Source organism: Malus domestica, chromosome 01, assembly GCF_042453785.1.
Source record: "Malus domestica chromosome 01, GDT2T_hap1".
Classification (NCBI taxonomy): domain Eukaryota; kingdom Viridiplantae; phylum Streptophyta; class Magnoliopsida; order Rosales; family Rosaceae; genus Malus; species Malus domestica.
In genome coordinates, this window is record NC_091661.1 from 16615478 (window position 1) to 16678810 (window position 63333).

General features: G+C 37.4%; 4 protein-coding genes, 2 long non-coding RNA genes, 1 other non-coding gene and 1 pseudogene across 8 annotated transcripts; 3 read left to right on the top strand and 5 right to left on the bottom strand.

Moving 5' to 3' along the window:
* The first annotated feature begins 8371 nt into the window (after positions 1-8371).
* On the top strand, positions 8372-8950 carry LOC114826116 (uncharacterized). Its single transcript, XM_029105907.2, has one exon. It carries the CDS (start codon positions 8372-8374, stop codon positions 8948-8950), a length of 579 nt encoding a protein of 192 aa, XP_028961740.2.
* Positions 8951-20278: 11328 nt separating this feature from the next.
* On the top strand, positions 20279-22291 carry LOC139197626 (uncharacterized). Its single transcript, XM_070825547.1, has one exon. The coding sequence runs from the start codon at positions 20279-20281 to the stop codon at positions 22289-22291; it is 2013 nt and encodes a 670-aa protein (XP_070681648.1).
* LOC139198499 (small nucleolar RNA R71) lies at positions 20780-20886 on the bottom strand. The gene has a single exon (XR_011584024.1). It is a non-coding gene; the product is annotated as a small nucleolar RNA R71 (small nucleolar RNA).
* Positions 22292-25998: 3707 nt separating the features above from the next.
* Positions 25999-28254, bottom strand: LOC103418106 (rust resistance kinase Lr10-like). The gene is made up of 2 exons (XM_008356257.4): positions 27371-28254; positions 25999-27218 (listed from the first exon to the last, which is right to left on the bottom strand). The coding sequence occupies exons 1-2, from the start codon at positions 28047-28049 to the stop codon at positions 26080-26082; spliced, it is 1818 nt and encodes a 605-aa protein (XP_008354479.3). The 5' UTR covers positions 28050-28254; the 3' UTR covers positions 25999-26079.
* A 4011-nt stretch (positions 28255-32265) lies between these two features.
* On the bottom strand, positions 32266-36976 carry LOC139197119 (uncharacterized). Its single transcript, XR_011582246.1, has 2 exons — positions 36843-36976; positions 32266-32472 (listed from the first exon to the last, which is right to left on the bottom strand). It is a non-coding gene; the product is annotated as an uncharacterized lncRNA (long non-coding RNA).
* LOC139197118 (uncharacterized) lies at positions 33328-34090 on the bottom strand. The gene is made up of 2 exons (XR_011582242.1): positions 33952-34090; positions 33328-33865 (listed from the first exon to the last, which is right to left on the bottom strand). It is a non-coding gene; the product is annotated as an uncharacterized lncRNA (long non-coding RNA).
* LOC103407534 (LEAF RUST 10 DISEASE-RESISTANCE LOCUS RECEPTOR-LIKE PROTEIN KINASE-like 2.1) lies at positions 33493-40715 on the top strand. The gene is made up of 6 exons (XM_029095118.2): positions 33493-34303; positions 37630-37680; positions 39019-39048; positions 39135-39179; positions 39296-39325; positions 39503-40715. The coding sequence occupies exons 1-6, from the start codon at positions 33493-33495 to the stop codon at positions 40621-40623; spliced, it is 2088 nt and encodes a 695-aa protein (XP_028950951.1). The 3' UTR covers positions 40624-40715.
* Positions 40716-42228: 1513 nt separating this feature from the next.
* Positions 42229-53228, bottom strand: LOC114821787 (beta-amylase 2, chloroplastic-like; annotated as a pseudogene). Its single transcript, XR_011583212.1, has 8 exons — positions 52811-53228; positions 52591-52671; positions 51922-52125; positions 50725-50919; positions 50301-50465; positions 49850-50110; positions 49542-49760; positions 42229-42507 (listed from the first exon to the last, which is right to left on the bottom strand). The product of XR_011583212.1 is annotated as a beta-amylase 2, chloroplastic-like (transcript).
* Between the last annotated feature and the right edge of the window lie 10105 nt (positions 53229-63333).

Genomic DNA, 63333 nt, shown 5'->3' on the forward strand with positions numbered 1-63333 from the left:
GATAACGTGTTTCACTATCTTGAAATTCAGTCAGGGGATCTGGTCTTGTATACAGGATATGAACCTCCTCAAATCTATTGGTCATTGGCGGTTGGCAGCAGGCGGAGCGAGAGAGAAGGAAGAAGCTCAGGCTCTCCAAGGATCAATCCCCGCTGTCTCTGCGACATCCAGCCCAACCCCTCTTCACCATTAGAGCTCCACATTCGAGATGCTGGAAGGTGGTGCCAACTCTGTCGCCGCGTCGTCTGAATCTCCACCAAACCCCACCTGCTGCACATGGTGCGCACACCCGGAGCAAGTTGGGCTGCGCTCTCGGCGTCGATTCCTTCCACCGTAGCGCCTGGCCTCCCTTGAGCTCGTCATTATGACCACCATGATAGCAAAGAACTTCAATAAACCGCCGTCAAACGACTAGCCGGTAGTGAAGCTCAATGCCTTGCATTCTACCTCAAGCTCCAGCTGTTTCTGCACCTCCGCCATGGCTGCTGCCTTTGAATGAGATTGACAAAACCAAAGTTTGTCAACTCACACCCAAAGGCCTTCTCTCCGTCCATGACAAACAACAACGAAGAACTTCAATAAACCGCCGTCAAACGACTAGCCGGTCATGAAGCCTCAACTGCAGCTCACCGTCCGTCGAGTTCCATCCCTACAAAGCACCATATATAAAGAAAAAAAAAAAAAAAGATTTTCAAATGGTGACCAGCCACCGAAAGCAAAGAAAGAAAGTGATTGACAGGCATCATCCAAAAGGAAAGGATAAAAAAAAAAAAAAAAAAACAAGAAAGGCAGGTCATGGTGTATGCTATTATTAGCAATTATGAAAAAGGAAATAGATGATGGAGACATGAATAATTGAAAGGAAGAAAGCATGGGGAAGACAACGAATTTCCGTCTAAAAAAAATAGGGAGTAACACATCTTTGTCAGATATATGTTTTAGCACAACATACTGAATAAAATAAAGCATGTCCATTGATATCTTCAAAAAAAAAAAATTACAAGTATGTTGAAAAAAAAAAAAAAAAATGAAGTCAAATCAAATTTACAGGAAGGGATCTTCAAGGATGATCAGGTGGCGCCTCATCACTCGGCGGAACTCCAGAAAGACGAAGCACCAGAGATTGATTATCCGGAGCTTCAACACTTGGTGAAGCGCCAGGGGACGAAGGCAGAAGTTGCCGCTGGAGTAACGTCACAAACCTCTGATGATCACTCTGAATCCGAACTTCGGACTCCTGCAATTGGTCAAGCTTCCTCTTCATGCTTGTTGAGTAATTAGTTGTGAGCATGTGCAACTCTTTATTCTCGTGCCTAAGCACCCTGACCTCTTGCCGAAGACTGGCCACCTCAGCCATCAACGACTCAACCTGACGAGATCGAGCAAGAAAGCGTTGGCCCATGTTTGAAACTGAACCTGCACATCGGATGTTGTAGGCCAGAGAGTCCTGCACAGCCAGCTCGTCGGACCGCCTGGAAAGTATCCTAGTGTCTCTAGGAGTGAGAAGATTTCTGGCCACCACCGAAGCGGTTGTATCGTTCATCATCATAGAATCCCCAACTGTAAGAGGACCATTGGGAGATACGAAGGACGGCTGCCAAATGTTGTTTGAAGAAGATATGTCACTATCTTCCCCGACATTCAAGTTAAGACGACGGTCAGAAGGGCAAGACATTTTCGAAGGTGTGAAGAAAAAGAAGAGGTCGGACAAGTCAAGTTCTTAGAAGTGCAAGTAGGGAGCTTCTACAGGCAAAAAAATTCAAGTGTGCTTTGGAAAGTGATGCGTGCCTCTCTTTTAAAATCATCACTTTCAGAAATCGAAGAGGCGAGTTCAGAAATCGAAGAGGCAAGCTCAGAGATCAAAGAGACGTCTGCTTTCTCAAAAGCTGGGCTGCTCAGAAACCACTGGCCGATCTCAGATTTCGAAGAGGCGCCAATCTTTTTCAGCCTCGTCAGCACCTATCACATGCACACTCAGCTTTGCGAAAAGCACGGATAATTTGTCGAAGCACCAATCTCAGATATCGAAGAGGCGCCAGTCTTTTTCAGCCTCGTCAGCACCTGTCACATGCACACTTAGCTTTGCGGAAATTACGGGTAATTTGTCGAAGATTCCTGATAAAGAAGAAAGCGCGTAGAGCCATACTGATCAATCACTCAATGGTTGCCAACACGAGTGAAAGAATAATACCTCTACAGGTATTAAAGAACTTCCTATAATTGTCCACCTTCACCGTCCATAGCAAGGCAGACCTGCAAAAATGCCTAACCTTCCTCATTTTCGAGAGTACACTCTCAGCAGAGCCTCTCGAAATACCCAGTTTTCTTCATCTCCTGGAGTACATCTGCAAACAAATGACACCCAAAGCAAAAGTATCTCATATCACCAGGGTAGAAAGCAAGAGTATCTCATATCATGCTTTCTCCCTGTCTTTTCCTTTGTCCTTGTTCTTACCTGCAAAGACAAGGATAAAGAAAACAATATGTCGGAACCTCCACTCAAACTCCGGGCAAGGAACCGACTATCGGGAACCTTTGCCCGGTTGCTTACCTGGCTTTGCTCTTGAGTACTCGTCTTCAATTGCTGATGTACTTCCGAAGAAGATGCCATATTTTCCCGGAGAGCAGATAAGGCAAGTGAAAATGATACCTTGAAGCATGTGGAGACAACGTGCTGATTTCCTTCAAGATCAAGTCTCCCCTTCCTTGCACAATCAACCGACCCAGCAGAAGGAGTCTGAGTTGAATCCAAGAGCTCGAGAATTTTCAGCAAACATATTGGCGGCACCATCGTCGAAGAACAAAGCCTCGCTGTGCAACGCTGTCAAATCGCCACCACTTCTTCGAAAGCAAGAGTATTTCATATCATGCTTTCTCCCTATCCTTTTCTTTGTCCTTGTTTTACCTGCGAGACAAGGAGAAAGAAAGCAATCAGACAGCACTTGGTATCAAACTTCCGATCTGGAACCAACTGCTTGGAACCCTTCCCTGATTGCTTACCTAGCACTATCCATTGTTTCAACATCTTATGCTTCTAGAGAAAATACCACATCTACCTGAAGAACAGATAAGGCAAGGGAAAATGATACATTGAAGCATGTAGAGACAAGCATAACAAAACACGAGTCGATTCATCCGTTACTTCTCCAAAATCAAAAGTATCTCATATCATTAGGGTTGCAATCACTCTGGGTTTGGCGGACCTGTTTTGACCCTCAAATTCTTGGGTCGACCCGCTAGATGTGGTGAGCTACAAGTGCCGATTTACCACTCTTGAATCAAATCCTTAAAGATTAAGTCACCAACTGGAAGAAGCGCCCATCACTCTTGAATATCATACCGTTGACCAAACTGCTCAGGGTTCATATGAAAATGTTGCGAACTTCCTTGATCTTTCAAAGCATGCATGTCCTGAAACTGCTCGTGGTCATGTTTAAGTTCGAAATCAAGCCTTGACAGCCTTTAAAGAAATCACAAGTCCGATTCAAGATTAAGTGTCTACCACCCTTAAATCAAAACCTAGTTCAAGAATAACCTGTGGAAAGTCAACAATTGGAGGAAACCAAAAAAGTTCTCCGAACCAGTTCAAGATCGAAGCTGTGGAAAGTCAACAATTGGAGGAAACCATAAAATCCTCCGAACCAGTTCAAGATCAAAGCTGTGGAAAGTCAATAAGCGCAACAAAATACGTGCCGATTCACCCACTACCAAAGCAAAAGATCATCTACCACATGAAGCTCCTTGTGGTCCAATTTCAACCTTCAAGATCAAGCCTCAACGGCTTTTGAAGAAATTTCAAACAAAGTTCAAGATCAAACCCCAACGGCCCTTGAAGAAATCACCAACCCAGTTCAAGATCAAGCCTCAACGGCCCTTGGATCAACCTCTGCAGTAAGGGACTTCAAAAACGCATCTTCTACACGTGACAAGCACATGTATACGACGCGCCTTGAAGTGGGGGCATTTGTAGACATCGAAATTTCGGTAAAATAAATGTTGATCAAAAATTAAAATTTCAATGTTTATGTGTCACATAAATTTTACACATAGCATGTGACTAAACGAAAAATCAAAATAAATCGGAAAAGTCATCAAACAGGACACGTGTCAACACCTGGCAGAGATGATTTATTCCATCTAATTATTTAAATCCAAAAAATCAAGTTTTGGAATTCTATAAATAGAAGGCCAAGGCATTCATTTGAGGGACACCAATTCATAACCAATTCACCTCATATCAAAACCTTGAAGCTTTGAAACTCTAAAGCTCTCAAGCAAATTCCCGAAAGATCAAGAAAACTTTCTTCGTTCTTCGTCAAATCCTCATTCAAGATCAAGCCCCAACGGCCCTTGAAGACCATTCACCTATTCAAGATCAAGCCCCGACGGCCCTTGAAGAAAGTGTTCATCGTTCATCATCCGTTTATCCTAAGATAAGCCCCAACGGCCCTTTGGATCAACAAACATCAACAAATCCACACATCCATTCTGCAAGATCAAGCCCAAAGGCCCTTGAAGATCCGTTCGTCAAGTTCAAGCCCAACGACCCTTGAAGATCCGTTCATCCGTTCGTCAAGATCAAGCCCCGACGGCCCTTTGGACCAACAACATCTAATCCACCCATTGCAAAGATAGAATCAGAGGCTAAATTTGTAGAAGAGATTGTAACCCCTAAATCATCAATACAAATATTATTTTGTACACGTGTTTCTTGTCTCGTTCATCGCAGGGAATTTCCGTGTTCACAGTGATCTATTCTAATATGCATAAAGATAGATAAGCCCAAATCCGTAGTAATGGAAAAACATCTTTAACACCAATTAGGTGGTAGCATGTAGGCGTAGTGCTGCTTTATGCCAAAAGATTATCAGCACATAAAATGTCTAATCTAGTGCATTGAGCTAAGTACAACAAACGCCAATGGTACTTAGATATGGCCACCTCACGTTCCAATATGGAACCTTATGCTTCATACCCTCCGTAAAGGTCTCATTTGCATCTAGCGTACATACGATCATGGTGTTCTTGTGTTCTATAACTATTTGAATCAGTACATGTAAGTCCTTTAGAAACTCCATGTAGGTTCGTATCAGGATCCCAGAGATACTACAACCACATTTGTAATATTGCGATCAATCACATGGCGTATGAGAGAAGCCTTGCGTCACAAGGTGTCATATCGCACTATTTCATTCATCTCATTCGTCATCAATTGATTCTTCTAGTTGACCAATCAGTTCTACGTTGACACTAATCAACAAAACGCGGTTCGTTATTGTCGCTTTTCATTTATGTCGGAGGTTACCATATAAATGCAACATTATCTATAATAATCTCATTCAAATTCCATATCTCATCCAAACTAATAAACTGGACCAAGAACTTCAGGTATCAGGAGTAATCCGGATTTAATCTCATGAGATGAAAAGGATTGAGACAGCGATCGAGGGGCGGATTTGTTTATGTTAGGAAGTGAATCCTCGAACCGAGTAGTCTTCCATGCTTCTGGCGTATGACAGATTAATTGGCTAGCCATCAATGTATAAGGGTCGACCATAATTGTGGCATTCCTACGTTCGGGATGAAGGTCCGTCGTACATTTGGTACAAATCTTTGCATGCACATTTGCAGCTGGTATATGTGATCTCGTCACTTTTTACTAGATCAGAGGAAATGTCTAGTTATACTCTTACGATCTAGATTGGGATCGAGATGAGACATAGTGGGGATGTCCATGATAATTCACGTCGATCTTTAGGAATGTTGACGTTCTTATTTCCCCCTAACGACGGGAAGACTATCTCATAAAAATGACAATCTGCAAAATAAGCGGTAAAGAGATCGTCTATAAAAGGTTCTAAGTAACGAATATTAGAAGGAGAATCATAACCGACATAGATTCTCACCTTTCCGTGATTATCCATTTTTTTTCTTTTGTATGTAAGGGCGGCGTAAATGGCACATAGACCGCACAACCAAAGACGCGCAGATGCGATATGTCAAGTTCATATCTAGTAACCAACTAACACGCGTTTTAGAAGGTTGGGTCGTGACGGGCCTCAGGCAGACCAACATGGTTGCTTGCAATATTGCATGGCCCCTAGCTTGTCATACATGTCACATTAGGTGACTACGACTCGTGTGTTAGTATAGACTGATGTTAGTATATTCTTGCGTGTTAGTATATTGTCAATAACATGCCTATATTTCTATTGTGACTGAATTATTCATGTTGTGGCACATTTATGAGATATATATATATATATTGTTGGCATACACTTGATTCTTCATACTTATATTGTAGTATGTTTGGTTTTAAGGAACTATACTTGTTTTACGGCGAGGGGTTAGTATATTCGAAAATAAAGGATTTTCTTATAAGCATTGTTTTGCTGATCCACTCAACTTTGTTTTTCGCCCTTCCAGGACCTAGATAGCGGTACTCTTTGTGGCACTCGAGGAATCTTGGCAAATCTGACATTCTCTTCGGTTTAGACGTACGAACTTATCACTGTTGTGTAATAAGTGTACTTTAGTTGCTTTGACTACTCTTTGGTAGTCGTACTGTCTTTTAAGCTCTGAATAATTGTAGTGGGTTATCCCCACAATTGCGCACTCTTTCACTGTTTAGTATAATTAGTTCTAATTAGTTTTAAATTTATTCACTTTTCACATCTCTTACCCTTATGGTTACGTCACCTCACGGTGATGGCCAGCATGCTTCGACCTTCCTAAGTCGGGGTGTGTCAGCTTGTATCACGTTCAACATAAGAAAAATAAATTGAATCAATAAAGTATATGAATTCAAGAAAAATCAAAATTTAATGAATTAAAAAGAATTGAAACGTAATACTCCACTAATTGAAAACGGATAAATTCTCTTTAGCACAACATGAAGAGCGTGCCGATAACGTGTTATGGCCTATATTTAACTGAGGGGTGCGGCATGGAGAGAAAGAGAGTGGAAAACAGACTTGAGGAATTGTGTGTTAATTCTCCAGTCCTTGTCCCTTTATTTATAGTAATAAGGAGGAGGGAAATTGCTCTCCAAGTAATACAAAGTCTATTAGGAAAAATCTTCTATATCCCAAAGGATTCCTAATCTATCTCTACTTAGGATTGACATAATCACAATATGTATTAGAATATATGTCACAACAAAAAGAAACTATTATTGGCAATCTAAAAATCTAATTGTGCACTCATTGTAAGAATATTTTTCTTTTTAAATATAAAAATTTTAAAGTACATAATTAAATCTTTAGACCATCTCCAACCCGGACAAGGATTGTCTGCCCTCCTAGTTATGGTGCCCTTCCATGCCCTCCTATTTTGTGCGGCCACGGTTAAGCCACGTTAATATTTTATATTTTTATTGTTTTTTATCTTATTATCTCATTAAAAAATTAATATAAAATGTTGAAGTGGCTTAACCGTGACCGCACAAAATAGGAGGGCATGGAAGGGCACCACAACTAGGAGGGCAGACAATCCTTGTCCCTCCAACCTTTGGGCTAAAAGCCAAATTTTTTAGCCTGGAAAATTTGGCTTTTAGCCCAGAAACAACTTTTCTGCTCCAACCCTTCTGGCCTAAAATTTTAGCTCGAGATTATTAAAGAATGAACTTAGGCTAATTTTTTTCTTAAATCAATTTAAAAAAAAATAAATATGTAGACTATTGTAAATTAATTTTATGAACATTTTAATCTTAAAAAAATTAAATTCCGATAAATATTGAAAAATCATTAAATTTTTCACAAAGCAAGCCTTCAACTTTCACCAACCGTTCAACACCAAACTTTCAACTTTCACCAACCGTTCATCAATCATCCTTTATATAAACACAGGTCCAATATTAGTTGATCACACAATCTTTCAACCTTTAATCATCATCTATATTCACCAATCTTTCAACTTTCAAAGAGCTTTTATTTCCTAAAAATCCTCAATATCTCATCAATGGGTGATAGAAGAAGGCGTAGCAGGGCAATGGAGATGGCACAATACCAAGCAAGGCTTGACATTAAGGATGCATAACTGATCAACGCCGAAGTTGAACTTGTAAACTCATTTATGCAATATGAGCACCATGGCGAATCTAGCCATCGTGGTTCTGTCACGGAGCGTTCATTCGTGCATCGTGATAGAGAAGAGTGTCATGACCAAATGATGAAAGATTATTTCATTGAGCGGCCGAGATTTCCTGTTCATGATTTTCGGAGGCGGTTTCGGATGAGGAGAGAGTTTTTTGAAGGCATCTTGAACGCAGTTGTCAATCATGACCACTACTTTGCAAGGAAGATAGATGTCGTAGGCCGACAAAGTCTATCACCTCATCAGAAGCTCACATCTGCATTTCGAATGCTAGCTAATGGGTGCTCTGCTGACTCAACTGATGAATAACCGACTTGCGGAGAGTACTGCTATTGAGAACCTGAAGCACTTCTGTCAAACCATTCAAGCCATCTATGGAGAAGCATACCTCCGCAAGCCAACTCGTGAAGACTTGAAAAGGCTTCTACGCAAGGCAGACAAAAGAGGCTTCCCTGGCATGATAGGAAGTCTCGATTGTATGCATTGGAAGTGGAAGAATTGTCATACTGGTTGGGCTGGCCAATTCAAGGGCCGTCATAACAAGCCAACCATCGTGCTGGAGGTTGTGGCATCTTACGACACATGGATTTGGCATGCATTCTTCGGCTCTCCCGGATCAAACAACGATATCAACGTTCTTTGGTCTTCTCCTCTGTTCGATGAGGTTGTGAATGGATGGGCACCAGAATTTCGATACAAGGTAAATGGTAATAGGTATGAGCTAGGTTACTACCTAACTGATGGTATTTATCCTAGTTGGTCTACCTTTGTCAAAAGTTTTTCTCATCCCGATAGTGCAAAGAAGAAATTATTTTCGCAGAGGCAAGAACATAAACTTAATACAAACGATAATTAATAAAGCACATAATTCATACACTACATAAACTTAAAAATCATATCCACCATCTTCACTTGGTGATTGACTGCTTGGTTGACTTGGAATATAGGGTTCTGAGGATTCATCATCTTGAAATATACTCCTTGTGGTATACTTTCGCAAAATTTCCTTTTGCTTACCACGTAAGAACTTCTTCCTCTCTTGAGTGTTTTGTTGAGGTCCTCCATCATCAAATTAACTTCAAACCTATCTTGCTCCCTATCCGCTTCTTCCTTCATTTGCAAACGCATTAGGGTTGCTTCTTTTTGGCGAGCGCTATGAGTTTCGTGCAATTTTGCTATTTCGGTAGCAAAGTGTCCACTCGTCGAATCTTGGGACTTCCCTTTTCTCTTTGCTTCCTTTTGCTTATCTCTTCCTGAGGGCCTTGCTAAAGAAGGAGATGGGGTCATTTCATCAACACCTTCATTGACACCTTCATCTCCGGCATTTCTCGATGCGGCTTCACGTTGAAATAATCTTCCCCATTGTTGGTCCGCATCAGTTGCCCACCTCGGACAATCCTTGAGGACGTCCCAAGCATGTTGCAACTTAAAAACTTGATTTTTTGGTGTTACTCTTGTCTTGTAAATTTCCATTGCTTTGTCACCCTATGCAAAAAATACATAAAAATAATTAGTTGCAAAATAATATTATGTACATGACAAATAAAATATCAAGAAAAAAACTCACAATTTCTATGGTGCTCCTTCCACTAGGCATGTCAACCACATCTCTCTCCAAGCTTCCCTTCCATAAAGTGCATGCTTTGTTGATAGTCTTCCATCGATCATAAACACCACCACCGTCTCGCCCGCCGCCGTTGCAGTTTTCTTGATACTTTGCAATGATTTTATCCCACAAAACCTTTTTATTTTGATTTGTGCCAACTGCACCATCTTCGCTAATAGAAACCCATGCCAAGCATAAAGCAACATCTTCCTCACAGGTCCAATTACGACCTCTAATATGGTCTCTTGCCATGTTGAATAATTTGGAAATGGAAAGAAATGATAGAAAGATAAATTGGAAGAATTGTAGGAGAAAATTGAGTTTTGTGTGGATGTTTGAACAAATACATAGGTATTTATAGAGTTTTTGGGTGAATTTTGAGTTAAATAATTTTTTTTAATTATTTTAGCTGTTGGATTTAAATTTGGGCCGTTAGATCTTTTTATTACCGTTAGATTTGATTACATTCGATCTCAGCCGTTGGATTCAATGTATTTTAAAATAACATATTTTTTTAAAATGAAATTTGAATTTGGACCGTTGGTTCCAACGGTCCTTAAATGATGGTCGTCGGATGGGGAAAAGAGCCGTTAGGCTCGGGGGTAGTGGCTGACAGGGCCTTGGCAGTGGGACCCCACGCTGTCGGGAGCAGATTCAAACCAGGCCCGTGGGGCGCGTCCGCGAGTGGGCGGGCCGAGAGTGGCCCAAATTGTGGCGAGTCCACGCGGATAGGGGGAATTTAGCCCAGTTTTAGCATTCCCCTTTTAGCCCAATATTTTAGCTTGGGTTGGGTAGTGTTTGGGGGGAATTTTTTGGCTAAAATTTGGCTTTTAGCCCAGGTTTGGAGTTGGTCTTAGAGTGCTAATAATAATTCTCTTGTTAAATATGATGCCTAAAATGGGAGATATAAGAATTAAGTGTTAGGATGATTAGCATTTATCCTTCCCTTCGTTATATGGTATTTTAGGATGGAAGATTATTACTCGTAGATCATGATGTGCTATAATGGTTTTGATTATGAATCTTGCTAGAATTATTTTGTTTTCTTTACATTTCGAAATTTATTTAAGTTTCAGTTATGTAAATCGGCTTATCAGCTCATGAATCCCTTTTTATGATCGTTTATAGTCTTGACTCAATCATGAAATAGTTACACTCAGTTTTTTGCTTTCATTAATATTTTATTTCCATTTACAAACTTAGGCAAACACACTTTTCACAATGGATTCCAAGTCCTCCTTCACTCGAGGCAGAAGAAAAAAATTAACCGAACATCTCACTAGGTGTCGTTTTGGTTCATAAGTTAGATCTAAGTGCAAACCAAACTTATTCCTAAATAAAAGCCCAACCATCTAGTGCCACATCTATTCTCTCTCTCTCTCTCTATCTCGGCTTGAGCCATCCAATGACACCGAGACTCAAAAGCAACACCCAAAGCAAACCATGTGTTGAACCTAGTCGGGCTCTATTCGAGTTTTGACACCAACACCTTGAATTGATTTGTAATCCTCTTTACCTGTTTGGGTTGAGTGCTTTGTAATCTTCCAAGAATCTTTCAATTCTTAATTCATTCTCCTTTTCCTTTCTATGAGCGCCATATACCCGATATGCTGCAGTTGCCAGTAGAACAAGAAACAAAGAACCCAGGATTCCACCACCTGTAGCCAATCTTTTCCATATATGTTGCCATGCATGTAAGATACAAAATCAGAGTATAGTCATTAGTATTCTCATGATAATTGCTTAAACTCCAGCAGTAAATATATGTTATACTTGCTTTCCTCAAATGTACGCTTTCAATTTCACTCTTGAAGAAAACAAGTAAAAATATGCCAAGGGAAGAAAGAGATGAGCAATTTCTGCATTTTTGAACTAATTCTAATTCACATGAAATCCGGAACAGGATGAAGTGCTTTCCTTTGTAATTAAGGATCAATAATATAATGTCGTGTGTAAATTTTTATTCATGTAGCATTGTGTCATTAGCTATCGTCGTGGCAGTGCTCCCATTATACGCGTGGCAGTGCTCCCGTCACATGTAAATCAATCTCCATTATTACATAAGTCAATCTAGTCTGGCCGTTGACCGACTGCTCGCCATCATGGGCCTGGCTTTAACTAAGCATGACTTGTCCTCTTGGATATTATTTCACGGAGGGTGCTCTAGCCACTCTAGCTCACAACCGAAGATTGGAGTACCAATTCACATCAATTGGAAGCCCTACCACTTAGAAAGTCATACTTCTTTCTTTGTCATAGTTATGTAGAATTTTCATCCCTAAATCCAATCACTAACTTGCACGCTCATTCTTCAAGACTTGAAAATAAACACAATAATATGACTTTTCTCAAATATTTCATCCCTTATCATAATTGCGAACTTGCACTCACATTCCTCTAAAAACTTGAAAATAAACACAATAATGACTTTCCTCCTAAAAATTTCATCTTTTATTCTAGGAAAAATTTGAAAGAGGTCCAATTTTATAGCCCATACTTTGAAATAGGTCCAATTTTTAGTGACTTTTGACTTTTAAAATAGGTCCAATTTTTAGTCCAATTGGACCCATATCAAAAGACTCCTTTATTCTAATTACGAACTTAGCACTCTCATTCCCTAAAAGTTATAATAATTGTAGCCGTTTGATCAAATTTCAACGGTCCGGATCATTTAATCCTTAGGCTCAATTTTTTTTAGATCTAGAGAGGATCTGTACTTGAAGTGTTTTACTTTGTATTGAAGGATCAATAATGTACGTATTATTGTGTGTAAATCTTTATTCACATAGCATTGTATTATTAATAATCCGTTACATGTATGTTCCAATTGCGAACTTACACTCTCATTCTCCTAAAGACTTGAAAGTAAACACAATAATACTACTTAGTTGTGCTATCTACACACTATTTTTTACCCTTCACACATCTCTTGTTAATTTCTGTCATTTTTTTTTTTTATCCATTCAATCGGAAAAATGAAAATTAAATAAAGTATGTAAATAGCATTACTCTTCTCTTAATCAAGTATTTCAATGAGTCCCACTTAATGATGTTTTCTTTGCTTTTTCGTAAATCATTGTAACTTTTCTTTTGGCTTGTAATGAATGTCTACTTCCAAGGTCGTTCACCACCCTTCTCCTAATTATGTAAATTAGTCCATTTAATGACCTTTTCTTGCTTTTTCCTAAAGCGTTATAACTTTTTTTTTTTTTTGTTTCTAAAAGCAATTCCACCGTTGCTTATTATCTTGGGAATAAGCAATACAATCTAATTGTAGCAACAGTTCTTCCAACATGAATTTTTTTAACAGAATTCTGATGGAGTTGACAAAAAAATCATAGTTGCATATTTTGGTAAGTTAAGGGGCAAATAGTCATGAATTTCTTGTTGATTGATCATTACTCTAATTGAATTAAAATTAAAGAACTATTGCTACAATTTTCTCTAAAGAAAAGAAGTAAAAATATGCAAGAGGAAGGAAGAGAGGAACAATTTTATGTATTTTTGAATTAATTTTAATTCACATGAAATCCGGAACAGGATGATGTGTTTTTCTTTGTAATGAAGGTCCGGATCCCTATCCACCAAATCAGGAAATTTATTTCGTTAAAATTTGATCCAACGGTTAAAAACAGAGATCTCTTGTTCTAATTGCGAACTTGCACTCTCATTCTCCTAAAGACTTGAAAGTAAACACAATAATACTACTTAATTGTGCTATTTACACATCATTTTTTACCTTTCACACATCTCTTGTTAATTTCTGTCACTTAATATTCTTTAATCCATTCAATCGGAAGATTAAAAATTAAATAAAGTGTGTAAATAGCATCACTCTTCTCTTAATCAAGTATTTCAATGAGTCCCATTTGATGATGTTTTCTTCGCTTTTTCGTAAATCATTGTAACTTTTCTTTTGGCTTGTAATGAGTGTCTCCTTCCAAGGACGTTCAACACCCTTCTCCTAATCGTTATACCTTCTTTTTTTTGTTTTGTTTTTGTTTCAAAAAGCAATTTCACCGTTGCTTATTGTCTTGGGGATAAGCAATCCAATCTAATTGTAGCAACTATTCTTCCAAGATGAATATTTTTAACAGAATTCTAATGGAGTTGATAAAAAGAATCATAATTGCACATTTTGGTAAGTTAAGGGATCAATAGTCATAAATTTTTGGTTGATTGATCATTGCTCTAATTTAATTAAAATTAAGGAACTATTGCTACAATTTTCTTTAAAGAAAACAAGTAAAAATATGCAAGAGAAATGAAGAGAGGAACAATTTTCTGTATTTTTGAATTAATTTTAATTCACATGAAATCCGGAACAGAATGATATGTTTTTCTTTGTAAGAAAGGGAAAGGGATCCTCTCCAGATCCCTATCTACCAAATCGAGAAATTCGTTCAGTTAAAATTTGATCAAACGGTAAAAAATAAGGATTTACTTTAAAAATTATAATAAATAAGGATCTACTTTAAAAATTATAATAATTTTAACCATATGATCAAATTTTATCAGTACAAATTCCTTGATTTGATAGATTAGAAACAGGAGGATCGCTTTCCGTAACGAAGGATTGTCTTCATTCACATCGCATTGTATTATTAACTACGATTGTGGCTGGCTTTAACTTAGCATGACTTTTCCTCTTCTATATCTTTCAATACTACAGGCTACAGCTGCACGGAGAGTTCTCTAGCCACTAGCTCCCAACTAAATATTAGATTACTGATTCACATCAATTGGAAGACCTGCCAGGCTGCCACCTAGACAATTAGACTTCTTTTTTGGGGACATGGATTGTCTGCCCTCCTCCATCCATTCTCTTTCAATGCCATCCTATTTGAACGGTCATGGTTAAACTACGTTAATATTTTATATTCTCATTAGTTTTTATTTTATTATCTTTATAAACAAAATTAATATAAAATATTAATATGGCTTAACCGTGACCGTTTAACTAAGAGTGCATAAGATGGGGAAGGGCAGACAATCCAAGTCCCTTTCTTGGTCATGGTCATGTAGAATTTTCAACCCTAATTGCAATTACGAATTTGCACTTTCATTTCTCTAAAGACTTGAAACTAAACACAAAAATATGAGTTTTCTCCTAAAAGTTTCATCTCTTGTTCCAATTACGAACTTGCATTCCATTTCTCTAAAGACTTGAAAGTAAACAAAAGAATATAACTTTTCTCCTACAATTTCATCCCTCATCATAATTGCGAACTTGCACTCACATTCCTCTAAAGACTTGAAAGTAAACACAATAATGACTTTCCTCCTAATTTTTTTATCTTTTATTCTAATTACGAACTTAGCACTATCATTCTCTACAAGTTATAATAATTGTAATCGTTAGATTAAATTTCAACGATCCGGATCATTTAATTCTTAAGCTCAATTTTTTTAGATCCGCAGAGGATCTGTAATCGAAGTGTTTTACTTTGTATTTAAGGATCAATAATGTACGTATTTTTGTGTGTAAATTTTTATTCACATAGCATTATATTATTAATTATCCGTTAAACGTACGTCATTCTTAATTATTACATAGTCAGTCTTGGCATTGACCGACTGTCCAACATCATGGCCCTGTACATGTACGTCCATCTCAATTATTACATAAGTCAGTCCTGCCATTGACCGACTGCCTGGCATCTTGGGCCTGACTTTAACTTAGCATGACTTTTCCTCTTGGATATCTTTCAATACTGCAGCTTCACGGAGGGTCACAACCGAATATTTGATTACTAAGACCTAGTTTGGGAGGGAGATGCTTAAAAAAAAAGCACTCATGAAAAAAAGTTGTAAGGGTTTTAGGTGTTTGGTAAACTGAAAAAAAAGGCTTATTTTGGAAGCTGCTGTGAGAATAAGCTGAAATCAAAGAAAAAAGCTGAAGCTGCTATTTGTAGCTTTGGAAAACTGGCTTTTTTTCAAAGCACACGGAGCTACAGTGCTCCTTTAATGAAAAGACCCACTATCAGACTGCTTTTTTTTCCAAAAGCACTTTTACAAAAAAGTTTACCAAACACTCTGTTACTTTATTTCACAGCCGATTATTCTCACAGCATAGCCGCTTATTCTCACAGCAGCTTTTTTTCAAAGCACAGCAATACCAAACCAGCCCTAATTCACATCAATTGAAGCCCAACCACTTAGAAAGTTAGAATTCTTTCTTGGTCATGGTCAATGTAGAATTTTCATTCCTAATTTCAATTACGAACTTGCATTCTCATTTCTATAAAAGATTTAAAAGTAAACACAAGAATATAAGTTTTTTCCTAAAAGTTTCATCTCTTGTTCCGATGACGAACTTGCACTATCTTTTCTCTAAAGACTTGAAAGTAAACACAAGAATATGAGTTTTTTTGTCTAAAAGTTTCATCTCTTGTTCCGATTACGAACTTGCACTATCTTTTCTCTAAAGACTTGAAAGTAAACACAAGAATATGAGTTTTTTTGTCTAAAAGTTTCATCTCTTGTTCCGATTACGAGCTTGCACTATCTTTTCTCTAAAGACTTGAAAGTAAACACAAGAATATGAGTTTTCTCCCAAAAATTTCATCTCTTGTTCCAATTGCCAACGTGCACTCTCATTCTCCTAAAGACTTGAAAGCAAACATAATAATACTACTTAGTTGAGCTATCTACACTACCTCTTTTGTTAATTTTTATCATTTAATGTTATTTAATTCATTCGATCGGAAAATTGAAAATTGAATAAAATGTGTAAATAGCACCACTCTTCTCTTAATCAAGTATTTCAACGAGGGAGGCAGATTGTTTGCCCTCCTAGTTGTGGTGCCCTTCCATGCCCTCTTATTTTGTGCGGTCACAGTTAAGCAATGTTAACATTTTATATTAATTTTTTAATCGAGATAATAAGATAAAAAGTAATAAAAATATAAAATATTGACGATACTTAAACGTGACCGCACAACTAGAAGGGCATGGAAGGGCACTACAACTAGGAGGGTAGACAATTTGCATCCTTCAATGAGTCCCACTTAATGATGTTTTCTTTGCTTTTTCGTAAATCATTGTAACTTTTCTTTTTTTTTTTGAAAGATCATTGTAACTTTTCTTTTGGCTTGTAATGAATGTCTACTTCCAAGGTCATTCTCATTCACCACCCTTCTCCTAATTATGTAAATTAGTCCGTTTAATGACCTTTTCTTGCTTTTTCCTAAATCGTTAAAACTTTTTTGTTTTTGTTTCTAAAAGCAAACTTTACCGTTGCTTATTGTCTTGAGGATGAGCAATCTAATCTAATTGTAACAATGATTTTTTCAACATGAATCTTTTTAACAGAATTCTAATGGAATTGACAAATAGAATCATAGTTGCACCTTTTGGTAAGTTAAAATGCCAATGATCATGAATTTTTGATTGATTGATCATTGCTCTAATTGAATTAAAATTAAGAAATTATTGCTACAATTTTCTCTACAGAAAACAAGTAAAAATATGCAAGCGGAAAGAAGAGAGGAGCAACTCTCTATATTTTTGAATTAATTTTAATTCACATGAAATTCAGAACAGGATGATGTGTTTTTCTTTGTAATGAAGGGATCCAGAAATCAGGAAATTCGTAACGTTAAAATTTGATTTAACGGTTAAAAATAGATATCCAATTTAAAAATTATAATAACTTTAACCATTTGATCAAATTCTAACTGTATGAATTTTTTGATTTGGTGGATTAGAAAGAAGGAGGATCCCTTTCCGTAACGAAGGATTGTCTTTATTCACAAGCCATTGTATTATTAACTACGATCTTGACGGGCACCTGTTACATGTACATCAATCTCAATTATTACATTAGCCAGTCCACCGACTGTCTGGCATCATAGGCCTGTTACATGTACGTCAATCTTAATTATTACTTAGGTCAATCCTACCATTGACCGACTGCCCGGCATCATGGGCCTGGCTTTAAGTAGCATGACTTTTCCTCTTAGATAATTTTCAATACTTCAGCTGCACGGAGGGTGCTCTAGCCACTAGCTCCCCAACAAAATATTAGATTGCTGATTCACATCAATTGGAAGACCTGCGAGGCTGCCACTTAGACAGTTAGACTTCTTTCTTGGTCATAGTCAAGTGGAACTTTCATTCCTAATTCCAATTCGAATTTCCGCTCTCATTTGTCTAAAAACTTGAAATTAGACACAAGAATATAACTTTTCTTCTAAAATTTTCATCTCTTTATCCAATTGCAAACTAGCATTCTCATTCCCTTAAAGACTTGAAAGTAAACACAATAAGATTATTTGGTTGTGCTATCTACACATTCTTTTTTATCTCATTTATTATTTGTTAATTTTTATTCTTTGATTTTCTTTTTTTTTTCATTATATCGAATAATTAAAAATTGAATAAAGTATATAGATAGTACCACTCCTCTTAATCAAGTATTTCAATGAGTCCCACTTAGTGAGGTTTTCTTGCATTTTCGTAAATTGTTGTAACTTTTTTATTGGCTTGTAATGAATGTCTCAAGATCGTTCACCATGAGAAATTTTTCATTGTGATCAGAGCACGAATGATATATCATGTCTTTTTATATAAGTAGTAGAAAATTTTACTTTTTAAGATATGAACTTTTTAACACACATCCCACTATTTGCATAGTAATACATTATGTATCATTTTATGTTCCGATCACACTGAAAAATTTCTCGTTCACCACTCCTTTCCTAATCATGTCAATGAGTCCCATTTAATGACATTTTCTTGTTTTTTCCTAAATCATTATAACTTTTTTCTTTGCTTCTAATGAATGTCTCTCTCCAAAGTTGGTTTTTTGTATTCACGTGATGCACGAATCAACATCCACATCCTCTTAAATAAATAGTTAACTTGTTTAGTATTGTCTTAATTCCATTAATTTATTATTGTCTTTTGATACTCCATTTTCATTTTCCTTGGAAATTTAATAAAAGAAGAATAATCATTTGGATAACACACATAATTCCAAATCTTTTTTTATAGCAACTGGTATGAGTATCAGGTACCCTTAACAACTCAATGAGTTAATTTACCACCTCTATCCAGCTTCCATCCATGAAGTTTCTTCCAAGTTCCAACCCAGCAGCATTAACGTCTGTTAGGGTGATATTTTATATATATTTGTTAACTCTTTTACCTATAACTTAGTCATGATTATATAGTAAATTGGTGAGTTTGATGTGTTTTTGTGCGATTTTTGTAGAGAACATAATTCGTGAATAAAGCAGGGAATTGGAAACTTAAATTAGAGAAACTCAAAGAATTATCGAATGGGATGTGACTGATGGGCTGGAGCAAAGAATGAAACAATACATCATATGGGAAATTGGATCATTAAAGCAAGCCCAATAAAATTAGGCAGTGCAAGCTTGCGGTGATGGTTTTCCCAAAAAGAATTGGGTTGGAGAGAAAACGGCATGTGGATTAGAAAAAAAAGGAAAAATGCATAGAAGAGAAAAAGGGTTTTGGAACCGTCTGACGAATAGAACCTACCGGGCTCTCGAATTGCTGGGGGGAGATTTCAGGAGCCGCAAGAGGAGTGGAGACCCAAAAAGAAAAATAACTCAGCGCAGACACATACATAAGCCGAGGAAAGAAGAAGCAATTTGAGAATTCTAGCTTTGCTGTGGAGTGGAGAATGGAATTTCAGTTGTTTCCTTCTTTGATTTCGAATTCTAGCGTGGTGTATTTTATTTCGATCATGAACTAAGTCCTTTTGCTAGGATTAGGGTGTACTCTTACCATGAACATCTAATTCTTATTATTTCATATTGATCTCGGTTGTTTTCCATGTTGAGTAATTGTTATTGTGCTTATTCGTTATCAAATAACTGGCCATTATTTGTGTGAAGAACTAAATTGGGACTGATAGGTTGAGTTTAGTAGATTGCTTCTCATAACAATTACCATGAATTGCATAATTGAGTAGACATACTGGTTATGACTTGTGTAGTATTGTGAAATTATCCATTTAGCGTAAAGGGTTTCGATTATCTACTTCTGTGGTTAGACATAGCATGGGTGGATAGTTAGAAACACAGTTAGTATATTCTGAAAGGAAATATTGACAAATCAAGGGATAATTGCTAGCAACATGGGAATAATTTGAGTTTAATATGAATAACGGGATTAGATGGGATTGAGAATGAGGAACCTGATGTCCTAGTGCTTCAATATATTAATTTTTCATAATTCATTCACTTTTACTTCGTGTTTGTTCAATTGATATTTTCACTTTCGTTTGGCGTCTTTGCATATTTGAATTTGTCATCGTAATCCATCTTTTATTTAAGTTTAGTTTGAAGTCAATCTCAATAGTAAATTTAGGTTAATCCGATCCTTGTTTGAACGACACTCTACTTATCACTATATTACTTGGACGATATTGTACACTTGCAATTATCAACAACAAGTTTTTGGCGCCGCTGCCTCGGATCGAATTTAATTCTATTTTACTTTTGTGATTTTGTTTAGTTTATTTAAATTTTATTTTCGTTTTTTTTAATTTTGATTATTTTTTTTCTCGGAGTATTCTCACCTTGTCTCATTGTTTCTTGAAGGTGAATGCTTGGTACTCGTTCGTCGGATTGTGTACTACTTGAGTTTGAACCAGAAATTGAGAAAATACTCCGTGAAATCCGAAGAGAACAAAGAGAAGTCAGTGAGAAAGAAAAGCAGCAAGAGAGCAAGATGGCGTTAGTTCAGAATGAAACGATGGGAGATCTTGATATGCCAACCATTCCGGAATCACCGTCGAGCATAGCTCTTCCTGCAGCTGCAAGGAATTATGAATTGAAGACTATCCACTTTAATATGATGCCTTCTTTTCATGGCATGAGCACTGAAGATCCATTGGCACATATTAGAGATATCTTCAATATGGTGTCCAACATGGCATTGGTAGAAGGAGTCACCGAGGAACATCTCAGGATGAAGGTCTTTCCATACACTATGAAAGACAAAGCGAAGACTTGGTTGAATTCTTTGAGGCCTAGAACCTTGACGAGTTGGAACGATATTCAGAATAAATTTTTGGAGAAATTCTTCTCGACCCAGAAGACCGATACCCTTAGAGATAATATCATGCAGTTCACTCAACAGGCAGATGAGACGTTTTCTGAGGCATGGGAGAGATTTAATAATTTGTTGATTCAGTGTCCACACCATGGTTTGCCTACTCTAGTTCTCATGCGGATATTTTATAAAGGATTAACAGTTTCAAGCAAAGCTGCAGTGAACAACTATGCAGGGGGATCAATTAAGAACAAGACGCCAGCCGAATGTCAAGCACTTTTTGATACTCTAGCACTCGAAACACAACATTCTGAAGCAAGAGGAAGACGGGCAGGAGTTTTTGAGATTAATAATTCTACCGAATTTGCTTCAAAGGCACAAGTCGATGTGATTGCTAGTAAACTTGACACTTTGCTTTCTATGAATGGGAGAGCATCAGTTCCAGAGGTTTGTTCCATATGTGCAGTTCCTGGTCATGCCACAGTTGGTTGTCCGTATAGTGTTGATTTTCCAGAATTTGTTCAAGAGCAAGTGAACATGGTGAGTGCTTACAGACGTCCTGGTAACGATCCATACTCCAATACTTATAATCAAGGATGGAGAAACCATCCAAATCTCTCATGGGTCAATAATCAGAATGTACAAAAGCCACCATCTGGTTTCCAACCTCAAGAGAAGAAGAATAATTTGGAAGATGTCATTGCACAGCTTGCTGGTAACGTGAATACTCTTTCCGTCAATACAAATCAATTTATGAGCAAAACTGAGACAACTCTTCAGAACCAGGCTGCTTCAATAAAAAATTTGGAGATTCAAATGGGGCAGTTAGCTCATTCTTTGGCAGTTAGAGAAAAAGGTTCTTTTCCAAGCCAAACTGAAGTTAATCCAAGAAACCATGAGCAAGCTAAAGCAATAACTCTTCGAAGAGGGAAACAAGTGAAAACAGCAGCTGATTTTGAGAAAAACAATGAGGAAGAAAAGGTAGAAACCATTTCAAAAGAGGTGCAGCCACTGTCCGATGTTGTACAGCCACTAGCTATACCGGGAACCACTTCAAAAGCTTCACCACAACCAGTCATTGCAACCACACCACTCCCTAAGCCTGTTGTCCAACCCGTGAAGCCATATGTGCCCCCTATTCCTTTTCCTCAACGGCTCAAGAAGAATATGTTAGATGAGAAGTATTTCAAATTCTTAGAGATGTTTAAGAAATTGGAGATTAATATTCCATTTGCCGATGCTTTGGAGCAGATGCCGAATTATGCTAAATTCATGAAGGATATCATCTCAAAGAAAAGAAAATTTGGCGATCATGAGAAGATTCAGTTGACAGAAGAATGCAGTGCAATCCTTCAAAGAAAGCTTCCGCTCAAGCAAAAAGATAGAGGGAGTTTCAAAATTCCATGCATTATTGGCACTAATTTATTTGAAAAAGCATTATGTGATTTGGGGTCTAGTATTAATTTATTACCTTTATCTGTTGCTAAGAACATTGGAATAGGTGAAATTAAACCCACTACTGTTTCTTTGCAGATGGCGGATAGATCAATTGCATATCCATAGGGAATTATCGAAGATGTGTTAGTGAAGGTTGACAAGCTGATTTTTCCAGCAGATTTCTTGGTGTTGGATATGGAAGAAGATTATGAGACTCAGTTGATTTTGGGTCGGCCATTTCTTATCACAGCTAGGACTTTAATTGATGTGGAACAAGGGGTTTTGACATTGAGAATTGGGGAAGAGAAAGCAACATTCAAAGTGTTCGAGGCTGGAAAATTTCCAAGAGAAACGGAAGATTGTTTTCGCATTGATTTAGTCGAGACCGCGATTTCTGAAAAATTCAGAGTTGAGAAGCCCAGTGATCCTTTGGAAGCTACACTAGTTCATGCTGCTACTTCAGAAGATGAAAATCAACTGTTAGCGGAATGTGCTCTTTATTTGGATGCTTTCAAATCAGTTACAAAGAGTGGACGATTGGAGTTCGAAGACCTTGGACCTGTACCTTCAAAATCGCTGCCAAGTATCATAGCCGCACCTACCTTAAATTTGAAGCCATTGCCATCACATTTAAAGTATGCTTTCTTGGGAGCTGCTGAGACTTTACCTGTTATAATTTCTGCATATTTGAGTGAAGTTGAAGAAGAAAAACTATTGAGAGTGTTAAGAAGGCATAGAATGGCAATTGGGTGGAGTATTGCTGACATCAAAGGAATTAGTCCGTCCATTTGTATGCATCGGATCTTGTTGGAAGACAATTACAAGCCTTCAGTTGAGCATCAACGCAGATTAAATCCAAATATGAAGGAGGTGGTACGAGCTGAGATTTTGAAGTTATTAGACGCTGGAATAATATATCCAATTTCGGACAGTAAATGGGTGAGTGCTTTGCATTTGGTACCGAAAAAGGGTGGAGTTACAGTGGTTAAGAATGACAAGAATGAGTTAATTCCAACGAGGACTACAACAGGATGGAGAGTATGCACTGACTATAGGAAATTGAACAATGAGACTCGAAAAGATCATTTTCCTTTTCCATTCATTGATTTGATGTTGGATAGACTTGCTGGATATGCTTACTATTGTTTTTTAGATGGGTACTCTGGTTATAATCAGATTCCGATTGCACCAGAAGACCAAGAAAAGACGACATTCACATGCCCTTTCGGTACTTTTGCGTATAGGCGTATGCCTTTTGGGTTGTGTAACGCGCCTGCTACTTTTCAAAGGTGCATGATGAGTATTTTTTCTGACTTGGTAGAGCGTTGTATTGAGGTATTCATGGATGACTTCTCAGTTTTTGGCTCATCGTTTGATTCTTGTCTAGATAATTTGTCCTCGGTGTTGCAAAGATGTGAAGAAACCAATTTAGTTCTAAATTGGGAAAAATGTCACTTTATGGTGCAAGAAGGGATTGTTTTGGGTCATAAGGTTTCGGTCAACGGCATTGAGGTAGACAAGGCGAAAATTGAGACAATTTCAAAGTTACCGCCACCCACTTCCATCAAAGGAGTTCGAAGTTTCCTAGGTCATGCTGGTTTTTATCGACGTTTTATCAAGGATTTCTCTAAGATTACAAAACCGTTGTGTAACTTGCTCCTGAAAGAAGCGGAGTTTGTATTCGATTCATCATGTTTTGAGGCGTTCAATGTGTTGAAAATGAAGCTCACGACAGCTCCTGTGATAGTTGCACCGGATTGGGAATTACCTTTTGAGATTATGTGTGATGCAAGTGACTATGCTATTGGAGCAGTTTTGGGTCAGCGGAGAGATAAGCTACTGCATGTGATTTATTATGCTAGTCGAACTCTCAATGATGCACAATTGAATTATGCCACTACCGAGAAAGAGCTTCTAGCCGTTGTCTTTGCTTTAGACAAGTTCCGTTCTTATCTCATTGGTTCAAAGGTAATTGTCTACACCGATCACTCAGCTTTGAAGTATTTATTATCCAAGAAAGATGCAAAGCCTCGGTTGATTCGATGGGTGTTGTTACTACAAGAGTTTGATTTAGAGATACAGGATAAGAATGGGTCTGAAAATGTGGTGGCGGATCATCTTTCTCGAATTATGCATCATGAAGGTGATAATGACTTAGTTAGACTAGGGACACCTAGGGGTTTAAAGGCTTGTTGCACATGCTCAGTGCAATCGTTTTGCCAGCGAAAGTGGGTTTAGTTAGACTTGTTTTAGTCAGTTTCTTATTTTTGTTTTATGTTTTGCTCGAGGACTAGCAAAAGATAGGTTTGGGGGTATTTGTTAGGGTGATATTTTATATATATTTGTTAACTCTTTTACCTATAACTTAGTCATGATTATATAGTAAATTGGTGAGTTTGATGTGTTTTTGTGCGATTTTTGTAGAGAACATAATTCGTGAATAAAGCAGGGAATTGGAAACTTAAATTAGAGAAACTCAAAGAATTATCGAATGGGATGTGACTGATGGGCTGGAGCAAAGAATGAAACAATACATCATATGGGAAATTGGATCATTAAAGCAAGCCCAATAAAATTAGGCAGTGCAAGCTTGCGGTGATGGTTTTCCCAAAAAGAATTGGGTTGGAGAGAAAACGGCATGTGGATTAGAAAAAAAAGGAAAAATGCATAGAAGAGAAAAAGGGTTTTGGAACCGTCTGACGAATAGAACCTACCGGGCTCTCGAATTGCTGGGGGGAGATTTCAGGAGCCGCAAGAGGAGTGGAGACCCAAAAAGAAAAATAACTCAGCGCAGACACATACATAAGCCGAGGAAAGAAGAAGCAATTTGAGAATTCTAGCTTTGCTGTGGAGTGGAGAATGGAATTTCAGTTGTTTCCTTCTTTGATTTCGAATTCTAGCGTGGTGTATTTTATTTCGATCATGAACTAAGTCCTTTTGCTAGGATTAGGGTGTACTCTTACCATGAACATCTAATTCTTATTATTTCATATTGATCTCAGTTGTTTTCCATGTTGAGTAATTGTTATTGTGCTTATTCGTTATCAAATAACTGGCCATTATTTGTGTGAAGAACTAAATTGGGACTGATAGGTTGAGTTTAGTAGATTGCTTCTCATAACAATTACCATGAATTGCATAATTGAGTAGACATACTGGTTATGACTTGTGTAGTATTGTGAAATTATCCATTTAGCGTAAAGGGTTTCGATTATCTACTTCTGTGGTTAGACATAGCATGGGTGGATAGTTAGAAACACAGTTAGTATATTCTGAAAGGAAATATTGACAAATCAAGGGATAATTGCTAGCAACATGGGAATAATTTGAGTTTAATATGAATAACGGGATTAGATGGGATTGAGAATGAGGAACCTGATGTCCTAGTGCTTCAATATATTAATTTTTCATAATTCATTCACTTTTACTTCGTGTTTGTTCAATTGATATTTTCACTTTCGTTTGGCGTCTTTGCATATTTGAATTTGTCATCGTAATCCATCTTTTATTTAAGTTTAGTTTGAAGTCAATCTCAATAGTAAATTTAGGTTAATCCGATCCTTGTTTGAACGACACTCTACTTATCACTATATTACTTGGACGATATTGTACACTTGCAATTATCAACAACAACGTCCATTTCAATTATTCAATACCTCAGAACTACATTTTGTTTTGCTTTGTTTAAGATTTATACGAACTAAAATTCCAAGTAAAATTTGGCCGAATGTGAAGAGAAAAACTTTGGAGGGGTTGCCACATGCATAGGATAGGGCAAGTCCAAGACTTGATTTCCTTCGACGCTTACAAAAAAATAAAAAAAAGTTAACAAGAACTGGAAACAAACACCCTTAAATTAGGTTTGAAAGATTACACATTCAATGTTAATATTACATATATTGTTGTTACAATTTCTACTCTAGTTCAGCAATTGGTTCCAATTCTAGTCGTCTTGCCGGAATGCTTCCATTTTTAGTTGTAGGACCTGTAGAAACAAAGGGATTAGGCGGCATGGTCAAGCTTTCTCCGTCTCCTTCTAACATCTGAGCCACTACTTTCATGGAAGGACGATCCACCGGGTGCCACTGGATACACCATAGCCCTATAATTGCAAGTTTTCTTGGAATTTTACCATCTCCTTCTTCCCCAATTTCGATTCGTAGGTCATCCCCTTCCTCTAGAAGATTATAAATCCACTGTGGATAGTAAATTTCATTTGTGGTGTTCTCTATGGTTGAACCAATATTCTTCCTTCCTCCTACCATCTCGAGCAGCAGCATTCCAAAGCTATAGACATCTGCCTTGTAAGACACATTTCCAAAATTCCTGGAGAACACTTCGGGTGCAATGTATCCCATGGTCCCCCTAGCTGTAGTCATAGACACCAAGCTTTGATCCTTAGAACATAACTTGGCCAAACCAAAATCAGAAATTTTTGGAGTGAAGTTTTGGTCTAGCAAAACATTGTGGGGTTTGATATCGAAATGGAGGATTCGTTGATCACATCCTTGGTGAAGATATTCAATTCCTTTGGCTATGCCGAGGGCAATATTTTGCAATTTATCCCAACCAAGGAAGGAATTCTTACTATCTGCAGATGAAATGAAATCTTGCAGGGAACCATTGGGGAAGAACTCGTAAACAAGAGCTCGTACAAATCCATCGGCACAAAATCCAACCAAGCGAGCCACGTTGACGTGGTGGATATGACCCATGGTTCGCACTTCATTTACGAACTCTTCCCCATCTCCCTTAGAACTGTTGAGGACTTTGACAGCAATAAGGAATTCAGAAGAAAGCCTTCCTTTGAAGACAGTTCCATAGGCTCCTTGGCCCAACTTGTCCTTGAAGTGATCTGTAATCCTCTTAATATCTGCGTACAAATACCTGCTCGGTTTGAGTGCTTTGTAATCTTCCAAGAATCTTTCAATTCTTAATCGACTCTCTTTTTCCTTTCTGTCAGCGCTGTATACCCGATATGCTGCAATCATCAGTAGAACAAGAAGCAAAGAACCCAGGATTCCACCAATAACCAATAATTTCCATGTGTTGCCTGTAAAAGATAATTGCAAATTAAATCAAGACTGTCAATCGATTAATCCTAATAAAATGGACAACATCTTTTTTAAATAATAATTACCGAGACATTAATTTAAAGATGTTTATAAGTAGCTACCACTGAGTATAAATATATGTTATCCTTACTTGGTTTCCCCACACATTCAATTTCACTGTTGGTGCCATTGTTCTTCCATCTACACCTCTTTCCCTCTGCTTCACATTGTGTACAATTTGGTTCAGACCACTTGAAACGAATAACATCATATTCGTTTCCAGTTGGAATTGATAAAACATCATACATTCTTGTACATGACGGTAGACTACGGAAGAGAGAATAAAGACTATAATAATTATAATCCCTATAATCACTATAATGACCATAAAAACCATAAGTTGTGCTACCAGGGTCACCGAGGCAGGGGACTTGACTCCCATAATACGTTCCAACAGGTGGGCAGCTGAATAAGGTAACGTTATAGACGTCGAAAACTGACGAGTGGAAGGGAGAGAGTGACATGTTTGGGATTTTAACAGGCTTTATTAGCAGCAAGCAATTAGAGTTATATGGGGCATGCACTTGGATTTCCTGACGCTTGTAATCTATGCGCTTGACAAAGAATTTTGCTAGTAGTATCGGCTGCTCAAATGTCTGATTGCATTCAATCCCAGGATCACAATGATGCGTGCGGCGCAATGGAAAATGGATAGCCGGGCCTTGATCATTGCTACATTTGGATTTCGAGCACGTAAATTGGCTTGCTCCAACTAGTTTGAAGAAAACCAGGAACAACATGCAAAAGGAAGAGATGAACAATTTCTGCATTTCTGAGCTAGTAATAATAATATTTCTGTTTTGTCTAATTAAGCAGATATATATGTAGAAATTGCACGGTATCCTCCATTAACAATATACAACACAAGTCAGTTTTTGCCATTGACTGACTGTGTCAAACATCTTTGCTAACTGCATGTGACTTCCCGGAAGGTGCTTCCTTTTCTATTATACAAATTAAAAGTAAAAGGGCTGCGGGTAAGCTGTCTCCTTATCTAATTTTTAAACACGTGTCTTTACACTTAACAAATCATTAACACTGTTAATTCATATTAAAACATAATTAAAAATACAATAAAAACTCTCATCACACAGTCGTTCTTTTTACCCCTCCTCAACATCTCATCACACAACCTTGAAAGACGACTTCACACAGTCGTTCATTTTACCCCTCCAATTACGAACTTGCACTCCATTTCTCTAAAGACTTGAAAGTAAACACAATAATATGACTTTTCTCCTAAAAATTTCATCCCTTATCACAATTGCAAACTTGCACTCATATTCCCCTAAAAACTTGAAAGGAAACACAATAATGACTTTCCTCCTAAAAATTTCATCTTTTATTCTGATTACGAACTTCGCACTCTTATTCCCTAAAAATTATAATAATTGTAACCGTTGAATTAAATTTTAACTATCTGGATCATTTAATTTTTAGGCTGAATTTTTTTAGATCCAAAGAGGATCTGTACTTGGAAGTGTTTTACTTTGTATTGAAGGATCAATAATGTTTGTATTATTGTGTGTAAATCCTTATTCACATAACTTTGTATTATTAACTATCAGTTATATGTACGTCATTCTTACTTATTACATAGTTAGTCTTGGCATTGACCGACTGTCCGACATCATGGCCCTGTAAATGCACGTCAATCTGAATTGTTACATAAGTCAGTCCTGCCATTGACCGATTGCCCGGCATCTTGGGCCTGACTTTAACTGAGCATGACTTTTCCTCTTGGATATCTTTCAATATTGCAGCTTCACGGAGGGTCACAACCAAATATTAGATTACTAATTCACATCAATTGGAAGGCCTACCACTTTGAAAGTTGACTTCTTTCTTGGTCATGGTCATGTAGAATTTTCATCCCTAGTTTCAATTACGAACTTGCACTTTCATTTCTCTACAGACTTGAAAGTAAACACAAGAATATGAGTTTTCTCCTAAAAGTTTAATCTCTTGTTCCAATTGCAAACTTGCACTCTCATTTCTCTAAAGACTTGAAAGTAAACACAAGAATACGAGTTTTCTCCTAAAAGTTTAATCTCTTGTTCCAATTGCGAACTTGCACTCTCATTCTCCTAAAGACTTGAAAGTAAACACAATAATACTACTTAGTTGTGTTATCTACACAAGAGGTCGCACTTGGTGCGATGGCAAGTGCCTTCGCCCATGAGCGGTAGGTCTCGGGTTTGAAACTTGGGAGCAGCCTCTCCATAAATGGGGGTCAGGCTAGCCGACATTCACCTCTCCCAGACCCTGCGTAAAGCGGAAGCCTTGTGCACTAGGTACGACCTTTTTTAGTTGTGTTATCTACACACCCTCTTTTACCTTTTACACATCTCTTGTTAATTTCTGTCATTTAATATTCTTTAATCCATTCAATCAGAAGATTAAAAATTGAATAAAGTGTGTAAATAACACCACTCTTCTCTTAATCAAGTATTTCAATGAGTCCCACTTAATGATGTTTCTTTGCTTTTTCGTAAATCATTGTAACTTTTCTTTTGGCTTGTAATGAATGTCTCCTTCCAAGGTCGTTCACCGCCCTTCTCCTAATTATGTAAATTAGTCCATTTAATGACCTTTTCTTGCTTTTTCCTAAATCGTTATAACTTCTTCTTCTTCTTTTTTTTCTTTTTTTTTCTAAAAGCAACTCCACCTTTGCTTATTGTCTTGGGGATGAGCAACCCAATTTAATTGTAGCAACGGTTCTTCCAACATGAATCTTTTTAACATAATTTTGATAGAGTTGACATAAAGAATCATAGTTGCATATTTTGGTAAGTTCAGAGGCCAATGATAATGAATTTTTTTTATTGATCATTGCTCTAATTGAATTAAAATTAAAGAATTATTGATACAATTTTCTCTTAAAAAAACAAGTAAAAATATGCAAGAGGAAGGAAGAGAGGAGCAATTTTCTATATTTTTGAATTAATTTTAATTCACATGAAATCCGGAACAGGATGATGTGTTTTTCTTTGTAATGAAGGGAAAGGGATCCTCTCCATATCCCTTCCTCGTAATCTACCAAATCAGGAAATTTGTATTGTTAAAATTTGATTCAACGGTTAAAAACAGATATCTACTTTAAAAATTATAATAACTTCAATTATTGGATCAAATTTCAACGGTATGAATGTTCTAATTTGATGGATTAGAAGAAAAGAGAATTTCTTTCCGTAACGAAGGATTATCGTGTGTAAGTCTTTATTCACATATCTCAATTAACTCAATTAACTACGATTGTGACGGGCACCTGTTACATGTACATCAATCTCAATTATTACATTAGTCAGTCCTGCCATTGACCGACTGTTTGGCATCATGGGCTTCTTACGTGTACGTCAATCTCAACTATTACATAAGTCAATCATATCAGGTATCGTTTGATATATAGACGGGACGGGACAAGACGAGACGGAACAAAGGGAGCAAAGATGCCTTCGGATGGAAAAAAGGAGGAAGAAGAAGGAGACGGAGATGTTATAATTTTGTGTTCCACGGATGTGGAACGAGTCGTTCCAGGAAGGTGAGGTGGAACAAAAATTTATCCAAAACTCGTCCCGTGAAACAGCGCATTCCACCTGTTTCCGTGGAACAACGCATTCCACCCGTTTTAGGCGCACCAAATGTGGGACGGAACACCTCATCTCATTTCGTTCCGTCCTGTCCCACGTACCAATACCTCATTGAACGACTGTCCGGCATCATGGGCCTGGCTTTAACTTAGCATGACTTTTCCTCTTGGATATTTTTCAATACTTTTGCTGCACGGAGGGTGCTCTAGCCACTAGAAGGTTAGACTTCTTTCTTGGTCATGTAGAACTTTAATTTCTAATTCCAATTTGAATTTCCACTCTCATTTCTCTAAAGACTTGAAAGTAAACGCAAGAATATAACTTTTCTTCTAAAAATTTCATCCCTTTATCCAATTGCAAACTAGCAATCTCATTCCCTAGACTTGAAAGTAAACACAATAATATTATTTAGTTGTGTTATTTACACACTTTCTTTTACCTCAAACGCATCCTTTATTAATTTTTGTTTTTTTTATTGTTTTAAGTTCATTATATCGGCGATTGAAAATTGAATAAAGTATGTAGATAGCACCACTCTTCTCTTAATCAAGTATTTTAATGAGTCCCACTTCATGAGGTTTTCTTGCTTTTTCGTAAGTAGTTGTAACTTTTTTATAGGCTTGTAATGAATGTTTCAAGGTCGTTTACCATGAGAAATTTTTCATTGTGATTGAAACAGGAATGATACACCATATATTTTTATATAAGTAATGAGAAATTTTATTTTTTAAGATATTAACTTTTTAACATACATATCCCACTATTTGCATAATGACACATGATGTTTCATTCCGTGTTCCAATCACACTGAAAAATTTCTCGTTCACCATCCCTTTTCTAATCATGTCAATGAGTCCCATTTAATGACCTTTTCTTGTTTTTTCCTAAATCATTATAACTTTTTTCTTTGCTTCTAATGAATGTCACTCTCCAAAGTTGGTTTTTTGTGTTCACGTGATGCATCAACCAGCATCCACATCCTCTTAAATAAATAGTTAATTTGTTTAACGAAAAATGATTTGATATCTTATTATTGTCTTTTGGTACTCCATTAATTTATACAATTTTAGTCCTAATTCCATTAATTTATTATTGTCTTTTGATACTCCATTATATGGACAAGACTGATGAAGAAGAAGAACACCATATTCCTTTTCTAACTGTGTACCCAATGGAACTGACAAAGCATCATACATTCTTGTGCAAGACTGAATAATCAGAGATATCATCCAAATTATAAGAAAGAGAAAGAGAAAGAGAAAGAGCATAAGCTGTGCTGCCAGGGTCACCAAGGCAGGGGACTTGAATCCCAAGGTATCTTCCAACAGGTGGGCAGCTGAATAAGGTAACGTTATGGATCTCGAAAATTGACAAGTAGAAGGGAGAGAGTGGCATGTTTGGGAGTTTTACAGGCCTTATTAGCATCAAGCAGTCATATGTGTATGTGCTATACACTTGGATTTCTTGACGCTTGTAATCTATGCGTTTGACAAAGAATTTTACTAGGATTATCCGCTGCTCATCTGTCTGATTGCATTCAAGCCCAGGATCACAATGATGCTTGAGGTGCAATGAAAAATGGATAGCTGGACCTTGATCATTGCTACATTTGGATTCGGAGCACGTAAATTAGCTTGCTTCAACTAGTTTGAAGAAAACCAATAACAATATGCAAAAGGATGCGATGAGCAATTTTTGCATTTCTAAGCTAGTAATAGTAATAATAATGTGCATGGAATCTAATTAAGGGCGCACACATATATATATACATACGTAATAATTATAGAGTATTCTCCATTAACAATATGCAAAAGGAAGAGAGGAGCAATTCCTTCATCATATCATTACACAAGTCGGTCTTTGCCATTGACCGACTTTCCTCTATGATATTTCCTATGCTAATCAATAATTTGAAGTGCTTACTGCATGCAACTTCACGGAAGGTGCTTCCTTTTTTATTACACAAATTAAAAATAAAAGATTATCTGTCTTAAATTGTCTTCTCAACTGCCAAGTACTGGATTGTTTTCGTGGATGTGACCTTCTCCAACCTACTCTTCTCAATTACTAAAATGCTACAAATGCACTACCAAAATACTAAATAAAGGACTTTGAAATTCCATAAAATTCTATGGAATTTATAACTCTTTTAAAATCCTTCAAAATCTTAATTAAACACACCTCTCTAGGTTTTGTCATCCAAAAACCGTCCCTGCCCTCAGAGGGTACTTTTATTGATACCCAATTTTATGTTAAGTTCACCAACTAAGAAATTTTTGTCATAGCTTCCCAATGATCCTCCACTAATAACATCAGAATTTTCAAGCTTCCCCCACCCCCAACTCCGCTGCCACCTCCTCTCTTCTCACGCTGCCTCCCTCCTCCCTCCCTCTCATTTCATTGCACAAGTCAATCTTTGCTATTGACTGACTGTGTCAAACAAACATCATTGACTGACTTTCCTCTAAGATATTTTCTAATTAATAATTGGAACTTCACGGAAGGTGCTTGCTTTAACCCCACTCCTATATTATAATATGGGTATGTATACAACTGTCTAAACTACTACTTTTTGTCTACTAGTGAACAACTCTCTCTCTCTCTCTCTCTCTCTCTTGTACCCATGGAAAAAAGTGGAAGCAGATCCTTCACCTTGTCTTGGTGGCCTTTCGTTCTAGCCTTTCTTGTTCTTTGCTTTTGCAGTGAAACTTGTAACGCTAAGGATGATAGTAAGTCTTCATGTACCTCCTCCTGCGGCCTTATCCATAACATAACTTATCCTTTTCGACTAAACGATGATCCGAAGAGATGTGGCGATAGAAGGTATACTCTTTCCTGTGAGAACAACAATATTACAGTACTAGATCTACATTATCATGGTGAATACTATGGTAAATACCACGTACAGGCAATCAATTACGAGAACCAAACAATCCGACTTCGAGATCCTGGCCTTGACAACAACAATTGCTCTTCCCTGCCTCGAAATTTTCCGCCTGTCAATTTTGCTGGAGTTACATATTCTTCAGTTATGTATATGATTGGTCCATATGTTTCACTGTTTTCAACGTCAGTATATTACCTGAGGTGTAGAAACCAAGTAAATTCTTCTCTGTACGTGGATACTGCTCCATGCTTGAATAATAGTGCCACTTCTTTGATCCAACCAAAATCTTATAGTTATGTCATGGTTGACCGCCCATATAGCCCAAGCTATATGGAAGATTTGAATGAGGGTTGCAGAGTCGAGGGGATGGCTCTCGTGCGGTTGGACTACTCTAGCGGGTCCTACACTAATGACTCTTATAGTTATGAATTTATACACAGTGCAGTCATGAATGGCTTTGAGGTTCGAGTGTATTGGCCTGATGAACTAGATTCACCCTGCAATGGCCTCACTTCCACTGGCAATTGTTATCCACGCACCATCCCAGGTGCGTAATTCTCAAATGAAGTACTAACTTATAATTACTATGTTCTCGAATAAGCTTATTTGATGGATCGTTTGTAGAGTTTATTTTACATTGTATTTCAATAATTCATCTGTCTATCTTTTAGTTCTTTCTTTAAAAGCCAGTCATACTAATGTTTTTTTTAGAAAAATCATAATCTTCTATTTTCTTTACTACAATTTAATGTGTTTATGGTTTTGGATTTTTCTAATTTTTTTTATCTATGAATGATGTACTAAAATATAAATAGTTTAGATCGTTGTAACAAATACTAGTGTTTTTTTGAAAAATCGTATTCTTCTATTTTCTTTACTACAATTGACTGTGTTTATGGATTTGGATTTTTCTAATTTTTTTTATCTATGAATGATGTACTAAAATATAAACAGTATAGATCCTTGTAACAACATGAGCAGCACCAGTTGTTCCTCAACGGAAGAGGAATATATATATATATATATATATATATATATATATATATATTTCTGTGCGAAACCTCCCGCTAAGCCATTCATTTTGCTTGAAAAATATACTGAAAATATAACTTTAGTCCATAAAATTTAATTTTCTCCACATAAAACCCAATATAAGTTTTTTACTCGAATAAAACTCATTGACTAGATTCCAGCAAATTCATTAATTATATCTGACTTTACACATTTAAAAAATTTTGATGCCCAAAACACCCCTATTTGAATGTTTGATTTACACAATTAATTCCATACAAATTGTAAGGGATAATTAATGATTTTACAAAAATAAAAATAAATAAATTCATTGCCTAATATATAATACCAATAAAACATGCCTAATAAATGTAGTAATACATGCTCAGTTAAGTCAATAAAATTATATTTTATATATAAATGTAGGTAAATTATTTTACACACACATATATATAACAACAAAAAAAAAAATATGCCTGATATACATAAAAATTCAAGCAAAATAATTTACCTACATAATAAAGCATACCCAATATATGCAAAATAATGTACCTACATAACAAAATATTATTATTTTATTCAATACTAGTTTACCTATTATTTGTGCATATAATAATAAAATGTGCCTACATACAAAATAAAATACCTACATAATGAAGAAATGTTATTTGATTCAAAATTAATTTAGTTACAAAATAAAGCAATTGTATTCTATTCAAGATTAATTTACCTATTATTCGTACATATATCTTATAATAATAAAATGTGCCAAATATATGTAATAATACATGGAAAATAAATTACCTACAAAGTAAAAGAATGTTATTTGATTCAATATTAATTTACCTACAAAATGTATGTTATTTGCTCATCATAAATTTAAATATAGGTAGATTAATTAGTTTAATATGTTTGATCATATATGTAGCACTGTGCATGTATATATATATGTGAACGTATAGTAGTACTATATATAGGTAAACTATATATGTGTGTACACACACACAGAGATATATATATATATATATATATATATATATATTGAGCTTATGGTGGTAATATATACATTTGAACATATATATGTGTGTTTTAGGGGTAATAATATGTGCAATAATTATATTTTCATTGTAATTAAGGTGAGTAATAACATTTAATGATTTTATTTTAAATATTGTGGTACAAGTTGTAAATATTTGGTAATAATAGGTCAATTACTTCTATACTTGACAGTTATTTTTAAATTTGGATTTTATTTAGTTATTTATAACTAGGTGGGTTTTTGTCTAGGAAATAAGAGTTGCAAGGATCTATATCTAAAGAACCCAAAAATATATCAACAATATTCACATCATGTCAACAGTATATAGATACATATAAACATTATTATGGATATCATATCGTAACAATAATATCTTAATAATACAATATTTATGAGGTTATCTGAACTTTATAAAGAGATAAACATTTCATCCTATTAAGACTCTTTATATTGTGGTTGTTGTCTATATTTCTATTACAGCTAAACACTTATAATTGTTTTTCTTATAATTATTTTTCTTAGGGTAAATTATACTTTGCCATCTTTTGAGATCGATTTCAATTCCTTACAACATCTTTAAAACATTTCACTTTCATATCTCAAATACTATTTTTTTTCAATATAGTACATCTATTACATTTTTCATTCATTTATCCGTTAAGAATTGACGTGACTGCTACAGTTATGTCACGTGGCTGCCAAATTTGTGATAACAAATTTATATTTTTATTCATTTAAAAATAATTAATTAAAAAAGATATCAATTAAAAAAAAAAAAAAAACAACCCAGAAGCCATCTTCTTCCCCGCCCCCCTTCCCTGCAACCCAAACCCCCCATCACCCCACCCCACCCAAAACCCCCAAAATCAAAAGGGGGAATTGAATTCTCAAGACGAAAAAAAAAAAGCACTTCACACAGATCCAATCAGAGCAAAACCCAGATTTGATCACACACAGAAACCCTCAAATTAAAACCCAGATGCAAAATCCCCAAATTTAACTGAAAATCGCAGCTTAGACGGAGCTAGAAGATTACCTTACCATCGACGATGAGGCAGCAGTCCATGCGATCATTGTGAGTGGAGACCTCAGTCAAAGCAAAGGGAATTCTAGAGAGAGAAAGAAGAGAGAGAGAGAGAAGAGAAATGGACTGAGAGAGGGAGAAGAGAAGTGGACTGAGAAGGAGAAAGCAGCTACAAGACCCGATCCGTCTTCTTCTTCTTGTCTCCGTGGGGGCACCTCTGTGTGTCTTCTGCAACTCTCGTTTCCTGGGTTTTTTAGGGTTTTCGGTTGGGGGGGTTGCGGGGGAGGTGGGGTGGGGTGGAATGGGGGGTTTGGGTTGCAGGGAGGGGGTCGGGGAAGAAGATGGGTTCTTGTTTTTTTGTTTTTTTTTATTTATTTATTTTTTATTTAAATTAATAATTTTTAAATTATTTATTTTTAAATGAATAAAAAAAATTTGCCACGTGGCATAAATATGGCAACCATATCAGCTTTTAACGGATCAATAGATGAAAAATATAACGGATGTACTATATTGAAATAAAATAGTACTTGATGTATAAAAGTGAAATATTTTAAAGATATTGTAAGGAATTGAAATCGATACCAAACTTAAGATGGTAAAGTGTAATTTACCATTTTTCTTATATAATGGCCATTTCCGAATACTATATCCCAATTTTGCGGTCAATTATATGACAAATGAATTATGTTGCTTTATTTCTTATATATGCTAATGCTGTACAGGTACAAATGGCAACAACTTGAATTTTATTTGCCAACGGTTGTTATGCTAATGTTGTTTTATTCTTTTACTGTAGGTTTCTTTCAACATGCATGGGCTAAAATCCGTGAGTGGCCCCTCTCCATCCGTAAGTGGTCCCTCTCCAAAACAAAAATAAAGAAAATAAATCTCTCCTTTTTGTTTCTCTTTAAAATTCAATATTTACAACTTTAGAGTAGACCTAGCATTTTAGACCCGACTCGTTAACGTGATCCGACCCAACCCGTTAATATTAGTATTTGGGTGGATGCTTAACTGGTCGGGTCGCTAACGGGTGAACCCCGTTAACAACCCGTTAAATAACGGGTCACTTTGGGTCAACCCGTTAGATCTGTTAGCAACCGTTAGTTGATGATGTTTTAGTAATTTTAGTAAAGTCTTAATAACAAAAAATAAACTCTATGTAAAATAATAATAATAATAATAATTGTTAACGGATGAAACGGGTGATCTGTTAGCTTAACGGGTTGGGTTCGGGTGACCTGTTAACTTAACGGGTCGGGTTCAACCCGACCCAAACCCAATAAACCTGACCCGTTTATAGGTCTACTTTAGAGTATACACAAGCCTCTAACTTCTGTAGTTAGATTTCAACGTGTATCCTCTTCCAACAAATTAGAAGTAAGAGTAAATTATGTCACATAACAAACTTGTACCTCATTTTTTTAATATTGCAAAATCATATATTAACTTATAAATTCGTTGCAATATTAGACTTCCGTATTTTTATCATTTATTTGTCTATTAAATGATGACCTTATTGCTAGCCACTCCCTCGCCCAATTGAATTGAGAAATGGAGTTTTAATGAAATACTCTCGGTAATGTTCACTTTTAACGAAAAACCACATGTTTACCTTTTCTGGTACTATTCACTTACACATTTATTTGTTCTTTTTCATTAAAACTAAAGTTTTTTTTTTTACTTTTCGTTAGTTTTCCTATTGAGGAGACATTAAATAGTAATAAATTAAGGTTTTTGAGTAGTCTCGCACACTAGCTTGCAGTAGTGTGCGAAGGTTTTTGAAATTCTTAATTTATTAATATTTAATTTTTCAATTCAGTTGGGCGAGAGAGTGGGTCTCGCGTCTATTATGTGAGCAGTTAACAAACAAATTGATGAATAAGGAGACGGAGGTTTGACGTTGTAATAGATACGGAAGTTAATGTATGAAATTGCAATGTTAAAAAAAAATGGAGTAAAAGTTTGTTGTGTGGCCCAAGATTGAGGTTGTGGATAATTACCCTATAAGTAAACATGGCAGTAAACTAAATCATCTTTGAAATTTGGCATTCACTTGTTGGTTACATACCAAAAGCGTAATTGTAGGACTCGCTGAATAGATATGTTTCAAAACTTGATGATTTAACACTAATGAGACTCGTTGTGGTATTGCTAATGTTGTGTATTTTTTTCACTACTGTAGATTATTTTCTGAGTGCAACCGTGGATCTTGGTAAGGACTGTCTCTTCAAATGCTAACTTCTGTCTATGTAGTATAGTGTTTTGTCGTTGCTGAATTTTGTTTGGTATTTATTGCAGGGCACTTTCCTCGATGGCTTCCATTCCATTCCATCCATTCCATCGGTAAGACAGAGCTTGTATTTCTTGCATATATGTAGTCAAGTCTTCGATTTTTATTCACATTTCAAACTTATAGCCGTTGATATAATTGGCTTTTACTCTTTGTTATTTTGTTGCAGCGGTTGGATGGGAAATACTGATGGGCATCGGTAAGAAAAGCTTGAATTATTAGTTGTATATGTGTGTGTAGATTCCAACTTGACATGAGTGAAACAAAGTAAAATGTAATTTAGAAACAAAAGAAGTTGAAGAAAGTTGAAGGTAGTGTGGATCTAACATATAAGTTTCTTTTCTTATGATTCTTTTGGTGATATATTTTTCTGCAGGCTTATTTTTTCCAGCAAGACTACTGTTTGGCATTCCAATTGCGGCTGTATTTTTAGTCTATAAATGGCGAAGAAGACATTTGTCAATGTATAGCACAATAGAAGACTTTCTACAGCGCGAAAAGAATTTCATGCCTATAAGGTACTCTTACTCGGACGTCAAGAAGATGACTCGCAAGTTTAAGGATAAGTTGGGCGAAGGGGGCTTTGGCTCAGTATTTAAAGGAAAGTTACGCAGCGGCCGTTTTGTAGCAATTAAAGTTCTGGGCAAGTCCAAAGCTAATGGCCAAGATTTCATTAGTGAAATAGCTACCATTGGAAGGATTCGCCATGTTAATGTGGTGCGACTAGTTGGTTATTGTGTCGAGGAATCAAAGCGCGCTCTAGTATATGAATTCATGGCTAATGGCTCACTTGATAAATACATTTATTCCAAAGAAGGAAGTATCCCATTAACTATCAACAAAATGTATGAGATTTCTCTTGGAGTGGCTCAAGGGATTGAGTATCTACATCAAGGTTGCGCAATGCAAATTCTCCATTTCGATATCAAGCCTCATAATATTCTTCTTGATGAGAACTTCAAAGCAAAGGTTTCTGACTTTGGGCTAGCAAAGTTGTATCCTGTAGATAATAGCATTGTCACGCTGACGGCAGCAAGGGGGACAATGGGATATATTGCTCCTGAATTGTTCTACAAAAATATTGGAGGCGTCTCACACAAGGCCGATGTCTATAGTTTCGGAATGTTGTTGATGGAAATGGCAAGCAGAAGGAAGAATTTGAAAACAACGGTAGAGCATTCAAGCCAAATCTACTTCCCACTGTGGGTATACGATCAGTATAATGTGGGAAATGACTTGGAGATGGACAATGTAACAGAGGAGGAAAAGAATGTAATCAGAAAGATGGTTATAACTGCCTTGTGGTGCATTCAAATGAAACCAACTGATCGCCCTTCGATGCACAAAGTCATCGAGCTGCTTGGAGGAGATGTTGAACGTCTGCAAATGCCCCCCAGGCCTTCTCTGTGCCCACAAGAGACTCCTGTGGCTGTGGGTGACATTCAAGACCCAATATGTTCTAACGTAGAGCTAACATGTTCTTTGTCAGCTAGGTGATGATCAAGTTCTTAGTTATAAAAGTGAAATAATGTATTATAAACTTTAAAAAGAGGTTTAATTAATGAACTATTATTCAAGGTTTCCTCTATGGTAGACTGACTAGCTTATCAAGCATTCAAAGGTTGTCTTATTTTTGTTCTTCTCATCTGCCCATTTGCACGGATTGCCATGGCCTACCTTTCACGAGCTTAATGAGCTTCTTCTTCATCAGTCTTGTCCATCTAATTTTTGGCTTCGCCCCCAATGGATAAGACACTGATGAAGAAGAATGAACTAATTATGGAGTCACATTTTGGACAAAAATTGGTGCTTGTCATAAGGATCACCTATCCATGCGGTATACACACACACACATCCCCCTTATCCTTTTTTAAACTGTAATAAAAGTGTCATGTCTCACAAGTCATACATAAGAATCTCTATCAATTAGAAAGTGAGACTTCTGTCTTAATTGCGTGAAAAATTTCATTATTCCAACTGTGAACCTGCAACTTTTGTTCCTCCAAAAGACTTAAAATGTCATATAATTTTTTTATTATTCTAAAGTCTTGCGTCAATGAATTCCCCACCATTTAAAAATGATACTCATTGTGTTATATTAATTGCATTGAACAACATTATTGATCATACAATGCCAATACAATCAATCGTCCCCATCTCTAAATGAAAATTAGTCAAATTGCACAAATCATTCATGCGGTGCGGGTCATATGTCTGTGTAACCAATGCACACGAGTAACATTGACATATAACCCACTTCGCGCACTAATGATTTGTGCAATTTAGCCTCCATCAACGTTTGCAACCACACAAACAACCATCGTTGTTGAGCTGATCTGGAATCACTTACAAGTGGGGTGTTGTTTGTTTCCTTTCTCGTCACTTTTAGTAACTTGAAGCTAAAAACAAGGCTCATGACATGAGTATGCATTTGTGAGATTTGGAATGGAAATATCTTATAAATTACTATCATTGGTTACAAGTTTGTAACCATAGTTTTATCAGTTAATACACCAAACCTGTAGAATGCTAGAAAACTTTCTTTTATTATTGCTATATGTAGATTTGCACACAGACGAGTCAAAGTTTTTATTAATCTCTCTCCGAAGCAGCAAGCCCCTCGTCCGTCCCCTGAAACCGGTGTGCTGTCTATTTGAGTTGATCTAAACATCAGAAGCGGCTTCTCCTGCGTTTTCAAGTGTATTAAATTTAGATGTTAGATCAGGCCAACAGAAAAAAACAAAGCAAGCGCTACACCATGTGAGACATATCGTCTCATAATAGCAAGCGTATTGTACAGATCATAGCAGCATGCATGAATCTAAGAATATACATTCGATACTCTACATTATTTCATTAATTGGATTTCAGCTTCTCGTATGAGCTCAAGTTTTAGAGAGAAGGCTTGAATTTAGAGCTTATCGGAGATGCCTGATTTCGGCTTATGCAGGGGTCTTATTCAAAGGGTGCAACCAAGCAACACAACATAATATGAGAAATAAAAACTTCTGAGCGTACAAGAGGACGTCCCAAAGAGTGCATTGTATTACTCATATTTCTTGCTATAAAATGAAACATATGTGAGTTTGTGCATATGTGTGCTCATGCTTGAGTGTGTAGCAATGTACGAGAAGAGAACCATGTTGTCTTACAACTCTTACCATGCATTCTCTTGACAAATCGTTCGAACTCCGTTAGGTTATGCCTCTCAATGAGAACTGGGCTTAATCTGAGATAGGTAAATGCTGATAAATGTCTGCCATCTGGATCGTTCCAGGGCTTAGCATTTTCTAATATCTTGTTGTAGCCTTCTCTGTCAAAGCAAGTAAGAGCATTCTCACTAGCAACTGGAATGTTAGCATCCCATGCAGCATTCAGCACCTGAAAAAAAATGAAATCCAAAAAAATTATCAAAAAGAAAACAAAAAGGCTACACAGATAATATTTCGGTACATAATCCAAAGGAAACCGACATTTCACATGTAACAACCGACCCGCCCCTCTTGATCCAGTGTTGCTTGCCCATGTTAGTTACAAAATTTTTGAAGTATATGTTTGACAGATGGAAACTCCGCCTATGTGAGTTTATCTTACATTGCCGGTCCCAAGCCCGGATAAAGGAGGAGGGGGAGGGCGTCAGGTAGTCGACAGCTGGCACTCCATGATCACGTCGAATCCTTATGAAAATGAATCCAGAACAAAATCGCGCTAAAGCTAGGGCGTCACCCGTAAGTGGCGCGTTGTGTGGCCCGAGCACAGTGATAAGTGAGCAAGGGTCGCTGTATCTCCATCGGCACCCGGATGCAGTGTTAAATGAGCAAGGGGGCCGTAGAAACTTCTTTTCGAACGACTCCACTCAAAGTTGTTTGGGAGCATATGCTCCTATCAACTTTACACGGGACATACAAAAGAAGTATTTTGATCCTATTAGACGGGGGAGGGTGAAGAAGCTAGGACAGAAGGGTAGAGTTCAAGAGAGCAAAATACGTTTAGGAACGTGGAATATAGGAACCTTAACGGGAAAATCTATGGAAGTAGTGGAAGTTATGGTGAGGAGAAGGATAAATATTATGTGCCTACAAGAAACTAAGTGGGTTGGTAGTAAGGCAAAGGATTTAGAAAACTCAGGGTTTAAACTTTGGTATTCGGGCACAAATAGAACGAGAAACGGTGTTGGCATCATTGTGGACAAGACCTTGACACAAGATGTTGTAGATGTCAAGAGGGTAGGAGATAGAATCATGGCAATCAAGATTGTAATAGGACAAGAACTTATCAATGTGATTAGTGCGTACGCACCTCAAGTAGGGTTGAATACGAGTTCGAAGGAGAAATTTTGGGAAGACCTTGGACACTTGATGCAAGGAATTGCTCAGACGGAGAAGTTATTTATAGGAGGAGATTTAAATAGACACGTGGGCAGGGAGACAGGCAACTATGAAGGTTTTCATGGTGGCCATGGTTTTGGGGAGAGAAACGAGGATGGGGAAGCTATCTTGGATTTTGCAATGGCATATGATCTCTTCTTAGCCAACACCTTCTTTAAGAAGAGAGAAGAACATGTGATCACCTACAAGAGTGGGTCGTCAAAAACACAAATAGATTTTCTTCTAATGAGGAAAGGGGATCGTATAACTTGTAAGGATTGCAAAGTTATACCAGGAGAGAGCGTGGCTAATCAACATCGCTTGTTGGTGATGGATGTACATATCAAAAGAGTGAGACAAAAGAACAAGACTTGGAAGTGCCCAAGGACTAGATGGTGGAATCTAAAAGAAGAAAAACAAGTCATTTTCAAAGAGAAGGTAATCACCCAATGTGTGTGGGATAGAGAGGGGGAGGCTAGCCAAATGTGGGATTCCATGGCTAGTTGTATCCGAAAAGTAGCAAAAGAGGTATTAGGAGAGTCCAAGGGCTTTGCCCCACACCAAAAGGAATCTTGGTGGTGGAATGAGGAGGTACAAACAAAGGTGAAGGCTAAGAAGGAATGTTGTAAAGCCTTATACAAGGAGAGGACCGATGAAAATGGTGAAAGGTATAGAAAAGCGAAGCAAGAGGCGAAGAAAGCTGTCAGAGAAGTTAAGTTAGCGGCTTACGACGATATGTATAAACGACTAGATACTAAAGAAGGAGAGTTGGATATCTATAAACTAGCTAGAGCAAGGGAAAAGAAGACAAGGGACCTCAACCAAGTGAGGTGCATCAAGGATGAGGATGGAAAGGTTCTTGCTACAGAGAACGCGGTTAAAGACAGATGGAGAGGTTATTTTCATAATCTTTTTAATGAAGGACATGAAAGGAGTGCTTCTTTAGGGGAGTTGAGTAACTCAGAAGAGTGTAGAAACTACTCTTTTTATCGTCGAATCCGGAAGGAAGAAGTGGTTGTAGCTTTGAAGAAGATGAAGCATAGAAAAGCAATAGGCCCAGACGATATACCAATCGAAGTGTGGAAAGTTTTGGGAGAGACAGGTATAACATGGCTCACTGACCTTTTCAATAGGATTTTGAAAACGAAGAAGATGCCAAATGAGTGGAGAACGAGCACTTTGGTGCCTAGAAGGCCTACTGACGGAAAGATGAGAGAAAATCGGTTACGATGGTTTGGACATGTGCAAAGAAGGCCTACTGACGCTCCGATTAGAAGATGCGACTATGGGACAGAGGTTCAGGGCCGAAGGGGTAGAGGAAGACCTAGGAAAACTTTGGAAGAGACTCTAAGAAAAGACTTAGAGTACTTGGATCTAACGAAGGACATGACACAGGACCGAGCACAATGGCGTTCTAAGATTCATATAGCCGATCCCACTCAGTGACTTGGATTTTCCAAGTCTCCAACCGAGAAGTTTTCCTCACTCGGGAAATTAAGGAAACACTACCCCAACCTACATGCTCCACTCAGAAAGCTTCAACATACAAGCTTCAACAAAAGAAAATCCAAAGAACTTAGCGAAGAAGGCTTTGGTGTATTTAACACAATACGTTGAAATGAAGGAAAACTTATTTATTGATATCCTTGATAAGCTACAAATATGTACATATACATGAGTCAAAATAAACAAACAAGAGGGAGCCTTCACAAGGGTTGCTTAGGAGAAGTCTCAGCAGTCGGTAGAGCCCCAGAAAGAGAAGGCACCGGAGAGGGATCATTCGGAACCTCAGTACTGGACAGAACCCTTGAAGGAGGAGGCATCAGAGGTTGATCATTTGGAGCTTCATTACGCGGTACAGCCCCAGAAGACGAAGGCAATAAATGCCTTTGGAACAAACCCACAAATCTCTGATGATCAAGTAAAACCTGACCATCAGTTTCCTTCATCTGGTCAAGCTTCCTCTTCATGTTTGTAGCATAGTCATGTGCGAGCCGGTGCAACTGTTTATTCTCATGCTTGAGCCCTCTAATCTCCTGTTTGAGACTCATCACCTCAGCCGCCAATGATTCAACTTTGCGGGTTCGAACAAATAGGCGTTGGGCCATATTAGACACATAACCTGCACACTAAACACTGAGAGCCAGCGAATCCTTAACAGCTAACTCATCAGACCGTTTGGAAAGTAGTCTGTTATCTTTGGGAGTGAGAAGGTTCCTGGCCACCACCGCAGCAGTCATATCATTCTTCATCACGGAATCCCCAACGGTAAGAGGACCAGTAGGGGAGACGAAGGATGGGCGCCATATATTGTCTGGAGAAGGCGGGGCTGCCTCTTCAACAAGGTTCAAGTCAAAACGACGGTCGGAGGGGCCAGACATTTTCAAAGGTGTTGAAGAGAGAAGAGGTTGGACAAATCAAGATCTTAGAAGTGCAAGAATGGAGCTTCTACTGGTGGAGATTCAAGTGTGCTTTGGAACTTAATGTCAGCCCCTATAAAAATCTGCACTCGACGGAGCTTCAGAAATCGAAGAGGCGCCTGCTCAGAAATCGAAGAGGCGTTTGCTTTCTCAAAAGTTGGGTTGCTTAAAGACCACGAGGGTTGATCTCAGAAATCGAAGAGGCGTTTGCTTTCTCAAAAGTTAGGCTGCTTAAAGACCACGAAGGCCGATCTCAGAAATCGAAGAGGCGCTCGCTTTCTCAAAAGCTGGGCTCCTCAGAGACCACGAGGGCCGATCTCAGAAATCGAAGAGGCACCTACTTTTCCAGTCTTGTCAGCACCTGTCACACGCACACTCAGCTTTGCGGAAATTATGGGCATTCTGTCGAAGACTTCTGGGGAAGTAGAAAACACATGAATCTTACTGTTCAATCACCCACTTCCCACACACAACAATAGCTCATGGGTACCACAGATAACTTTGCCAAAGTTCTCTGCCAAAATTGAGCACGTAAAGCTTGCAGCTCCCACTACATCGCTCTGACTAAGAAAGGTAAAAGAATAGCAAAGAAACAGCACTAACAAAGTTTAGACCCATAAATTTTGAAGGTCTAGCTACCATATTATTACCCACAAGGGTAAAGGAACAGTACCATTGCTGGATAATTGGAAAGTCCCTGTGTGTCAACCTCTGTGCTTCGTGGCAAGGTAGACTAGCAAACATGCCCAACCTTTACTCACATTCGAGAAAACACTCCCAATAAGATTGCTTGCTCCAAAATCGAAGAGGCACCGTCCTTCGAATCTCGAGAGCCAGACTCCCAACATGACTACTTTCTCAAAAATCGAAGAGAGGGTAAAGGAACAGTACCATTGCTGGATAATTGGAAAATCCCTGTGTGTCAACCTCTGTGCTTCGTGGCAAGGTAGACTAGCAAACATGCCCAACCTTTACTCACATTCGAGAAAACACTCCCAACAAGATTGCTTGCTCCAAAATCGAAGAGGCACCGCCCTCCGAATCTCGAGAGCCAGACTCCCAACATGATTACTTTCTCAAAAATCGAAGAGACACTGCTCCCCGAATCTTGAGAGTCAGACCCCCAGCATGATTGCTTTCTTAAAAATCGAAGATGCATCGTTCTCCGAATCAATCGAAGAGACGCTCGCTTTCTCAAAAGCTAGGCTGCTCATAGACCACGAGGGCCGATCTCAGAAATCGAAGAGGCACCTACTTTTCTAGCCTTGTCAGCACCTATCACACGCACACTCAGCTTTGCGGAAATTATGGGCATTCTGTCGAAGACCTCTCGAGAGCCAGATACCACAGACCACTTTTTCAAAGTGCTCTGACAGAGTTAAAACATGTGAAGCTGGCAGCTCCCACTACTGTGCTATGACCAAGCAGGGTAAAGGAATAGCATTACTACTTGTTGTTAGGGAGACTCCTATATATGTCGACCTCCATCCCCAACGGACAGGCAGACCTGCAAAAATGCTCAACCCTTCCTCATATCTGAGAGGGCACTCCCAACGAAGCCTTTCGAAATATTCAGCTTTCTTTCCCCCCGATAATACCTCTGCAAACAAGCTATACTAGAGCAAGAATATCTCATATCATCAGGGTTAAAAGCAAGAGTATCCCATATCATGCTTTTTCCCTGTCTTTTTCTTTGACCTTGTTTTTACCTGCAAGACAAGGAGAAAGAGAGCAATCAGTCAGCACTTGGAATCAAGCTTCCAGCCAGGAACTGACTGCCTGGAACCCCTTACCTGATTACTTACCTGGCATTGCTCTCGAGTACTCATCTTCAACATCTTATGTTTCCAGGGAAGATACCGCATCTGCTTGAGGAACAGATAGGGCAAGTGCGAAGGGTACAAGGAAGCATGTGGAGACAAGCGTAACAGCACACGTGCCGATACATCCATTACTCTGTCAAAAGCAAAAGTATCCCATATCAGCATGGTCGAACGTACTCTAGATTTGATGGACTTGTTTTGACCCTCAAATTCTTCAGTCGGCTCTGGAGGAAACCAGAAAACCCTCCAGCTCAGTTCAAGAATAAGCATGTGGAAAGTTACTTCTTCAAAAGCAAAAGTATCCCATATCATCTCTTCTCATTTTTCTTCTCTTTATCCTCCATGCTGCTGCAAGATGGGGAGAAGGTGAACAATCAGCCGGAGCTCTGATTGCTTACCTTGTCTGTCACCTCTTTCAACAGATCCCCTAGCTCGGCGACTTGGGGGACTCCTACTACATGGTTTGTATCGCGCTTGACCAAGCCTGAAACTACAAGTAAGCTTCAAGTGAAATTGATACATTACCTTGCGCATCTCCACCAGTTAAAGATACCACCCCTGGATGGAGGAAGAGTACTTCCAGAGAAGATGCCACATCTACCTATGAGACAGATAAGGCAAGTCAAGACGATACCACACTCCAATAATTAGAAGTTTCGTGATTACGAAATCATTCTCTCACAATATTTCCTAATGTCATTTGTACTAAATCATTCACTTGTACTAAATCATTCACTTGTACTCACTAAAGGAGAGCTTGAACCTATGTACTTGTGTAAACCCTTCACAATTAATGAGATCTCTTCTATTCAGTGGACGTAGCCAATCTGGGTGAACCACGTACATCTTGTGTTTGCTTTCCTATCTCTATTCATTTATATACTTATCCACACTAATGACCGGAGCAATCTAGCGAAGATCACAAAAAGCGACCGTTTTCGCTACCTAGGATCTATCTTGCAAGAGAACGGAGAATTAGATGGAGATCTCAACCATATAATACGAGCTGGATGGATGAAGTGTAAGAGTGCATCCGGCGTGTTGTGTGACCGTCGTAGGCCACTGAAGCTCAAGGGAAAATTTTATAGGACGGCAATAAGGCCAGCGATGTTGTATGGCACAGAATGTTGGACGGTGAAGCATCAACACGTACACAAAATGGGTGTAGCGGAAATGAGGATGCTTCGTGGGATGTGTGGGCACACGAGAAAGGATAAGATTGGGCATGAGGATATCCGAGGTAAAGTAGGAGTAGCCGAAATTGAAGGAAAGATGAGAGAAAATCGGTTCCGGTGATTTGGACATGTGCAAAGAAGGCCGACTGACGCTCCGGTTCGAAGATGTGACTACGGGACAGAGGTTCAGGGCTGAAGGGGTAGAGGAAGACCTAGGAAAACTTTGGAAGAAACTCTAAGAAAAGACTTAGAGTACTTGGATCTAACGGAGGACATGACACAAAACCGAGCGCAATGGCGTTCTAGGATTCATATAGCCGACCCCACTTGGTGGGAAAAGGCTTTGTTGTTGTTGTTGTTGTATATGTTTGACAGATGGAGAAAATTGAATTTGAGCAGATCCATTATTCAAAAAATAGCAACTGACTCGGACACTTAATGTGGCCACCTTCCCCAGAATAAAAGAAGTATGCATATTCAGCTCAAAATTCTAATTGATGCTTTTTAAGTTTCTGCTCATCCAGCCATCCCGGATGCTCACTTTTCCAAATCGTGATGATTTATATTTATTGCTTAATTTACATATGCTTAAAATCCAGGAAGTAATTACACATGAGTTTCTGTGCTTACCTGCCAAACTAATCCCTCAGGGTCTGCCAGTGCTTCCGGAAAGCCCTCATGTTGGTCTAATGTGCGCATTTCAACACATGTGAAATTCAGAGCAGCCTCATGCTTTTTTAACATTGCTGATATTGGCGCATACCCATCACGATTGCAGGAGTTGTAAAATCCAGCAGTTAATTCAGCAGGATGGCTGGCAGTCTTGTACCACCAGTGGATACCTGATACCTGCTCATAAATCAAATAAAGAAACTCCATAAAACAAAAACAAAAACAAAAAAAACTGTGCGGAACTAATGTCCAATAAAGTGACTCACCTTTGTAGCAATGCGTGTGCCTTCAAAAGCTAAATTGGCCAGAGCAAGTACACGGTCACCATGATCAATCAAAACACGGGAGTACCAATTAAGAAAGAATCTGCCATAGTAGCTATCATAATCACCTCCGTCACGGAAAAACCCTGTCTCATGTGGTTGGGAATTATAAGAACCTGCATTATCTGGTACTCTGGCCCAGAAGGTGTGGCCCCTTGCTTCTGCAGCCTGCGTCAGATTCTTCATCAAGTATCGGTCATAACACTGCACCGAACCAGGTTGAATCAGAGAAATATTTCAAAGTTCAGATAGAAGTAAAAAATCAAATGAGCTACTGGCTTAAGGTCATAATCACAGATGAATGAAGGGCTACTTAACATTTAGAAATAACTGTCAACTCCTAGCTATCATGCATGCCACTAATGAAAGGAATGATCACCATTTATTAAGGTACCTGGAATTCACCAATACCAGGATATTTCCAACCATGCTGTTCAGGATAAGAAGGATACCGTAGCTCTCCACACGGACCTAATCCAACTTCAATTTCTGATATTATTCCTTCCTCAAAAAACTCATCAAATTCAACTCTGAAGCTCCTCATGTAGTCGAAGTAAACCTGCGTTGGTTCCATTATAAAATAACAGAAAAGAAACTCTAAACATCAAACAGTAAGAATACATAGGGTCTGATTCTTATGGCATACAAAAGGAAAGTTCTTAGAAATAAAGAACATATAAAAGTTGGAATAGGTTTAGCAATAGTTTCTTTTAAAAGATGAGAGGAACATGTAAAAGAAGTCAAATATAGAAAAGGAGCTATGGCAATCCATAGCAATTAAAAGACCAGTATAACCAAGTAATTCTTGAATACCATACCTCAACGGCAGTGCGGCCTCTTAAAACCCGCTCTTTATCAATTCCCCATGTGAGACATTCAGTGTTGCGTTTCCCTTCTTTATTAGTAAAATATATATCAGGATTCTTTTGGCCAATTTCTGTCACCCAGTGAGGAAGTGGGATATGTACATCATCCCCGACATTGCCTCCACACTCGTGGAATGACATCACGACCTACAGCAATATAGAGTAAGACAATGCACACCATATCCAAAATGCATATTCAAAGGAAAAATGTAAAGCTGAAAATCTTTCTCTTATTTAAAATGAGTTTTAACTGTTAGTCTCGCAAACTAATTTACAAAAAGAAAAGCTAGCAGTGCATTACTTTTCAGCAATCTACTCAAGATTATTATCCCCCTTACCTAGGACAATAGCCAGTCAGCCACTTAGTACTACGGTCTAGTGGTATTCCTCTTCACTTGTAAGTGAGAGGTCTTAGGTTCGATTCTAGGCGAGTTTGAACAATATTATTGCTAACCCATTGTGAGGCTAAGCTCACCCCCTCCCCCTTAGTGTAGATTATTTCGTTTGTTCCAAAAAAAATAAAAAATAAAAAGACAAAAGCCAATCATTAACTGAAGACAACCAATTAAGAAAGGAAAGCTTGGTACAAATCACCCCAAATGATTATCCGTCCAAATCAAAGCCTTCTCAACTGTTTCAGAACATTTATTTTGACTGAAAAAATTTGACTCTAAAAACGAAAATATACGTCACGTATCAACAAAGGTCAAATAAGTTTCCGAGACCAATTCAAAAAGTTTCCAAGACGATTTTTTTGGCCATGTTAAGCAGTATATGTTTACAACCTTAAGGATCAACAGCATGATGAAATTTGATTCCCAAGTTTAACTTCACAAAAGGGTTTAATCTATTTAAGTAACAGATTTATGTCCTACAGCAACAAAAGTGCATCATGTCAGAGACAAAAGTGATACTTCCAGAATCATTCATTGTACGAGGACACTTAACATTATCAGTTCTAAAAGAAAGAAAAAACCCAAATTGTCAGATTAGTGCAGGTTAACATCTGTAAAAACTGAAAATCTGAAATTCGGCACTGTAATTGACATGACTACTGAAAGGAAACAAGAAACAGACGATGAAGAGAAAAATTGTAATACACAAACAAAGAGAAAAAAGAAAATGCTAGTAATAGTATATACCACTCACCTGTAACTTAAGGTTAAGATCGCGCACAATTTGGAATAGTTTCTTGTAGCCACCCCAATTATATCCCTGCGGACTGTGTGCCTCTACGATTCCCCACCAGCAATCAACCATAACACCATCAACACCAACCGACTTCAACACTTGTAGCTGATTTCACAGAGCTTCTGGCTCAACTAGCTCGGAGTTCATATTGATCACACCCAACTGACAGTTTCCCCCACCACGAAACACAAGAACAACTACAATTAGCCATGACTTGTACAAAAAGATAGCATCAACATGAACAAGATTAAAAACAAAAAATCGAACAGAAATTTTTGTGCACGAGTCTCACTATGATTTGAACGGTCAAACCCAACAAAAATGTGTTTACTTGCTAAATTGTAAATCAGGATCACACATTCAAACATGATTTCACTTAATCAACAGTCTCGATTAACAATCTAACAATTTGACAAGAGAATGATTAAAAACCAAGTACAAATATACAAGTAACGCGTATGCCGCTAGACACTCTTTTATAATACAAGACGATTAATTAGGATCATATTTTGGCATAAGATTTCACTTTGATCAATGTTAATGATTGAAAGTTTACAACTTGACAATGAACAATAACAAATTTCAAAGGCCAACATAAGAGTAGAAAAGAGTGCCTCAGAAACTCACGGGTAGCATTACATATACAGGAACATACGGCGTGCCGGTAAAATCACGCTCCTCAAACTTTTCCAGCGAAGAGTTTTCAACCTATCATCAAACCAGAAAAAGGTTCCAAATTTCAAATTATTACAGCACAAACACAATTCCTCCAAACAAAGCACCCCAAAATTAAATTCTGAAAAACAAAACTGACTTCAAAACGGAGGAGTTGCCGTTACATCCTCACCTTGTTGTGATCAACATTTTCACCCACCACAGTCCCCTCAGCACTGTCTCTCACCACGGCGAAACTCCGAGACGGATCACTCCCCAATAGTCTCAAAGGACACAAATTGAGCTCCGGCGAGCCCCAAAGACCCTGAGAGAGCTTCAGCGAAGCCATCGCGGTCTTCCCGCTGGACGACAAGGAAGCCATTGTCGTCGCTTTGCAACAAGCACCCGGTGGGCGTGGTAGCCTCAGCGTATGGGATACTTGAGGAGATGAGAAATGTGCCATTCTGAATCTTTCGGAATCGGCAGCCACTGATGTTTTACTCTGCAGGGAACTTTCTAGGGGAAGTGGAGTGGCGGTGTAAGGCGATTTTCCTTTTCATTTTCCAGAAAGTTTTCTCGGGAACCAAACAGGTGGAGTGGCGGGGAGAGAAACCGTGATGATGTTTACAGATCCAAGATAGAGTTATTTCAGCTCAAAGAGACGAAAATGGTCTTTTTCGCGGGTATGAGCGGTGACGGATGGACTGTCACAGACCATCACCCACCGCACACGTAATTGATTGGGCAGGCAATTCTTTTCTTTTCTTTTTTTATAAAAAAAAAAATATTGAATCACTGAAAAGTGCAACCACGATCACAACCAATTTCAATACAATTGAATAAGAAAGCTTTTCTTGCCACGGAAGGTAAAGTTATCCCATACATGAAAATTATTAAAATTTAAAGTCAAAGATAGTGACTGCATCCGTCAAGAAATTTGTCTCCTTATAAAAGTGCTTCCAAGAAATGGAGTCGAATTAAGTTCCCAACCATTTGATGTCTTCTACAAAGTTCCTCGGTTGCCAAGGAGTTTAGCAAAAGCTTGTAATAGCACCAATGACTAGTTTAGAGTCGCCTTCCACACAAACGTTCTTAAAACCCTTTCCTTTTAGCCAACCAAAGAGCACCCCTCGATGCTAAAGCCACAGCTGTAGAACTGTTATTTCTGATATCAAATCCAATTGACGCCTTGGAGCTAATAACCGAACCATCAAAATTGATCTTCAGCTGCAATCCACGTGGAGGTTCCCATCTAAAATTTTAATTTCTTTAGCAGCTAGACTTGGGGTGATTTCGGACGGATCAAATTGAAGCAAGAATTTCGATTTCCAATCCAAAATGTCTTGGTGTCAAACAATCTTTCTAGTTTGGGAATACTTGGAATATTCCAAGTTTCGAAAAATTGTCGATTTCAATGTTATCTTAGTTGATAGGATGTTGTTTGATTTAATAACAAATTGATATTTCATGCTGATTTTTTTTTAATTGGAATTGTAAGCACACACTTTTATGACTAACGATTTTGAACGATAAAATTTAGGCTTCATAAAATTCAAATGTATAATTCTAGGCCCAATAGGAGATCACAAAAGGTTGCTTTATAGTTCATTGCCAGTAACCCAATCAAATGGGTTTGGAATTTGATGATCTAAAATGAAACCAAAATTTGTCGAGTCAACTAAATGGGCCTTCCTACAATCTTTTTTTTGTAGTTAGTATCACCCTATATAATCAAAACTAAAATTAAAAAAATAAAATATTAAAAAGAGCTATAGAAGCTTGGGATGTGATATCCACACACCCCTTTTACTTCTCTCACACATTTTTAATTTTCGGCCGTCAGATCGGATGAATTGAAGAAGATCAAAGAACAGAAATTAACAAGGGGTGTGGGAGAAGTAAAAAGAGATGTGTGGATAGCATCCCCTTAGAAGCTTTGAAGTGTGGGCCATTGCGCAAGGCAATTATTAAGTTCCATTGCATGTGGTGTTGTAGAGATTTTTCATCTGCAGGAAACATGGTTCATACATCAAATGTAATAATACAATTAATTTGAGACTTGAAAAAAAATCAATTATATTATAATACTTAATGTACCGAACTATGTTTCCGATAAACTGGAATATTTCTCATAATGTTGATGTAAAAACTTGACGTCACGGGGAAGTTTCAAATCAGAATAACGATATGCGCATTGAAGCCATAAGAGCAACTTCACCTCGTAAGGCAATAATTGCCCAATTAATTGGGCAATAGGAAATTAGTGCCTTTATGAATGGTAATTGCATGAGTGCATCTCTACCCTGTAAGAGCAAGTCCACTCCATCCCAATTTCTTAGACAATAGACAATTATTACCTTTGTGAATAGTAATTTCCTGAGTGCACTTCCATCCTATAAGATCAAGTCCACTACATCCCAATTTCTTGGGCAATTGGGCAATTTGAATCCCCAAAATTAGAAAAGCTCTCTCCACCCCAGCCAAATTAGTCAGGTTTCAAAATTTGGCCTTGAGTTTTCACTTTTTGGTATGAAAACTGAAAGTAGTTACCAAGTAAGATTTTAATTTTCAAAAAAGTGAAAATAAAAACTAAAAACAAAATGGTTATCAAATGACCTCAAGTTAGATAAAACAGTATGCTCTCTCATCTGCACTCAAGTACGAATATCTCTTCTTGTTATTTAGATTAATTTAATGTAGAAAATCCGATTGTTTTAAAAAAATTACACTATGTTTTGGTCAAGATAATTTATAGTTTCATGAAACATAAGCTAGAATAGTTAGAACTGCACTACAACCACTAGATAAAAGAACTTTAAAATGTCAAGATGCAAGCGAACTTTCAAATGATTCTTAGAAAAATATCATTTTGAAAGTCCTTTATTTAGTGATTTTAGAGTGCATTTGTAGCGTTTCAGTAGTTGTTTTGTATTACTTGAATAGTTCATTAGTCGTGTTCTTGTTTGTTGAGTTTATATATCTTCTTGCTTGAAATATTTATTAGATACCTTAATTAACAACCACAATAGTACAAAACCCATTAATCTCCCACATTGCATATAGCACCATAACGAACATGAGTTCTTTTTTTGTACAATGTGTCATTATTAAGTACAAAGGGGCGCAATTTACGTTAAGTCACACAATTATATAACATTAAAAAGATATCGAGCTAACCATCAATGTGAGATGAACTTGAGACGTTCTACTTATAATAATTCAGAACCGAACCATATCACTCACAGTTCATTATATATATGCAAGAACATTTTCAATTTCCATATACTCCATATTTCAGTGACTTACGTGTAGGGGTGGAGAAATTTTTAGTTGTGACGGGAATACAAGTGGTACATCACGTGTTTTAATAGGAGTGGTGGGAAATTTTATTTTTTAAGTTATTAACTTTTTAGCACATATATCCCACCATTTGTATAGTGACACGTGGTGTACTACCACGTGTACCAGTCACATTGAAAAATCTCTCGTAGGGGCATCTGCCAAAATCAAGGTCGGATTATTCCAACATGTCCCCAAGGGAACTGGATCCTCTCTGAGGCAAACCCTTGGGATCTTACTGAGTGACAAACACATGCCGTTGGATTTCGATCCAACGGCTACAATTATTATAACTTTAAGAGGGACCCTCTATTTGTAGTTGTTGGATCGAAATCAAACGGCTCATGTTTGTCGCTTAGCAGGATCCCGAAGGTTTGCCTTGGAGAGGATCCAGGTCCGTCAATTTTGCATTGAAATTCTTTTAATCAATTTTTTCATAAAAGTTGGTTTTATTTATTTTTTTTAAATTCGACTACTGTGTTTTTTAATTTATTATTTATGTTGGACCAGAGGCCGGTTCAAATTATAAAAATATTTGACCTAAATCAGTTGTTGATGCTATATTAAACTACTAACTAGGTATTACTTGAGTATTGAACGTTCCTTTGTATGTGTATAAGTAATGTTAGGGATGTCACATCCCGGCCCGGGGCGGACCACTTTCCGAGCCCGTTCCACCATCGTAGCACGATATTGTCCGCTTTGGACCCCGACCACGCCCTCACGATTTTGTTTTTGGGAACTCACACGAGAACTTCCCAGTGGGTCATCCATCATGGGATTGCTCTCGCTCGAACTCACTTAACTTCGGAGTTCCAATAGAACCCGAAGCCAGTGAGCTCCCAAAAAGCATCGTGCTAGGTAAAGATGAGAATATACATTTAAGGATCACTCCCATAGGCGATGTGGGATGTTACAATCCACCCCCCTTAGGGGTCCGACGTCTTCGTCGGCACACTCGCGGCCAAGGTTTGGCTCTGATACCAAATTGTCACATCCCGGCCCGGGGCGGACCACTTCCCGAGCCCGTTCCACCACCGTAGCACGATATTGTCCGCTTTGGGCCCCGACCACGCCCTCACGATTTTGTTTCTGGGAACTCACACGAGAACTTCCCAGTGGGTCACCCATCATGGGATTGCTCTCGCGCGAACTCGCTTAACTTCGGAATTCCGATAAAACCTGAAGCCAGTGAGCTCCCAAAAGGCCTCATGCTAGGTAGGGATGAGAATATACATTTAAGGATCACTCACCTAGACGATGTGAGATGTTACAAGGGAGATCATTTATTTAAAGCATATTTTGTAAACCACATAATGTTGATGTTGATGATTGAATTATTACTTAAGTGCTTGTTTAACGAGTTTAATTTTTGTTAGTGACATGTCGTCTAAATAGATGGTCTATTTATTTTTTATTTTTTTGTGTATAATATTCCTTCAAACAAAAAATCAAAATATAGGACATAGGGATAGGGTCGTTATTATAGTATTATTACTACTATTATTATTTTGCTAATAAAAGTAGCAAGACAGAATCCTTCTTTACGAGCCCGTGACTGGGTTTTTATTTTTATTGTTGTCGTCTTATGTTTTCTTCCTCTGAACAAGAAACTAGAAAACAAAGGGAACTACAAAAGTATATAGCGAATAAAAAGCAGAACAGCAGAGGATGAAGACGAAGACGAAGAAGTCCAAGAAAGGCACTATGCATGCATGCATGCAAGGCAAAATTCCAAAACCTCCTTCAGCTCGGGAACTGATTGATTTGAGGCACATCCTGTTTATCAAATTCCCTCAAGTAGTGAAAACTCAAGACAATGACACATGTGGCATGTGGGAGGGTGTGAAAACGAAGAAAAAGATAATCAGGGTACACTATCATTTGTATTATGTATTTATCGCCATGTGATTGCTATTCTTTTGTGAGTTGACTACTAATATTACTTAGAAAATACTGCTAATTAAGGAGAGAGAGTTTGAAGCCGAAACTTAATGAGTTAAAGAAGAAAGTCATATTTATCCGGACAATCAACAACTGTGAACATTATTGTTCTCCTTTATAAGCGATAGGAGAATTCTTTCAAAAGTGAGGTTTTCCATGAACTCTTTGCCACATCATCTTTTTGACACAGTTTTTGTGCCAATATTATAAAACTTTATGCTAAAAATATGAAATGACGGAGAGTTCATGATAAATCTCACTTTGAGAGAGTCACATTTATGGAGACAATCAACAACTTTCAACAATATTATTCTCCTTCATAAGGGATAGATTTTTGGTTTAATTAAAACCAGTAACTAAAAAAGGTCCTCTCTATTTATATGTCATGCATATGTAATTCGCCTATAAGTTATAAGTAAAAAAATGTTGTAAATTAAAATGTAATCTAAACTAAACTACAAGCAAGGAGACTCGAATTGAGGTATGTCCATGTTGGCAAAGCTTCAGAATATGAAAAATTCAAATTGCAGCTAATTTTTCTTCTCTACACTACGAATCTCCTTCTCCGTAATTGTACATGTATCAAATTTTGGCAAGAACCGCGACATATCATGCAATTGAATTTATGTTTTTCAAGAGAAAGAAACCCTAATCAAGCAAGGACATATCAATTCCTTATGCAATTTTATTGGTCATCATAAGCTTCATAATTTACACTTTTGACAGCAGTAACTTATTAAAACCAGAAGCAACATTAATTTCAGCGATCTGTAGCTTTCCCTTTGTGGTTGAATTTCGTACCATGCAACGCCAATGAAAACCTACAAACCAAAAATGTGACAGGACAACATTAAACACGAATCTATGTACTAGTCGACACTGGAGCGTAAATTATAGCTGCCCTCTAACTTTAATGTCATAATTTATATCATATAGTAGTGGACAAACATATACAAACTCAAGTGACAACTCGCTAGTGGTTTTTAAATTGGGATATAAAATATGCTCAAAAGTTTGGATTCATAGATTGTCTGGCCTTTTTTTTTTTTTTTTTGGAGTTTGTGGTGAGTTTGATGAAATGATGGTGGTGCGTTCGGTCGAGGTGGACACAAATTACTACAAAGAAAGGAGCCAAAGATGTGGGTGGGTGCATATATAATGCATATGGGTGTGGTGGGAGCTAGCAAATATATTAGACGTCCAGATGTGGGGTACCTAGCGTAGTATTGGCGGGATAAAGAGCAATTTTTTGGAGCACTTTGAGGAATAGTTTGGTATTGTGTTTTTTTTTTTTAATTGTTTATGCTCTGCTGTGAGAATAAACTCTCCTAGAGAGTGTTGTAGTTGCGCTACAACGATGGCTAAATATGGTTTTCACGTTTAGCAATGTGTTATATGGTCTCGCCTACTTACGATGACTATATGTGGTCTTGCTTCTAAGATAACTTTATACAGCCTCACTATTCGACAGCGACCTTTTGCAAGCATCGATACAAATTTGATATATATATATCGTTTTGTTACAGATTCGTATGGGTAACAGATGAAGTTTTCATACATGTGGTAGTCGTTTAAGGGTTTACTATTATTGTCTTGTTTGGGCAAATTTATTCCAGATAATTTTCTTGATCACTGAAGTATTGTACCCCCATTGCACCTATGTATTGTTTAGGATTATTAATGAAATATCAATATATCATTACTTGTAAATAAATTAATTAATAAAACTCTTTTTACCCACAAAAATATAATTGAGTTTTTTTACTCCAACAATCTTATGATATAATCCAAATTAGAGAAAATTGGAATATTAGTTTATACACTTTGGCCAAATTAACACTTTGGTCCTTAAATTAAAAATTCATGAGTATTGGTCTTTAACCTTGTCACAATGTGGACTATTGGTATTTTTGGGCAACGCTGTTAAAACTTCCGTCCATATAAAAAGTGTTGAGGGTAAACAAGAGAAGAAAGTTCTAACATGGTTGCTCAAAAGTCTCATGGTTTCACATTGGGAGTCTATCTACAACCAAGGGATATATGCCACTTTTAGCCCCAATGTGTGCAATGTCCTTCTCCAGTAACCGAGCTATATCCTAGTGAATGATGAGCTATATCCTGGTTGGCAACCAGGCTGGCTACTTGTAACCCTCGAGCGGGCTACATTTAGACTTTCAACAAAACTTGTTGAGGAACCTCTTGGCCTTCCTATCTTTTTCTTCTCTTTTTAAATACAATAAGTTATTAGTAATGCTAAGAAGATCAAAATTTTAAATTAAATTTTATAAACTGAATGATGTGGTTGTTAATGCTTAGATTATTACTTAAATGTTAATTAATGTATTTATTTTTTATTAGTAACTTATTATTTCGTATGTAAATTTAATTTAAAATTTTAATCTACATAATATTATTTATAAAATATTAGTATGCAGCCATGTCATATATACGTTAATTTTCATAATGTATAATAAGAAGTGCGCATGGCATCATCGCAACCACGCGCGTTTGACATAATTAGCTATAAATCTGGACTGACACAAAAACCAGTAGATGTAATTTTGATCACGTGTATCGGTGCAAGTGCACACAGACAATCTGATTGCCAACATTCATCATTGATCACTATCGACCCATGTTCCGTCCGTAGGACTTGGATTGTTTGCATTCCCAATCTCATACCCTTTCAATGTTTTGTGGTTATGATTAAATTACGTCAATATTTTATATTAATTTTTTTTTATAAAAATAATAAGATAAAAAATAATAAAAATATAAAATATTAATATGGCTTAATCATGATCACAAAAATAAAAGAGCATGAAACGGGTATGAGAAGAGGAGTACAGAGAATCAAGTCCCCTCAGAAGGAGTAACTCAAACTTTATGTAGGCCCTCTGTGGCCTAAAACTCGTCAGACAAGAATTCTCTTTTCACTTCATTTTTTTATTTATTTAAACGATTACATTAAATTATGTCAATATTATATTAATTTTTTTATAAAGACAATAACACAAAAATGAGAAAAAGAGATTGAAATAAGAGAGAAAAGAAATCAATTTGCTCTACTTCTTTTGTATATTTACATATTCACTCAAATAATTTTCTTGCTATTGTTTGAGGAATCTAAACTCTCAACATATCATAATCTTAACTCATTCATTATCTTTCGTTATTTGCGCCAAATTTTAATGGTTTATTTTAGAATTAAATATAAACAAACTTCTCCAGTATTAGTTGGAATATAATTTCTTACCAGTAAGGCCTTGCCTTTTGTTTACGATTAGATTAACAAGATGATTAAAGAGATTCAATGTAAGCTAATTAGGAAATGAAGGTCAAATTTTAAATTTTTGTTCAAGTTGAAAGTTGAAAATAAATTAGACGATCAAACTCTATCATTTATCTTTACAAAAATGGTAGGGTTGAGAGGGATACGTTTTGTTTATGATAAATCCATCTTCTACCTTTAAATCAAACAAAGTTTGAAATTTGTTTCATTTACTTCTTTAATCAAGCATCAAATGCAGTGAGTTATTAATCTAATTTAATTCAATATTATACACCAAATGAAGCCTTGAATTATTGTTTTATCTCACTTAAGAACAATGCACTTCTAATATGTCACATCCCGGTCCGGGGCGGATCACTTCCCCGGCCAGCTCCACCACCGTAGCACAATATTGTCCGTTTTGGGCCCCTACCACGCCCTCACGGTTTTGTTTTTGGGAACTCACGAGCAATTTCCCAGTGGGTCACCCATCCTGGGAGTGCTCTGGCCACCTTCTTGCTTAACTTCGGAGTTCCTACTGAACCCGAAGCCAGTGAGCTTTCAAAAGGCCTCGTGTTAGGTAGGGATGTGAATATACATTTAAGGATCCCTTCCCTGGGCGATGTGGGATGTTACAATCCACCCCCCTTAAGGGGCCCGACGTCCTCGTCGGCACACTTCCGGCCAGGAATTGGCTTTGATACCATTTTGTCACATCCCGGCCCGGAGCGGATCACTTCCCAGCCCAGCTCCACCACCGTAACACGATATTGTCCGTTTTGGGCCCCGACCACGCCATCACGGTTTTGTTTTTGGAAACTCACGAGCAACTTCTCAGTGGATCACCCATCCCGTAGCACGATATTGTCCGTTTTGGTCCCCGACCACGCCCTCACGGTTTTGTTTTTGGGAACTCACGAGCAACTTCCCAATGGGTCACTCATCCTGGGAGTGCTCTGGCCACCTTCTCACTTAACTTCGGAGTTCCTACGGAACTCTAAGTCAGTGAGCTCCCAAAAGGTCTCGTGCTAGGTAGGGATGAAAATATACATTTAATGATCACTCCCTTGGACGATGTAAGATGTTACATAATATGTTTGTGAATGATTTTGAAAAAGCTACATGACAACTTAAAATAATACAAAATAATTTAAAAACGCTTCTAAATCATAAAAGACTACATAAACAATTAATACTTTAATAAATTATCTAACATAATTTCCAATAAAACACTTCTAGTTGATGAACACCTTTTACAAAAGTAATCTCAGGCCACCGCATGATTTATTACGTGTCATAAACATGATGATAGCATATAAAATTGCTTTTCATGTTACAACACCATCACGGGGCACATTGACATTGACATAATGCAGCCTGGAAATTTTGAATTATTTAAGTTTCGACCAATTGATTAGGGAAGTGCATGATCACTTGTTCACCCAAATTCAAAATCTCTTATCTTCAAATTTGGTTTTTCTAAAAACTTTAAAATTTAGTGCTATAAAAAAGAAATAAAACATAATTTTTTTCCAAACTTAAGGTCAGCTAAGTTTGTTAAAACAATGTATTCTCTCATATGTATCTGAATTCAATTGTATAACTAAAATAGTATATTTTCTAACGGACCTTGGCTTTAATAAATACTACCAAATGGTACGCACCCTTACGGGTGTGCTTGAGAGAGGTAAAATAAATTTACTTATTTTTTAAATTTACGAATACGACCTGTTATGTTTACATAACCGTGAACGTGACGTAGAAAACAGCAAAATTCATGTGGTATTGGTTAAAGTGAACAGTACCGGGTGCTTTTGGTTAAAGTTCCCTTACTAAAAGGAAAACTAATGAAAAGAGCTTGAAAACTTTGAGTTTTAATGATAAGGACAAAATAAAGGGTAAAGTGAATAGTACCAGGATTGACTTTTTAGTGTAAAAATGTGGTTTTTCGTTAAAGTGAACAGTACCGGGTGCTTTTGGTTAAAGTTCCCTTACTAAAAGGAAAACTAATGAAAAGGGCTTGAAAACTTTGAGTTTTAATGATAAGGACAAAATAAAGGGTAAAGTGAATAGTACCAGGATTAACTTTTTAGTGTAAAAATGTGGTTTTTCGTTAAAGTGAACAGTACCGGGTGCTTTTGGTTAAAGTTCCCTTACTAAAA

Excerpts from the sequence above, each read along its gene's own strand:
- LOC114826116 (XM_029105907.2), top strand. The coding sequence starts at position 8,372 with ATGGGTGCTCTGCTGACTCAACTGATGAATAACCGACTTGCGGAGAGT.
- LOC139197626 (XM_070825547.1), top strand. The coding sequence starts at position 20,279 with ATGCTTGGTACTCGTTCGTCGGATTGTGTACTACTTGAGTTTGAACCA.
- LOC103418106 (XM_008356257.4), bottom strand. The coding sequence starts at position 28,049 with ATGCAGAAATTGTTCATCTCTTCCTTTTGCATGTTGTTCCTGGTTTTC. Across the intron at positions 27,219-27,370 it reads TGAATGTGTGGGGAAACCAA|GCAACACATGGAAATTATTG; the intron begins GTAAGGATAACA and ends TATCTTTTACAG.
- LOC103407534 (XM_029095118.2), top strand. The coding sequence starts at position 33,493 with ATGGAAAAAAGTGGAAGCAGATCCTTCACCTTGTCTTGGTGGCCTTTC. Across the intron at positions 37,681-39,018 it reads TGAGTGGCCCCTCTCCATCC|ATTATTTTCTGAGTGCAACC; the intron begins GTAAGTGGTCCC and ends TCACTACTGTAG. Across the intron at positions 39,326-39,502 it reads GGAAATACTGATGGGCATCG|GCTTATTTTTTCCAGCAAGA; the intron begins GTAAGAAAAGCT and ends ATTTTTCTGCAG.